Here is a 72,089-nt window from a genome sequence, read left to right on the forward strand (position 1 = left end):
AGTAATCTTTCCTTTCAACTTGTTTATCTTCTCTAACAAAGATAACCAACAATGCCTAGGCAATTTCTTATGATGCAGAGGTAACCCCAAGTACATAAAGGGTAGAGAGGCTTGCTTACAATTCATCTAGGATGCAAACCGAGCCGCTTCCTCCTTGTTCATATTCATGCAAAGAGTAGAGCTCTTATGGAAATTGATGCTTAACCCTAGCGCACCTTCAAAGGCTAACAAAATAGCCTTGGCTACTAGAGCACAATCTTGTTTCCCTAAAATTTGCAGTAATAATTGCTTCTCAAAAAGAAATTTACAGTAATAGTATGAGTTGCCTTTATGTTGCATGTAATCATTGGAAGATTGCATTGTCGTGCTAGTGATTAAGATTAGTTGTCTCATCCTATATAGTAGCCTTAGGACAAGTAGTAATACTATGGGATTACTATAAGATCATCCTTTTGAAGTTTAGCAAAAATACCAGCTTATTGTTGTGGAGAAATTGCCATAGGCTGAAATGTAATATTTGTCCATTTTAGCTCCTCTTTTTGTTTGCTACTAACCTATTATACTATTTTCACTTCCAATTTTTTTTCCTTTCCCTTCTAGTTAAAAAATGAAAGCTAAATTTCTTTTCTCTTTGCTCTTTTATATGTTTACTCTTTGCTGGGGCATAAAATCTGTCTGGACTAGATGTTCTACTGAAGAAAAGCTAAAATGAAACCATATTTAGAGAGTCTGGAGAAGATGGGAGCATTGACTTTGCATGTGGTTGATGCAACAATAACTAAACTCCATAGAGATTTAAAGGTGCAGAAGTTTGACAGGATTGTTTTTTACTTTCTCTGTGAAGGTTTTAAAGGAAATAGAAGATGAGATTTGACTGATCGAGTAGGTAGAGTAGTTCATGTTCTCATTTGTATTAGAAATCTTGAGTCATTGTGACACATGACCCATGGGGTTCATCACCAGTTATTTTTCATTTTTATCCATGCATACATTTCTATCTTCAAGAAGATTTGTTGTAGCCACAAGAGCTCAAAATACACAAAAAGATTCAATACTTATGTTTAGTTTCAAGTAATTACGAAAAATAACCAACTGATGTACTTTTTTGTCCATATAAATGAGTAAACTTGCAGTGATGTAAACTTTTGCATTCTCACATCTTTAGTCAAGATTGTTTGTATATATGCCTCAACCTTTTCAACAGTGCAACTTGAGTCAAAGCACCTTTCCTCATCATAGGTCGCCCTAAATTTTCACAATTAGGGACATTCTACTTTGCCATCATGCGACTCTTGTGGCCATTTTCATCTTTAGATGGTTCAGGCTATTTTTGCAGTCATGAACACATCTAAGTTATTATTCTGTAAAAGTCTATGCTCTTTTAAATTTACTCATCTTAATTTCATAATTATTTTTTCTAAAAAAATTATAAGAGACAATGTTTTTAGATATGATGATACTATTTGATTCAAAACAATTTTGAGGTGTCCTCATCCTTCATGACCAGGATGCCTTGTTCTGCATTGTGCTGAATCGCCTATGTACATGCTCCTTTTTCTTCCCCTGTGGTTTATATTAAGGATGGTTATTATTTTCAGGAGTGGATTGTTCTTCCATTACATCTCCAATTTGAATATTTTATCCTGCTATTGACATGTGATATCCCACTAGTATGGAAAACTTTAAAGTTTCGGAACATGCTGAACTTCTAACTTACAGACAGACATACATGCACAAACGACAAATTGTAGGGTGCATTTTAGATCGCATGCATTGTCATCACCTGAGTTTTACTCCATCCAAAGTACCCCTCTGTTTTTACTTCCTCCTTTTACCTTTATTATTCTAGGTTTAAACACTACAGGATACTTTCAGGCAGGATATTAAATTACAGAAATATTCCACTGGCTTTTGAATTTTCAAGCTTTACATAAAGTTCCTATGTGTTTAATCTGGTTATTAATTCTTCTGAATAAAAAGCAAGCAGTCCATGTAAAGTCTATATCTTAGCTCTCTTTTTTTCCACTGTCTAAGATCTAGTTTCTAATAAATATTGCATTCCTTATTTGGAAGAGTTTTTAGGGTAATGAAGTTGTTGACTAAAAATTTTTTATGATACGTTTCAATATTAATACAAGTTTTACAACTCAAATAATTGATGTATAGTGTTCTAACCATAAAGGGGACCAACAAAACTAGATTGTGGTTACAGAAATCTAATATCCCCTAATGCCTATATTTACAGGTGCATGCAAGTGCGTGACGTGCATCACTACAACTTCTTATCTAACTCCCAGTTTTATAACTGCAAGACCTGTAGAAAAATTTATTCCTCAACTATAACTTTTTATCCACTTGAAGATTTTATGGCATCACCACAAGAAATCAGAGGCCCAACTCTATCTCTTATATTTGCAATTTTTGGATATTTTGTGAATGTAGCTTAGGGTCGCAACATGTTGAATTGAACTCAATATCAATGATAATTTTAAGTTTCCTTCTGCTAATCTTCTTTATTCCTAATCATATGTTGGTGATGTAGCCAGTTTTCACCTTATAAATGATGCAAAGATCCTGATTGTTGATTGTATCAGCTAAATCTCTTTTTTTCCCTTAATTTGATGGCCATTTGGATTTTAGAATTTGGATTCTCATAGATCTTTTTTCACTCAATCTTTTCAATTCTGTGTTGTTTGTTTTCTATTTTGTGCAGGAATTTGATGATGGGGTTTTTAAGAAATAATGTAAGTGACACGTTTTGATTTTACGGTGAAGTTTATGGGAACCACAAGATAGGAGTTCCATTTTATAAGTAGAATCTTGAAGGGTTTACCTCCAAGAATTCTCTTCTTCTGGTTGAACATGTTGACATTAGGAGTGAAAAAGGAGACTGCCAGAACTGTGTCCAACCTCTTCCTCTGATGACTTCAGCACTTCAAATTCAGAAGTCAAACACATCCACAAAAACAAGAAAGCCTTAGTAAAAAAATTAGTTCTTTCTATGGAATGCCTTCCATTGAGGTACCACACTTATACATAGTAGCTTGGAAGGCATTAAAAGAAATAGCCAAAGTCCTGCCATTGGCTATCCCAAACTGACTACATATTAAATGTGGCACAACGACATTGAACAAATTACTGGATTAATGTGGAGGGTGTGTCTAGAACTCCTAGTTCTCCACTAAGAGATTCCAAATGTTTGCTTGCAAGTTTCTGAACATTGCATTTTAGACTTAGCCAGAGTTCCTAAACATTGCATTTTAGATGGGGCTCTAAATCTCTCCCTTGGGCTCAATAAAATGATATCACTAGTATTGGTCATGTTTTTGTATGATATGTTTGCTTTCCACCAAGATAAACTGGGATTTCTATTCATCTTAGTCTTGGTCCATCTAGCTTGTCAAAATTCTTTGGCTGTAAAGCTGTGAATAGGATAAGAGTTTCCCTTTGAATTTTTTTTCCCTCGGAGAGAGAGAGAGGGACACCTAGCTTTCAAACTAGATTCTAAGAAATTATATGATGGGTGTTTATCATGTGATGTTTGTATGGTTGCTTGGACCATGCATCTTTGTAATAAATCAGGAATAGACAACCCTTTTCTCAAAGATTTTTGAAGCTAATTCATGAGACATGATAAACAAGTATAAATATGAATCTCTCTCTATTTTTTTTTTTAATGTTAAGAAGTCAACTTTATTAAATGAAAAGTAAGTAATTATGTACAAACTCCACCAGCTGACTTAATTCAGACTACAAATGACAAAAACGAAGTACTTAAACAAACTAAAATAAACAGTGATAAGCATAAATATCTCTCTTACATGTAAACAAATACCACACATTGTCGTGATTACAGTAGCACCTAAAAATACCACATTTTGAATAAGTTTAATAGGTCCTAATAGAATAGGAGAGAGAAAGTGAAAATACCAATACATATAACACATGGAAGACAAATCTTGATGGGCAAAATCCATCGTAACATAGAAAGAGACTCCATAAAATGAATTTCGTGCAAGAGAAAAATATAAAGCAACCTTTATTCATCCAAAGTTCATAAAATAATGGAATAGATTAATGAACAAGATATATAATTTTCTAAATTTTTCATATTTGCATAATACAAAATGTATACTAAAAAGCTAACGACATATTGAGAAAAGTTATGGAGAAAATGAGTTATAGAAAACTTTCAAATCAATAGCATTAAATTATGAAGCAAAGATTATATGAAATATCTAATAAAGTTTATTTTGAGTTAAAAAACTGAATGGAATTAAAAATTAAAATGAAGATTTACTTGGAGGGAATTGTAAGTACGTATCATAATTTGGATTTTCAGAAATACATAAAGGCAAATATCATATAAAAACAAGCAAATCCAGGAGAATGGTTAGTTTTGGAGCAGTAAAAAGGAAATATGTAGACCTAAGAAAAGAAAATGGGCATGTAAATTAAAGACTACAATAACAACAAAACATTTGTTAAAAATCTGACGGACAAAATTTGTTAAATACAAGTGTGTATTGGGACAATTCAATCAAAATCCTAGAGAGAGATAGCAGAAATCCTTTAAATTTTGATTTAAGGGAGAAACACGCTAATGAGACAGTAGTAAAAGAAATTAAGAAGAAAGTCTCATTTTGTCAGAAATTAGTCCTCTTTTTTTTCAAGAACAAAGAGCTGCAGCCATTAACTAAATCTGAGATCAGAATCATCAATATATATAACAAGAATTATCCAGTGGTAAAATATGCAGATATGGGCCTGAAGACATAAGATGATGTGAAAGGTACAGGATTCAGATGCTGGGTAAAAGAAACTGAGCACAAACTAGAAATATCAAATTAATTTTTTTGTTGGGAAAATGGGTAACGATCATGGCGTGAGGCATGATTAATAAACAAGAGATGCAGTAATAAGATACAAAATTGAAGGGACTCTTACTTGGCGGTCCAGATGCTAGGGCAGAGGGACGGAGCATGAAAGGCTTTCATATACTGTTTGGCCCCCTCTCTTGAAAATATAATAGGCATTAGGGATGCTCTGAACCTTGTTCTTATCATTGCTTTCTTCGAACCTCCCTCTGAATTCTGGATGCAGATCCATCAAGTACAGTTCCTGGAGGGATGTGAGATATTCAATGCCTCTAGGAACATCCTTTAACTTAGGTAGGCGATCTAGGTCTAAGTACTTCAGGCTTGCCATGGCATCATCCTCTACCTCCACTTGATTGAGTTCCGGCATATCGAATAAAATGAGTCGCTTCAAGTTAGGGAACCATCCGCTGCGAAACCACAATTGTTGCCCGTCATATGCCTTGCGCAGTACGAGTTGTACAAGGCTGGTCAACTGAGAGAGGGATCCAAGTGGATCCTCTCTCAACCCACTCCAACCCAGATGTAATTTTCGAAGGCTGGATCCAAGTGCACGAAATAAGGGCAAATCCATCGTCCCTTCAGCCAGCTGCCCGTTCAGATCAAGCTTTAGAAGATGCTGAGGTTGATGATCCCAGCCTCCCAACTGGAGAATCTCATTCTCGTCGCTAGCATTAAGGTCCAAGAAGTATAGGTAGCGCAACCTTGATAACGAAGCGCATAGGTGCTTGCAGTGGATGCCACGCACTTTCCATATCCGAACGCTTCTTAGTTGAGTCAGGTTCCGTAGCCGTTCCACAAATTCCATATTTGCTTCCACTGCTTGAAGAGTTTGCAGGTCTTTCAAATTCCACAGTCCCATCGGAGCTCGCACACCTCTACGGTTATTTATGGTCTCCAAACTTGGATCTACAACCTTCTCGGCAAACAAGTGACGCAACTTCTTGAGGTTCCTTGTCGTGCTTGGCAGTTTCTCTATTTCACTTTTGCAGAGGTCGAGCGTCTGTAGGTTACGAAGCCTTCCCAAGGATTTAGGTAGCTTCTTCACCTTCGTCTCCCTCAAACCCAAAAAGTGCAGATTGAATAAGTCCCCGATTTCATCTGGTACTCTCTCAATCGAGATGCCTTGTAGGTCTAAGACGGTCAAATATCTAGAGCTGGAACACAGCGAAGACAAGGATGACGATGAGGACATTGAAGGGTCAAACACCGTGAAAGTGCGAAGTCTTGGCAACTCCATGCTCGACGGAAGTTCGTTACTGCATTTGTGCACTGACAGACGACGCGTTTCATCAGTCATGTTCACCACCACCTGAAGATCGTCATATATCACGCTGAAATTTTCCTTCTTAGACAATGATACAGCCAACTCTCGTACAACATCGTGCATTCGACAATGTTTTATTCTACCAAATTCATTCCTCTTTACAACTTGAAGCATGCATCGATGGATGAGCTCCTTGAGATAGTCCTCTGCCACTTCTTCCATTGTGCTCGATCCCCTTTCCTCCACAAATCCCTCTGCGACCCACAGCCTCATAAGCCTCTTTCTCTGAAGCACATGATCCTCGGGGAACATGCTGCAATGCAAGAAGCAGTTCTTAAGATATCTCGGTAGATAGTTGTAGCTGAGATTCAAAACACGCTTCACATTCTCCAGATTGGGGTTCTTATCCAACTGCCAGCTCAGCTGATCATAAACTTTCTGCCATTCTGACTTGGTTTTCTCTCTCAGGGACAGAAGGCTGCCTATAGAGACAATAGCTAGTGGCAATCCTTGACATTTTAATACAATTTCCTTCCCCAACTCCTCCAGTTCTTCAGGACATTTTCTCACTTTTTCTTTCCGGAATGCCCTCCTACAGAATAGATCCCATGCCTCAGTGCTTTCCAAAACCTGGAGCTCAAGCTTCCGACTATCATGTGCTAGTGAAGCTACATCAGCACTCCGAGTTGTAATAATTATTCTGCTTCCTTTGTTGTCATCAACATTAATGGCATCACTAATACCATTGAAAGCTGTTGGATCCCATACATCATCCAGTATGATCAAATATCTTTTCTGATCTAGAGAACTTCTTATTATTTCAACTAACCTTCTGTGGTTCAATTCTCTAGTGTCGATTGGAATTTTGTCTACTTTTTCATTTTTATGCAGCTCCTCTACCATGCTTCTTAAAAGATCATCCACCTGATAAGTTTGTGAGACAGATATCCATGCGCGACGTTCAAACCTTTTGCTCTCACTTTTATATACCTTGGTGACAAGGGTTGTTTTGCCCAATCCCCCCATGCCCCACACGGATATAATAGAGCTAACCGGATCCTCATCAAATAGCCATTCAATTAATGTTTTTTTGTTTTGGTCAATCCCCACAAGGTCATCTTCATCAATGAAATGAGAAGAGACTGCTAAATGTAGCTGGTTTTCGCTGGCATAATTTGAACTACTACCCATTCCTCCTCCTGCTGTCTTAATCCATCGCTCCTTCATTTCGGAAAGGTGCACCAAATCACTTTCTAACTCCTTCAGCTGAGCAGCCTTTTGACGCCAGGCAATCAAATTTGGGGATCCCTTAACTATTTTTTTGAGACGTCCTCTCAATCTGCTCTCTTGTTGTTGAGCTATGAGAAAGATATACTCATCCATGTTGTCCTCGACATCGTATGCGAGCTTCTGCACCTCCTCAACCCAAGCTTCAAGGACCTGGTTCTTGTCAATTTGCGCATCTATTTGACCAAGAAAGGCTTGCATTACCAAAAGTTCCCTCTTGATACGTCTCAAACTACTTGGTAGTTGAATCAACAATGAGACTTCATTTGCAAACTGAGAACTAGCTAGTTTCAGTGCTTCTCCACCCAAGGCAAAACTGATCTTTGTAACTACTAGAAGTATAGCAGCCTCTGCCATGTCTGGTTCGACTATGAACTATACCTTCTTGGCTGGATAAGCAAGGTGTATGTGTACTAGACTAGCTCTTGTCTCTCTTATACTCTCGCTCCTGGTATTTGATCAAATCCAAAAGAGTTTGGTCTTACTTATAAACAAGAGTTAATCAAGAAGCTTATTCGATAAATAAACATTCAACTACGAGATATCAGATATACACTAAATAATTTTGCTACTATGTTATTTAGTGCTAAGAGCACTATTTCTCACACCATTCATAAACTAACCTTGGAAAATAGAAAAACAATTCACAACAAGTAGGCTTTCCATTCTTTAAGAAAAGCTAATTATAAAAAAGATCAGGAAGGTTTGGTCTAGATAATTGAATATGATGTTGCTGTAATAACCGGTATCTACTTGGTCGGGTTTTCCTGTGCAATTGACTTGGCTCAACTCGGCATGATTTTTTAATAAATCAATCATAAAATTCATAGAATCATGGATAGGTGAGGATTGATTCAAGAATTTCTGAATTGTTTATTAGATGAGAAAAAAGGTCCATGATGCTGTGTGAGATGCTAGGCAATGATTGAGTTGGGCCACATGTATACAGGAATAGGGAGAACACCGCAGGCGGTGCAGAACTTGCGGCGGTGCATAACTGCGCGTATCGCCTGTGGTGATTGGCTTACGCACGGAATCAGAAGAAATTTTTTTTTTTCGCGTGCCATGGTCTGGCCCCATGCATGAGCCAACAATCACCGCGAGCGGTGCGTGCATTCTACACCGCCCGCGGTGCATAAAGAATTTCTCCAGGAATAGGTGGTTTTGAAAATATTTTTTTAGAAAAAAATTATAGAAGAAAACAAGAATTAGATCTCCCAACTACCCAACTTTTCTCTAGTTGGCTTCATGACTTCCCTCTAAAAAACAAAACCAGGTTGAGATCTCTTCCTTTTATTCTCATTGCAAGAGGAATATTGGATTGATCCATTTCCAATTTAGAATCAGTCTGAAGCTAGTCTATTCCAAACTTGCACTGGAGTTATTTGGCTGAGATTTGGATTAAAAAATATAAGCTATTTTGCATATGGATTAGATTTGGATTCCGAAATTTTTAATCTGATCCGGAACAGACCAGAACTAATTGAAAACTAGTATACTATATTGTAATGGCTGAAATATGGGAAGCGTTCACTTTCTTCACATGTTTCCAATCTTTTCCTCCACCCAACATTCCATTCTTAGCTAGCCATTTTGGGTAGCTAGTGAGAGAGAGATCGGAGGCTCAATTATCTTTCCAAACTAGTTGAAATCTAATCTCTGTAGCCAATACGTAGAAATTCTATAAATCATGATTTTGATTAATTCGCCATGATCGCAAGAAACTTCTTGATTTATCTATCAATTAGAATTTATTTAAATTCAAAAGCTATAAAATATTTTTCAATTTTGGCTGGTGTCATTCAAAAAAAAAAAAAAAAATCAGCCATATCTTCTACCTCTCTTTTCTATTTTTACTTGGCCAATCAGGGAATGAAATATTTATCTTACCTTGTCTGTCAAAACCAACCAAGAAAGGGCGGATTATGCCCCCCTCCTTCTCCTCCATGAGCGAACAAGAATAATATTCTAACACCCTTATAATTTCTCTCTTTATTATTTTTCTTCCAAATCATCTCCCTCTTTACCTTCTTTCTCTCCTCCCTCATCTTCATTAGCCATTGTGACACTACACTGAAGAGCCACTATTTTGTTAACATCAAAATCCCTCCTTCCTCTATTCTCTCTTGATTCCGAATTTTATTGCTGCAACTTCATCGAAAGCCATCATTTTTGAACGAGCTTTGCCATCTTCACCATCTTCTAGTAAATTCTCTCTAATTTTCTTATTATTCCTTTTACCAAGAAGATTGCTGCCGAGACTACTAAATATGCTATCTTATGATAGGAACCCAATTTTGGCAATAAAAATCAATGATGTGGGATTTCCTTCAATAAGAATATAATAAAATTTTCTTCTTAGCCTCTCTTATTTTGGTATTGGTATCATCTCCTGGAATTTCCCCTTTAGCTTGTCTTATTTTGGTATTGAATCCTATGGCATATTTGGTATTATATTTATTTAGTATTATGTTAAATTAAGTATGATGTAATAGATGGAATATTGGGCCTAAATTTGTCTATATGATGTAAGCCATTGGCTCTTGACAATCAAGCAATAAGAAATCTTTTTTTCCTCTAAATCTCTTCCTTCTTTCTCTTTCCTTTTCTCTTCTAATTGGAGGTTGACCCCTCGAAGTAGTCACGATACATGGAGGCATGTATCGTCTGGTATTGATCTTGCGATCCCATATCATGGCTTTCATCCGAGGTTTTTCTAGTCTATGGTGCCAACCCATTCTCAAAAGGAGAAGATGGAAGTGGAGCTTGCAGAAAGAGAGCGAATGACATCCGGGTTACTATGCTTAAGGTAGAGGTGTAGAATGTCACCAAAGCTATCAACGATCTCAAAAATTTGATCATTGCCATGAACATGAAGATCAACTCCCGGTCATCTACTTCAATGGAGGAGGTGTCGGCGCTAAATTTTGATACAAACCGCCCACTTCTTCCCCATCTATGAGCGAAAGATCACATCTTCCTTTTATGGAGACCATGATAATGGTGCAACCACGGGTCACTTGATTGGAGTTCCCTCGCTTTGATGGTGATGACCCTACTAGATAGATCTATCGGACAAAACAATTCTTCAAGTTCAATCAAATACCCGAAATTCAAAATGTACCACTTGCATCCTATCATCTAGAGAAAGAGGCTCTACAATGGTTCTAATGGTTTGAAAAGTACCGTGGAATTGTATCTTGGATAGAGTTTGTTGAAGCTTTTTGCACATATTTCGGCCCAACCATATCTGAGGATTGCGTGGGAGAACTAACAAAGTTGCGTCAGGGCCCTACTTAATTAGTTCAAGATTATCAAGCATGATTTGATTTGCTTATAAACTATACAACTGAGCTAATTGAGGAGTTCTTTATTAGCTAGTTTATTAGCGAACTAAGAGAAGATTTGAAACATAATGTACAGATTTTTCATCCCACTTCTATATCTACAGTGATTGGTCCTGCTCGGCTATAAGAATAGAAGAATTGTCCAATGTCGTACGTCGAAGCTGCTCCTTATTCGGCTTGCGATTCTCACATCAACTATATCTAAGGAGGCACTTCCTCCTATTAGGTGCCTAACACCTGCTGAAGCAAAGGTGTGAAGAGATAAGGGCCTTTGTTGCAACTGTGATGAAAAATTTATCCCTAGCCATCGATGTAGATCAAAGCAACTATTTTTGATTGTGGGTGACTCCAATGATGATATTGAGGAAATTGTGGAGGAGATAACTGAAGAGACTATGGAGGAGATGGCACTTGAAATCTCTATGCATGCTATCATGAGATCCTTATCCCCTCAGATGATGTGGGTTAAGGGGCTAATCAAGCATCAACCAGTCTCTATTTGCATCGACTCTAGAAGCACCCACAACTTCATCAACCCTATTCTTGCTAAAAGAATTCAATGCTGATGCATGGAGGAAAAATCTTTTAAAGTAATGGTTGCTAATGGGGATAAATTAGCAACAAGTAGTAAATGCTCTAACTTATTGTTCAAGATTTTTAGTTTAAGATAGATCTATATATACTTTCTGTTGGGGGTTGTGAGGTGGTGCTTGGAGCCTACTGACTTCGGTCCCTTGGACCTATAATCTGAGATTTCTCGAAGCTGTCTATGCAATTTACAATTTAAGGATGACAATATTCACTAAAAGGTTTTAGAGCTTCAACCACAAAGATCATGATCAACCAGTCAATTAAAAAGATCTTGGCAAAGGGAGAAATTGCAATATACACGACTCTATATACTATAGAAAAAGTAAAGCCAGAACAACCCTTACCTGTGGAGTTAGCAAAACCTATTAGAAGCTTATGAAGATATCTTCTCAACCCCGATAATACTGCCTCCTAGTTGAGCCCATGATCGTCGGATACCTCTTCTGCCTGGCAATCATCCTCTGGATATTCGGCCCTACCATTATCCATATTATCAAAAGGGCAAAATTGAGCGCCAATTATGAGAGATGCTTGCTAGTGGCCTTATTCGACCAAGCAACAGTCCTTATTCATCACTAGTATTGTTGGTGGATGGATCTTGGTAGATGTATATCGATTATAGAGTTCTAAACAATATCACCATCAAGGATAAATTTTCAATCCCAACTATTAATGAGCTACTAGATGAGCTACATGGAGCTACTTATTTCTCTAAGTTGTTTTTCAGATCAGACTATCATTAAGTTTGAGTTCATGATGATGACATCCCAAAGATAGCTTTGAATTCAAGAAGACCATTATGAATTCTTAGTTATGCCCTTTGGGTTAACTAATGCTCCATTCACCTTCTAAAGCCTTATAAACGATGTCTTTCGATCTTTCTTGCGGCACTCTGTATTAGTCTTCTTCGATGACATCCTGACTTATAGCTCATCATGGGAGAATCACCTGACTCATCTAAAGGTAATATTTCAGATCCTTTGAGAAAATAAATTATTTATCAAATGCTCGAAGTATTTCTTTGGTCAAAGATAAATGGAGTATTTGGGGCATATTATATCTGAAGAAGATATTGCTATTGATCCCCAGAAAATATCTTGCATGTTGGAGTGGACTAGACCTACAGATGCTAAAGGATTGCGGGGATTCTTGGAGCTTAATTACTGGTTATTAAAGATAATTTATCAAGGACTATGCGAAGATCAGTGCTTCATTAACTGCCTTATTAAAGAAGAATTCCTTCTAATGGAATAGTGCTGTAGAGTTAACTTTTCAAGTTCTCAAGCAAGTTATGGTAACTACTCTAGTACTAGCACTTTCTGATTTCTCCAAACTATTTATTATAGAATGTGATGCATCAGGGATTGGGATTGATACTGTATTGATGCAAACAGAATGACCTCTTTTCTTCACTAGCAAAGCCCTATCAGAGAAGCACTATCAATAAAAAATAGATGATGGCCACATTATATCCTGTTGAAAAATGGTGACAGTACCTGATGGGAAGATATTTCATAATTTACACTAACCATTGTAGCCTCAAGTACTTGATGGAATAATGAGTCTCTTTAGAGGTACAATAAAAGTGGACTGCTAAGCTCTTGGGATTTAACTATGAGATCAAATACAAGCATGGAGTTAATAATTTAGTTGCTGATGCTTTATCATGCAACATGGAAGGGCAATTGCATACTATCTCTCACCCATTATCTAATTAGGTAGCACAAGTTTGAGTAGAAACCTAACATGATGACTCCTTGCAGGCAATTATTTGAAAGATTCAAAATAATCTTAATAAGCTTTCATCCTATATATATACTGGAGGACTTCTTCAATATAAAAATAGGGTGGTTCTAGGGGCCAACTCTGAGTGGTGAGGGAAAGTTTTTCAGCTTTTACATGATCCCCAAAGGCAGGACACTCAAGTTTTCATAAGACATACAAGAGAGTTACCAAGAGTTTTTATTAGAAGGGAATCAAGAAGGGCATAAAATATCATATTGCTTCTTGTGATTCTATCAGAGGAATAAATGGAGACACTTGCACCACGAGGACTTCTCTAGCCCTTACCAATTTCTCAATGCATCTGGACTAACATTTTCATGGATTTTATTGATGGCCTACCAAACTCTCTAGAGAAGAGCATGATAATGGTGGTTGTTGACTATCTTTCTAAATACACCCATTTCATTGCAGTGGCACATCCATATAGTGCTTCTTAGATTGCTCAGTTATTTGTAGAGTATATTTTCAAATTACATGGGATGCCTACATCAATCGTTTGTGATCGTGATCCACTATTCACTAGCATATTTTGACAGAAACTATTCTATCTTTAAAGCACTAAACTATGCATGATTTTAGCTTATCATTCCCATTCCGATAGTCAAACAGAAGAAGTCAACCGATGCTTGGAGACCTATCTTAGATGCCTCACTGGTCAACAGCCTAAGAAGTGGACTAGATGGCTTCCATAGGCTAAATAATGGTACAACACTAGCTATCACTCTTCCATACGGATGACTCCATAGGAGGCAGTCTATGGATAGCCCCCACCTATAGTGCTATCCTATATCCTTGGAACTACTAATGTTCATTAATTAGAGAAAGAATTAAAGGATCAAGACTACATCCTTTGCCTATTAAAGGAAAATCTTTATGTGGCCCATGCTAGAATGAAGCAATAAGCAGATAAACATCATTCTGAAAGAGAGTTTGCAGTTGGTGATATGGCATATCTACAGATCCAACTATATTGACAAACTTCTATTACTATTCACAGCAATCTCAAGTTATCTTCTTGATTCTATTGACCATACAAAGTTTTTGAGAAAATTGGACCAGTTGCTCATAGGTTTGAGTTGCCAAGTGGATCTAAAATCCATCTGATTTTTCATGGCTCTTGCTTGAAAAAGAAGATTGGCTTGATGGATGTAGCAATTTCTCAGTTACCTAATTTAGAGGATGAGATACATAAAATCCAGCCTGTGAAAATTCTTGATCATCGTCGAAAAAAGTATTGTAACCATGCAATAACCAAGGTCTAGTCCAATGGGCCCATTTGCCTTCTGAAGATGCCACATGAGAAGCTTGGCATAAACTTAAGGAGTGCTTTTCAAAATTTCAACCTTGAGGACAAGGCTATTTCTAAAGGCGGTGGAGTGATAGGAACCCAATTTTGGCAATAAAAATCAATGATATGGGATTTTCTTCAATAAAAATATAATGGGATTTTCTTCTTAACCTCTCTTATTTTGGTACTGGTATCATTGTCTATTGGGATTTCCCCTTTAGTTTCCCTTATTTTGGTACTGAATCCTATGCTGAATTAAATATGATGTAATAGATGAAGTATTGGATATGAATTTGTTTATATAATGTAAGCCATTGGCTCTTGACAATCAAGCAATAAGAAATCTCTTTCTTCTTCTAAATCTCTTCCTTCTTCCTCTTCCCTTTTCTCATCTAATTGGAGGTTGACCCCCTCAATGTGGTCTCGATATGTGGAGGCATATTATTATTATTATTATTATTGTTATTATTATTATTTCATCTTCTTCTATGCATGCAATTAGAGCATCGCTACTCAAAGAGGCTACAACCTTATCGCTATCAGACTGCATGTGGCACCCCACCCCTAGACCGAACAAGGGTATTGCAAGACCATAGCTGAGCTGAGCTTTATTAATATCTTTCATGAGATACTATAAACTTTGACCATTTTCTGATAATCTACTCTTATTTAATTCAATCAACTTTTTAATCTGCTAATACAAGCATTTTAATTTAACTCATTATCTCTCAAAATCAAACCCAAGATTTTATTCATCATACTATGCTCTGTATATACAGTTTTAAAATAAAATACATTTAAACTTCAATGATTTTTACAACCCAAATACATATAATATATCTCAAAAGTATTCTTCTCACACTTAGACTTAAATAGCTAAAATACATAAAATATCTTAAAATACATTCCTCTCACAAGCTAACATGAACAGCTCAAACAACCAAATATCACAAAACATATCCTTCTTATTAACTAATATGGCTAGTCTTTTCTAGTACTTATGCTATTAAAGATGCTGATATTTTATTTTTATAGATAGCTAAGATGCTCTAAACCTACAAACAAAAGAAGTGAGGAGAAATGAGACCTAAGTTCTAGTGAATAGATAAACCATTTAACAATAGAGAACAGAAATGTTTAACTGTAATACTGAATATAATACATAGAGTTGAAGCTGCTGATATACTTTTAAAACTTTAGTATGCTAGATAAGAATAAACCATGTAATGAACTGTGCTGCTATTGGGCTACTGCTGACCATACCACGGAGCACCACTTTCATGGATAGTCGATACGTAGCAATGCATGCTGCTGATAAGCCCCATCGAGCATACTGAATTTTTTGTAGTTTACTACTATTTGTGGTGCCGGCTATTTTTATGCTGTATAAAATACTCATACTGATGTTAATGCTGATGCTAATGCTAAATGAAGTTTTAAATATTGGAAAGCTGAATTTCAAATGTTAAAGAGTTGACTCACAAATATTTCCAACCAAAATGAATTTCTATCCATACTGGATACACATATATATTCTTGAGTAACATTTCAATAAGATTTATTTCCTATTTCCATGCTTGCATATGCATATATAAGTTGAGGAATAATAGAAATTAAACTTATTTTTTAATATTAGTCTCTTTCATAGCAAATACCATAAGAAAAATATCAAGGTTAGATAGGAAAACCCACTCACCTTTTAATAACTATTGCACTATCTTGGTCTTGTGTTTGACTCATCCAAAGTACCCCTTTTGAGCTCTTTTCTTTTCCTATAAAGTTGATACATGCTGATTAATACAACATTTCATGATATAAGAGTATGAGAACACATACTTTGCTTTTTTATACTTGTTCTTTAGCTCTTCTAGCCCTTGCTTTTATTCTATTCTATTTTGCCCTGCTTAGGATTAGCTAAACCTCACTTATGTTCAAAAATTTTTAGCAATTCATCTGTATTCTATTCTCATAAGTTGTCTCAAATTCAGCCAATCGATTATCAACTAAATGTTGAAACAATTCAGATAGCAATTCATCTGTATTCTATTCTCACAAGTTGTCTCAAATTCAACCAACCGATTATCAACTAAATGTTGAAACAGTTCAGACAATTCTTAATAAATCAGTAGTAACTCATTCTCCTATTTAAGTTTAAACCTATAATTTGATTCACCAAAATATCAAATCTAATAGTTACTATTCAAAGTTTAATTTAAATCTAGTTTAGAGATTAAAATTCTTACCTCAAGTGGTTAAAATCTTACTGAAACTAACATAAGTTTCTTTCTTTTCCCACAATCAGTAATTTCAGCAATTTTTTCTCTTTCAAATCAAAATTCCTATTGCCAGCTAAATTCTCCTTGATTTCTAGCTGAAAATATCATCTTCTCTAGCTCTTCTTCCTCTCTATTTTTATTGATTTTAACTAAAGACTGAAACAGCAGCAAAGAGGAAACTGATGGATAAGGTATAGAATACAATTAAAATAGAGAGCAGCTTGACACCTTGCTTGCTAGGTGTCAATCCCATAAAAATCCATAATTAATGCACTTGCTAATGTGTAATCAAAAGAAATTTCAGCCCTTTTCTTTATATGACAAATGTTAGATGTATATCCTAGAAGCCAATATGACTAACACATTGTAATAAATCTAGGACATAATTTTGTACTTAATATATTGATATGATCAATAAAAAAATAAATTTATTTTTATTTAAGTGTGATGTATCTTTGAATCATCTATGGAATTAGCTTTCAATATATATTCTCAAAGAGTTAAGAATTAGGGACATATTTAATTTCTAAATGCTTCCGATCACAGGATCATCATGAGGATGGTGATTAATCTGGATAGACTGACATACAAATTACTTTCTTCGAGGTAGATGAGTCTCTAGTCTATTGTGTAGAGACACAGGATGAGAAGTGCGGATAGTTGTTAGAGAATAATTGATACCGAACGTGATCATATGAGAGATCACTTAAATTTTTATTCAATTATCAGTGATTGTCTCGATACTGTAGTTGTGTGACTGATCATTTGATCTGAGATGGTATTGTTATTCGCAGTGAGACTGCTGAAATTTGATTGACACATAAACATGGGTCTTAATGAGTCCTTGTAGTGGATGTTGGCAATAGTTGGTCCATTGTAGGAGTAGGGTGCATATCAAGATGGGATTTATCGATCTTAATAGAGAGGAGTAGTCCTATAAAATTTAAGAGGTCAAGTCTAAGAGTCTGTGGCCACAGTAGTATGATTGATGGAAAAAAATTTTCATAGAAGTCACAATTGGACTTGAGCTGATTGAATCTATCATATGACTGATGTTGAGGTTTGACGATTTATCCATGACTTGCCATCTAGTTGGGACTCACGATAGAGGGACTGAATCACACGTTAACTATACCTAGAGGTTCATTTTGATTCTACTGGATTGCCACTACATGCTGCTAGGTATCACTAATAGATTGTGAGAGCTCACTAGGGTTGTTCTCTGGATCGACAATCCTTGATGAGTTAGAGTAAAATTATTCCAATCCATTCAAAAGAGTTTCAATGATACTTTGATAGAAATCATTGTATATCTCACTACTAGATAGAATTGAATCTATGGGATCACATAACAAAAGGATTAGGCCAGAAATAAGCAATAGACCTTATGAGGTGTCAATTGGATTTAGAGAAACCTGATTGGATTCAAGATAATCTTGCTAGCACATGGTTGGATCCAATCTTCTCTTTATATTTGAATTTCTTATTTGATAAGATAATTTGAATTAAAATATCTGCTAATAACCTAAATGAATTAGATTCATTGGACTTCAATTATTGGGTGTCTAAGATTTTAGATCATATGAATTAAGGGTGCAAGTCTCTAATTTAATTTCCTTGATAGTTAAGATGGGGCGCCACCTTGATTTGATCAAGTTGGACGTGTCCCACCTTTAGAGGGCTTTTTGATCTGATATGGGGCATCTCTTAGGTGCACTTTGAGGTGTGTTTATGTGAGTGCAAGGGCTCCAAGAGTTGGTGCCTAATAGGTTTTCTAAAAAAAGTTGAATAACTTAAGTTATTAGAAATCCAATATAAATAAGACTTGTATTATGAGATTGAATAGAATTCAATCCTTGTGCCTATTTATAGAGATCTCTCCTAAGGTCCCTAGTGCATCCAACTAGTAGCCCCCCATGCCTCTTAGAGACTCTAAACGCCCTCTCTTCCTTTCCCTTTCTCTTTTCTCCTAGGGACGTCCCACACGTCCTTCCTTGTTGGGCGTCCCACTTCTCCTCCACGCCAAGGCTGTTGGGCATCCTCTTTACTGCTGATTTTTGGTGTTTGGTAGCAACATAAAGCAAAGGAGAAAGACAAGAGAAGAGGAGAAGAAGAAGATTAAGAAAAAAGATCAAGTGTTAATCATAATTCAAGCTTCATTCAGATCAAGTAGGCTAAATTTTTTTAGAAAAAAAATTTAACTTGAAGAGGGCTATTTCAGATTGATCCCGAGTGGATACCCGTAGAGGTCAGATACTTGTGTAGTCAGAATTTTTTTTTCTCTTTTAGATTCAGATTTGAAGAAAATGATTGTGAAATAGGTATGTGATTTGATCACAATATAAATTTCAGCATATGTACAATTTCAGCATATGAAGTAGATCCTTGTGGTTTATATTTTTATACATGCATAATCTAAATTAAAAAAAATTTAATCTTCTATTCTACTGTGGTGTTTAGAAAAAAATTTTTGAAACACATATATATGGTCCAAACTCGAATTTCAATAGTGGTATCAGAGTCATGGATTTTCATATGCTAAAAATTGACATATATGTTTTAAAAAAAATTTTAAAATCTAATTTTTTTTAATACATGAGATGTATAGATGAAGTTTTTGAATCTAAAATTTAATTTTAGATTTAATTTTAGAATATATATTTGATATGTCAAAGCATGCATAGATCTGAATTTTGATCTAGAATGATTTCTAGTTCATATTCATGTGATATATAGATGCATGCATAAAATTTGAAGTTTTATATGATCTGAATTATGATTCATATATGTGATATATGATTATATATTTAGATCATAAATTTACTTTTAATCTAATCCATGATTAGTATGTGAGATATATGTATCATGTTGTTGATCTGAATTTATTTAGATCTGAATTTTACATGCATATATGAGATATATATTTGTATGTTAAATTTGAAAGTTATTTTCATGATTTAAAACTTACTTTCATGCAAAAAATTTATATCTAAAATTTAATTTTAAAATCTAAAATTTATGTTTATGTGTGAGAAATTTGATTATGAAAAAATCAAAAATTAGATCATGTAATTAGATTACATCTAAGTTTTTTGATTTGATTTATATGGATCTAATTTGATTAAATAATTAATTAAATCGAGTCAAATGTTGATTAGGATCAGATCAATTAAGTTAATGATTGTGTAATTATTGTTGATCGAATCGATTGAGTCCCATATATAGAATCGATTAACCTAAAAATCTAATTTGGTCCGATGGTTTGAGCCCGATTCGCTTGAGTTAATCTGTTTGGACCAACTGATCTATTGATATCTAAGATAAGTAAATGAGATATGATTATTTAATTGATTTCGTTCACTTGGCTAATTTATTGATGTCTAAAAAAAGCAACGGGGGGATCTCCACCGATCTCCACTTACCTGGCCAATTTGGAAGATTAGATCTTGAATAAGATTACTTAGTAATTTGGTTTGGCTCATGCCAATTAGATCGATCATATGATAACTAATTAGATAAGACCTAAATTTAAACGTCTCCATAAATATTAAGTTTATAGGTCTTCTATCATTGTAGATGTGCGGACATGCTACCGACGTTGATTGTTCTTGACTGGTTACAGTGGTTTGGTTGCATCGAGAACATACAACCATTTTATTAGCAAAGAATTACTCCAGGGTAAGGATAGGGTTAGGCCCAATAACTATTAGGTGAGGAACACAATGACGGCCTTGCACTTGCTTGTGAACGGTGGGTCGGACTTAACTAAGGAGTGTGGGCAATAACTGTTAGATGAGCCCACATAACTTAGAGACTAAGTCATTGCAATATGCTTAGAAAAATATCTGGATAAAGAGTTATCTACGCATCAGTGTGTATGTTACCAATAATTGTTAGGTGAGATGCATGGCCTCAGTGGGACCGCAGCACCCACTATGAATCTTTTATCGTGTTAGGATTTTTATTTTTCACCTAGAGAGTGGAGGGATCCAAAAAATTAGTAGAAGTCATTGTTTGCATCTTAAAGTTTCTAGAAGCAAATATAAAAATGAAGTACAAAAATCTAACTTGAATCTCTACTCTCGCAGTTAAACAATGATGTTAGCCTCAAACCCTTTAGCCCGCATTCTTGAAACCAATCATTTGATCGGTATTAATTACACAAACTGGCTCAAAAACTTCAGGATTATCTTGACCTCAGAAAAGTTAAACTATGTGCTCGATCAAAAACTCATAGTGTTACCAAATCGTCCTACTGCTGAGTAGAGAGCTGCTTTTGAAAAGTGGACGGATGAAGACAGTCGGGTCAAGTGCTTTGTGCTAGCTTCTATGTCAAATGAGTTGCAAAGCCAATATGAGCATACGCCCATTGCTAGGGCTATAATCACTTACCTGCAAGAGTTGTATGGTAAGCAGAGCTGTATAGCGTACTTCGAAGTGTCTAAGAGACTCTTCAATCTGAAGATACACGAAGGGCTGTCTGTCCATGAGCACTGTATGACAGTGATCAAGGATATTGAGGAGCTTGAAAAGCTCGGATTGAATATGCAAAAGAAATTACAAATGAATTTGATCCTTCAATCCCTTACGAGTTCATATAGTCAATTTATTGTAAATTTTTATATGAACAAACTTGACTGCACTATACCCGAGCCAGTCAATATGTTGGTCACTATGGAGAAAATCTTGAAGAGTTTAAGGGATACTGTTCTCACTGTGGAGCAGAGTTATTCAACCAAGAAAAAGTCTACTTGGAAGAAGAATGTTAAATCTGCTAAAATGTAGAAGAAAGAGAACAAGCCAAAGAAGGATATTCCAAAAGGGGCCAAAGCAAAGGGAAAGTGTTTCAATTATCATGTTGAAGGCCATTGGAGGAGGAACTGTCCAATTTACTTAGAGAGTCTAAAGATCAGAAAAGATGATAAACCTTCTGAAGGTATGCTCGTAATTGAATCTAATTTTATGATTTCTTCTACTTCTAGTTGGGTATTAGACTCTGGTTTGAGTGCTCATATATGTACCTCAATGCAATGTCTAATAGAAAGTAGGAGGTTGAGGGAAGGTGACATGATCTTTCGAATCAGCAATGGAGTAAAAATTACTGCAGAAGTCGTTGGTACTTATCCACTTCAATTACTATTTGATTTTAGATTAGATTTAAAAGATTGTTATTATGTTTCTGTCACTAATCGAAATTTGATTTTCGTGCCTGTGCTAGCACAGGAAGGTTTTGAAATTAGTTTTAATAAAAACTTTTATTCTATTTATTTATGAAATAAATTGATTACATGAGGTCTTTTAATTGACAGTCTATATCGCTTGCATGTTGATGTGAATATACACCTAAACGAGCAAATAGTGAGTGTCGTAGGTCAAGAGAGATCCAGAGATGAAATTAACCAAAAATACATGTAGCATCATAGACTAGGCCATATTGGAGAGGATGAGATAAACAAATTAGAAAAAGATAGGATCCTTGGCTCTCTTAACGCAGAGTCGTATCTAGCTTGCGAATCTTATCTTCGAGGAAAAATGATCAATTTATCTTTTGTAGGACATGGGGAAAGGGCCACTGAGTTACTTATCCTGGTACACAGATGCGTGTGGGCCATTTGATTGCAGACCAGAGGTGGTTATGCTTACTTCATTATCTTTATCGATGATTTATCTAGGTATGGGTATGTGTATCTGATGAAATACAAGTTTGAAGCTTTTGAAAAGTTCAAAGAATTTAGACATGAAGTAAAAAAGTAAATAGGCAAGCCCATTAAAATTCTTCGATCTGATCGAAGAGGTGAATACCTCAGTCAAAAATTTTTGAAATATTTTAAGGACAACAGCATAGTCTCTCAATGGACTCTTTCTGGAAGACCTCAGCTTAATAGGATATTCGAAAGGAGGAATAAGATCCTATTGGATATGGTCAGGTCCATAATGAGCTTCACTGATTTACCCTTATCTCTTTGGGGACATGTCTTGTTAACTGCTATTCACTTGTTGAATAGGATTCCATCGAAATCCATTCCTATCACATCGTATAAGATATGGTTCGGTAAGAAGTCGAATCTTGGTTATCTTAAAACTTGAGGATGTCCGGCCTATGTCAAGAGACAGATGACGGATAAGTTAGAGGATAGATCTATTATAACTCATTTTATAGGGTATCTAAAAGAATCCATGGGATACTACTTCTACTTTTCACAAGATCACAATGTGATTGTGAGTCAGAACGTCATATTCCTAGAAAAATAGTTTATCCAGGATGGTGGTTGTGGGAGGTTATTAGTTGAGCTCGAAGAGAAAGTCTCTGAAGAGCAAAGAGCTATAGATCCTTTGGAACCCATAGTTCATGAGCTAATAGTCGATATTCCTCTACCACCTCATAGATCTGGCAGGATCTCCCGACCTTCTGAAAGGTACATGGGTATACTTATGGAGGAAATAAAGAAAATATTTCTTATAAGAGATAAGGGTCATAGTGATGATCCTAATATCTTTGACGAGGTGATGTCTGACATTGATTTTGAAAAATAGTTAGATGCTATGAAGTTAGAAATTGACTCGATACACTCGAACCAAGTATGGACCTTAGTGGATCCACCTGAGGGTATTATACCTATTGGGTGTAAATGGATCTACAAAAGAAAAATAGTTGCCGATGGTAAGGTAGAGATCTATAAAGTTAGGCTTGTGGCTAAAGATTATAGTCAGCATGAGGACATTCACTATCAAAAAATCTTCTCATCCGTAATCATACTGAAATCTATCCACACTCTGCTTGCTGTTGCAGCTTACTATGATTATGAAATCTGGCAGATGGATGTGAAAATTGCTTTTCTGAATAGATATCTTGAGAAAAGTTTTTATATGGAGCAGCCTATAGGTTTCATATTTGATGATGGTGATAATAAAGTCTGCAAGCTGCAAAAATTCATATATGGATTAAAGCAAGCTTCTCGAAGTTGGAACCATTATTTTGATGAAGCGATCAAATCGTTTGATTTTATAAAAAATGAAGAGGAACTATGTGTATACAAAAGGATCAGTGAGAGTGCGATAAAATTTCTCATATTGTATGTGGATGATATTCTCTTGATTAGAAATGCTATTCTCATGCTGACCACGATCAAAAAATGGTTGTCCAAGGAATTTTCCATGAAAGACCTAGGAGAAGCATCCTATATTCTCGAAATAAAGATCTATAGGAATAGACCTAAAAAGATGCTAGGCCTGTCACAAAAGCTGTACATAAAGAAAGTGCTAAAGAGGTTCAGCATGAAAAACTCCAAAAGAGGACTCTTATCTCTTAGGCATGGTATTAATCTCTCCAAGCTGATGTGTCTGACCACATCTGAGGAAGTGTAGTCCATGAGTAGGATTCCTTATGCCTCGATCATAGGGAGCCTCATGTATGTCATGCTATGTACTCGACCTGATATTACTCTTGCTGTGAGTGCCACGAGTAGGTATCAGTCGAATCCAGACGAGGAGCATTGGATGGCTATGAAGAACATCCTTAAGTACTTGAGAAGGACTAAAGATTTATTTTTGATCTTTGAAGGAGATTCTGAGTTACGAGTTGAGGGGTATACTAACTCTGACTTCATGTCTGATCATGATGATGGAAAGTCTATGTCAGGGTATGTATTCATTTGCAATGATAGTGCAGTTAGCTGGAAGAGTTCTAAGCAACCCATCATAGCGGATTCGACCACAGAGGCTGAGTATGTCGCTGCTTCGGATGCTGCAAAGGAAGGTTTCTAGTTCAAAAAATTTATCACAGAACTTGGAGTTATGACATCAGATGCCATACCACTTTACTGTGACAACAATGGAGCCATAGCACTTGCTAAAAAGCCGAGGTCTCATTAAAAATTGAAGCACATCGAGTGGCGGTTTCATATCATATGTGACTATCTTGAAAAGTAACATGTCGAAGTGTGAAGAGTAGACTCCGCGGACAATATGGCAGATTCGCTGATAAAGTAATTGAGCCAACCGAAAATGAAAGTCCACCTTGAGAAGATGAGACTTAGATTTGTGGCCAATTGGCTTTAGTCCAAGTAGAAGATTGTTAGATGTATGTCCTAGAAGTCAATATGGCTGACACATTGTAATAAATTTAGGACATAATTTTATACTTAATATATTAATATGAGGATAAATTTATTTTTATTCAAGTGTGATGTATCCTTGAATCATCCATAGAATTAGTTTTTGATACATATTCTCAAAGAGTTGAGAATTAGAGACATATATTTAATTCTTAAATACTCCCGATCATAGGATCATCATGAGGATGGTGATTGATCCAGATAGACTGAGGCACAAATCACTTCTTTCGGGGTAGATAAGTCTTTAGTCTACTGTGTAGAGATACAGGATGATAAGTGTGAGTAATTATTAGAGAACAATTGGTACTGAGCGTAACCATAGAGAGATCACTTGAATTTCCATTCAATCATCAGTGATTGTCTTGATGCTGTAGTTGTATGACTGATCTTTTGATCTGAGATAATACTACTATTCATAGTGAGGCTGTTGGAGTTTGATTGACATATAAACATGAGTCTCAATGAGCCCTTGTAGTGGATATTGACGACAGTAGGTTCACTGTAGGAGTAGGATGCACATCAAGATAAAATCTATCGATCTTGATAGAGAGGAGTAGTCCTATAAGATTTGAGAGGTCAAGTCTGAGAGTCTATAGCCATAGTAGTGTGATTGATGAAAAAGAGTTTTCATAGAAGTCACAATTGGAGTTGAGCTAATTGAATCTATTATATGACTGATGTTGAGGTTTGACGATTTATCCATGATCTGCCATCTAGTCGGGACTCACGATAGAGAGATTGAATCATACGTTAACTACACCTAGAGATTTATTTTGGTTCTACTGGATTGCCACTACATATTGCTAGGTGTCGCTGGTGGATTGTGAGAGCTCACTAGGATTGTTCTGGATCGACAATCCTTGATAAGTTAGAGTAAAATTGTTCCGATCTATTGAAAAGAGTTTCAATGATACTTTGATAGAGATCATTGTATATCTCACTCGTAGATAGAATTGAATCTATAGGATCACACAACAAAGGGATTAGGCCTGGAATAAGCAATTGAGCTTATGAAGTGTCAATTGGATTTAGTAAAATTTGATTGGATTCAAAGTAATCTTGCTAGCATATGATTGGACCCAATTTTCTTTTTATATTTGGATTTCTTATTTGATAAGATAATTTGAACTTAATTACCTGCTAATAAGCTAAATGAATTAGATTCATTGGACTCCAATTGTTGGGTGTCTAAGGTTTTGGATCATATGAATTAAGGGTGCAAGTCCCTAATTGAATTTTCTTGTTAGCTAAGATGGAGCGCCACCTTAATTTGATCAAGTTGGGCATGTCCCACCTTTAGAGAGCTTTTTGATCTAATATGGGGTGTCTCTTGGGTGCACTTTGGGATGTGTTTATGTGGGTGCAAGGGCTCCAAGAGTTGGTATCTAATAGATTTTCTAAAGGAAGTTGAATAACTTAAGTTATTAGAAAACCCAATGCAAGTAGGACTTGTATTATGGGATTGAATAAGATTCAATCCTTGAGCCTATTTAAAGGGACCTCTCCTAAGATCCCTAGTACATCCAACCAGCAGCACTCCACGCCTCTTAGAGACTCCCCACGCCCTCTCTTCCTCTCCCTTTCTCTTCTCTCCAAGGGACATCCCACACGTCCTTCCTTGTTGGGCATCCCACTTCTCCTCCACGTCAAGGCTGTTGGGCATCCTCTTTGCTGCTGGTTCCTGGTGTTTGGTAGTAGCACAAAACAAAAGAGAAAGGCAAGAGAAGAGGAGAAGAAGAAGATTAAGAAAAGAGATCAAATGTTGATCGCAATCCAGACTTCGTTCAGATTCAGTAGGTTGAACTTTCTTAGAAAAAAAAAATTCAATTTGAAGAGGGCTATTTCAGACTGATCTTGAGTAGATATCTATGGAGGTCGGATACTTATACGGCTAGAAGAAAATCTCTTCTCTTTCCAGATCCAGATTTGAAGAAAAGAATTGCGAAATAGGTATGTGATTTGATCACAATTTGAATTTCAACATATATACAATTTTAATATATGAAGTAGATCCTTATGGTTTATATTTTTATGCATATATAATCTAGATTAAAAGTGTTTGAATCTTCTATTCCCCTGCGGTGTTTAGAAAAGAATGTTTTGAAACATACATGCATGCCCCAAACTTCGAATTCCAACAACAAATTTACTGAGTTGTTCTCTTAAGATCACTTTTGAAATCAAAACTTTAGGACATCTGCGATCCACCTATTTTTGCTATTCTGCTGTAGTTGAGTCGGTTTATCTAAATCCTGAGTCAACTCGCCATACACACTGCTACCAATTTGTATATATATATATCTATCTATATATATATATACACACATGCATACATATAATTTATGAAATTCTCATCTGATTAAATTTCCTTATTCCATCTTCTGGTTACTTGTTCATTTCAATCCGATTCAACTCGAATTAATTTTGCATCTTCAATTCTGTATCTACTATGAGTTTTCTCATCAACCCTTGGCTAATTTCTCTGCCAATTAATTAGGCAAATTCTATCACAATTACACTATTCACTCTAATATTTTTCACTATTTCTTCATGCTACTAAGAATCTAATGTTATGATATATTCTGCATTTTTTCTTCTCCACTATTCAAGTTTAACTTTTCACAATCACTAAGCAATTCTCGATAAATTTATCTTTCTAATATTCACTACTCCTTTTGCTTTAAATTTCATAAATCCATACTATAAAATCTGCCATGTATATCATCTAAGATATCCTTACAAATATCAGCTCATTCTATGCTCAATAACCATCAAAATTTAACTTCGATGCTACTATTATTGATCCAGTTCTTCAATCATTTTTCTTCTTAATTAACAACTAGATTTATGCTTTATTAATGCTAATCAATCAATATCTAAATGCTTAAGTATGATATGATCGAAATGCTATACCATATATATATATAAATGAATGCTAAATGTGAATACAAATTTCTCAAGTCACCATATTCTTGATTCGGGGTGTCCCATTTCTCCCTTCTTTTAAAAAATTTCATCCCAAAATTTTGTTACCTTTAGCTCTGAAATAGATATAGATATTTGCTTTTCATTTCATCTTCTCTTTCCCATGTAACTCCCTTTATACTATGGTCTTGCCAAAGAATTTTAACTAATCATATAACTTGAGAATGCAACTATTTTCTTCTCTATTGAAAATCTATACTAGTTCTTCTGGATAAGATAAAGACACAACTATTTTTTTTCTATTGAAATCTGTACAAATTTTTTTGGATAAGATAAATCTTCTTTTAATTTAATTAGTTTGGACAATATAACATGTGATATACATTGAGGTTGGCCATCCTTATCAACTTCTCTTGATCTACTCTATTTTTGGCCTCTATTTCCCACTAGTGGTTGTTCTCAACTAAGTTTTGATCTTATCTATACTATCTTTGTACAAAATAGAATTAAAACAATCAAATTCACTATCTTCAAAGATGATTTGATGCTAACCAAATCTTGAACCATAAAAAAATATACTATTATCTCTCAAATTCTTACTAGAAATATTTTTATAGATAGAAAATATCATTAAAATAGGATTAGAACCAATTAAGAACACCTTGAGCAATTTAGACATGATTAGGAGGCAAATCCTATGTAAAAATATCATTTGAAGAAATTGAGTCGACTCAAAATAGATTGAAGTCGACTTCAACACATTTCTAAGATTGGCACATAGGTCTAGCATGGCGTTGAGTCGACTCAAAATCAAACTGAGTCGATTCCACCATAGAGAACAGAAGATCAAATTCTGCTGCCTGAGACTGAGTCAACTCCAAAAATTTTTCGAGTTGACTCGAAGAGAAAATGAATTGACTCCAAGAGAAATCGAGCTGACTCGGTCTCAGAAAACAAAGATTACAGAAAGCGATATTTCTATTGACTGAGAACGAGTCGACTCATCAAGTGGTCGAGACAATTGGAGGACCACTTAACCCCTTTTAAGTTAATTTGCTAGGCAATACTATTTGCAATCAATTATGCTATGCACATGCCCATGCAATCTATTGGCAAATTCCATCATCTTTGCTCATATATTAGCCCATAGCTAATATCTTAATGGTAAAGGTACCCTTAATCAATCTTGGACCTTCTTTCAATTTATCTTGATCACTTTAGCATTTATTTCACTATAGCCTTCCTCTCTTAACCATCATAATTCCAACAATTTTTTTTTTAACAAGCTACATCCACCTTGTCATGCTTGCAATTTTTATTTGAATCTTTACTTTTCTTTCCATAAAGGTTATCATGTTTAGAATACATCAAACCTCTTTCAAAGAATGATAGCTTGATTCTTACTCCCCACATACTATCTTCATGATCTAATAATTCATAGCTTTTAATTTCTAAACCATTAATAATTTATAGCATCATGATCTATTCGATTTTTAAGATTTGTCATCAAATATACTAATACTCATAAGACCTTTCGTTCTATTACTTATATCAATGATGACCAATCAAGTATAACTTGTTATTCAGGCAACATGCCAACCTTTCATAATGACATACATAATTATACTATTTCTTAAATTCATGAATATCACTTTGAGTCTTCCAATATAAACTAGCACTCAAATAAACTCAACTTGAAATATTTTCAGTTATCAAGTATGCATAAACTTATTTTGACCAACAATGATTCATACCTTTCTTATTTTTTCTAGTTCCAGTTGCTTTACTCCTCTTGGCTACTATCGACTTCCAACTTCAAAAGACTCATTCTCTCTCATTACAATATTTACTTATGATTATACAAACTACCTACCACGCTTCCGCTGCGCTACTCTGATTCATTTATCTTACTAAATGCTAAATATTTATAGAAGTCATTCTGGTCTTCAAATATTCATAGTATCACAAGAGATTGTATCTTAATTTCTGGCAATCATCCAGTTTATGCTCAAGACATATCATCTTCTAGGATCTAAAGAAATACTTATAATTGAACCACTACTTTTCAATATTGCTTGCACCATAATCTCAAGTAATTATAGCCCAAGTTCTCATACCACTTGAATCATAATCCCAAATGATCATAAATCTACACTCTGATACCAAATATGTGGCACCCCAACCCTAGATCGGGCGAGGGTACTATAAGATTATAGCTGAGCTAAGCTTTATTAACATCTTTTACAAGATACTATAAACCTTGACCATCTTTTGATAATTTGCTCTTGTTTAATTCAATCAATTTTTCAATCTACTAATACAAGCATTTCAATTTAACTCATCATCTCTCAAAATCAAACCCATGATTTTATTCATCATACTATGCTCTGTATATACAGCTCAAAAATAAAATACATTTAACCTTCATTGATTTTCATAACCCAAATACATATAATATATCTCAAAAGTATTCTTCTCACACTTAGACTTAAATAGCTTAAGTACATAAAACATCCCAAAATATATTCTTCTCACAAGCTAACATGAATAGCTCAAACATACGAAATATCACAAAACATATCCTTCTTATTAACTAATATGGTCAGTCTTTTCTAGTACTTGTGCTATTAAAGATATTGATACTTTACTTTTATAGCTGGCTAAGATGTTCCAAAACCACAAACAAACAAAGTAAGAGGGAATGAGACCTAAGTCCTAATGAATGGATAAACTATCTAACAATAAAAAAAAAATATTTAACTGTAATACTGAATATAATACATAGAGCTAAAGCTGCTGATATACTTTCAAAATTTTAGTATGCTAGATAAAAATGAACTGTGTAATGAACTGTGCTGTTGCTGGACTACTGTCGACCACATCATAAAGCATCACTTCCATAGACAGCCGATACATAGCAATGCATACTACTGATAAGTCCCATTGGGCATGCTGAATTTTCTGCTATTTACTGCTGTTTGTGGTGCTGGCTATTTTTATACTGTATAAAATACTCATACTAATATTAATGTTGATGCTAATGCTAAATGAAGTTTTAAATGCTAGAAAGCTAAATTTTAAATACTGAAGAGCTGACTCAAAAATATTTCTAATCCAAAATGAACTTCTATCTACACTGGATAAATATATACATATAGATTCTTGAATAATATTTCAATAAGATTCACTTCCTGTTTTAATGCTTGCATATACATACATAAGTTGAGAAACAACAAAAATTAAACATACTTTTTAATATTAGTATCTTTCATAGCAAATATCATAAGGAAGAACACCAAGATTAGATAGAAAAGTCTACTCACCTTCTAATAACTATTGCACTACCTTGGTCTTGTGTTTGACTCATCCAAAGCACCCCTTTTGAGCTCTTTTCCTTTCCTATAAAGTTGATGCATGCTGATTAATACAATGCTTCATGATACAAGAGTATGAGAACACATACTTTGCTTCTTTATACTTGTTCTTTAGCTCTTCTAGCCTTTGTTTTTATTCTATTCTATTTTATCCTGCTTAGGATTAGCTAAACCTTACTTATATTTAGAAATTTTCAGCAATTCAATTGTATTTTATTCTCATAAGTTGTCTCAAATTTAGCCAACAGATTATCAACTAACTGCTGAAACAGTTCAGACAGTTCTTAATAAATTAGCAGCAACTTTCTCCAATTCAAGTTTAAACCCATAATTTGATTTACCAAAATATCAAATCTAATAGTAACTATTCAAGGTTCAATTTAAATCTAATTTAGAGACTAAAATTATTATCTTAAGTGGTTAATCCCTGTTGAAACCAACATAAGTTTCTTTCTTTTTTCATAATCAGCAATTTCAGCAACTTTTCTTCTTTCAAATCAAAATCCCTATTTTCAACTAAATTCTCCTTGATTTCTAGCTGAAAATATCACCTTCTTCAGCTCCTCTCCCTCTATATTCTTTTTATTTTTAACTAAAGACTAAAATAGTAGCAAAAAGGAAACCGATGGACAAGGTATGGTATACAATTAAAATAGAGAGCAGCTTGACACCTTGCTTGCTAGGTGTCAACTCCATAAAAACCCATAATTAATGCATTTACTGATGTGTAATCAAAAAAAAATTTAGCCCTTTTTTATATAACAAGCTTGCGGAGTTGTTCTCTTAAGATCTCTTTTGAAATCAGAACTTTAGGACATCTAGGATTTACTTATTTTTGCTATTCTGCTGCAGTCAAGTCAGCTCATCTGAATCTTGAGTTGACTCGTCACACACACTGTCACCCATTTTTATATATATATATATATATATATATATATACAATTCATGAAATTCTCATTTGATTAAATTCTCCAATTTCATCTTCTGGCTAATTATTCATTTCAATCTAATTCAACTAGGATTAATTTTGTATCTTCAGTTATATATATACTATGAGTTTTCTCATCCATCCTTGGTTGATTTCTCCTCCAATTTATTAGGCAAATTTTGTCACAATTATACTATGCACTCTGATATTTTTTACTATTTCTTCATGCCACTAAGATTTCAATGCTATGATATAATTCTGCATCCTTTTCTCTCCATCATTCAAGTTTAACTTTTCACAATTACTAAGCAATTCTCAGCAAATTTTTTTCTCTAATATTCACTACTCCTCTTACTTTAAATTTCATAAATCTATACCCCAAAATCTGTCATGTATATCATCTAAGATATCCTTACAAATATCAGCTCATTCTATTCTTAATAACCACCAAAATTTAACTTCATTGCTACTATTATTGATCCAGTTTCTCAATCATTTTTTTTAATTAATAGCTAAATTTATGCTTCGTTAATGCTAATCAATTAATATCCAAATGCTCAAGTATGACACGATCAAAATGCTATACCATATATATATAGAAATGAATGTTAAATGTGAATACAAATTTCTTAAGTCACCACATTCTCGATTTGGTGTGTTACACTATTGTTTCTCCTCCTCTCTATTTTTTTCCCTCAATTTTTTTCTCTCCTCTTTGTAGATGCCTCACCTATCTCTCTCTTTCTCATTATTTCTCTTATAGATTTTCTCATACTCGAATGATCGGCATAGGACCAACCACCATCTTATCTTTCTATCTAACCCAATTTAACAATCTTGAAGATCTAAGTGAGTGTGGAGCACTAGATCAGGGACATACATCGAGTTCTGGAAATCAATCCCATGTTTGAGGTGATTACGACTTTGTCCATGATTTATAGATTAAGAATAGATGATATTAGAAGGATTGGCTTAGATTTGAAATGTGCACTAGAATCTTGGCCACTGATCAAATGTATCTAGAGTCCTATCCTTGATGTAGATCCTTTTTATATGATTAATTTTGAGTGGGCTCCATAATTTTGAGGATCCTTCAGATGCTCAAGTTTTAAATAATAATTTATGTGCCATAGATGTAAACTTAATCTTTGATTGCAACTATTTAGATCGTGCATAATGTACCTTGGTGATAATTCTATCTTGCGATCTAAGGTAAGTTCCTTATCTAACATTTGATTATATATGTATATATATGAACTGGTTTCCTTTGCATAACTTGATAGGAAGATGTTAACTTAACTTAATAATGAATAAGATCTATATATATTTTGAATTATATTATGTATGCTCTGTATAAGTAGACTTTAAATAACTAGATCAAGCATGAACTAAAATTTCATGAACATGAACTATCTTCTTTTACTATTTTGAAATATTATTAAATTTATTGATTATGGTATATCCTCTCTAGTCTGACTGTGATCACACAGCTTAGGATCTAGTCTTCTTTTGGACCTCTAGTGAGACAATCACTGACATATGTTGTTTGACGGCATGTTGTAATCAGAAGCTAGTTTCCTTTTAGAGCACATCAGTGGAGCGATCCTTGGTACATGCTATCATGGGCATGTTTTTCATGTGATTTCAGAGCTAATTCTTTTTGGACCTCTAGTGGGATAATCATTAGCACATGCTGATGAACGGTATGTTGTAGTCAGGATCTAGACTCTTTACGAGCTTGCCATGAGCTGATTGTGGCCATAGTCAAAAGACGAGTAGAGGGAGAGAGTTGAATAATTTGGTACAATGATTAAAAGTTATATTTTCTTCTTCTATTATTCAGATATGTTGATGATTTTGAATACATGCATATTTTATTTTGCTCAGCATACCTTAAACTATAAATCAAAAAATCTTAAAATATGATCCTAAAATTTATGCATTTAATACTTAATCGAATAGTGACAGAGGTAACTTACTAGGCTTTTAGCTCCCTCCTATTTTTGCTGTTTTTTTTTTACATGCCAACATCTAGTATGGGTGGGATTGTGGGCTGTGAGCGGAAGGATTAGGACCTTGAAGTGCTTTCTTTTATTTGAAAATAAATATTACATAATTAAACTGAATTAGGTTTGAAAATATGTCAGACTTGTTTATCTAATCAAAGATTTTAAGTATTAATTTAGTTTATGTGCATTGGTACTATATAAATTTTTAGGCCTTATATGTTTAGCAGATAAAATTCTACATAATATACGGTCGTCTATCACGTGCTCGTTTGTGCTAGTGGGACAAAGTATGATATATATATATATATATATATATATATATATATATACATACATACATACACACACACACACGTTTCAAAACTTTGGTTTCACATAAGAAATTAGTCTTCTTCTCATAATATAATTTGTAAATAATTTAAGTTATCTTCTACCAAAAAAATAATTTAAGTTGTCTAATACAACGATGCAAATCCTATGTGTGAGAACCCAATCCTTTTGGCCTTTTGATCTGGCGGGACTACACTAAGGTCTTGTGGACCATCCCAGCTACTTCTTGACTAGAGGATCAAGCTGGCAACATCGCAGAAAGAAGAAAAAAAAAACAAGGAAGGACACCGGCCATCGGGACTGCTAAAGCCCCACCCTTGTTTCCATTTGTGGGTCGATTTTCACCGTCACGAGCAGCCACCAAGTTGGGAAGGCCAGCGAGAGAAGATTGCAGGTCAACCAACCTTCTCTGTATCTCTTCTTCTCTCAAGATTTGAATGGCACCATCTAAGATTGAGTTTCGGCCATGATGGAACTTTGTCAGAATCAAGATGTAGCCTATTCACCCATCTGAATCAAATAATCTTTGGACCAACTGAGATAAGCGATCCTGACACAAACTTTACTAATTTTCAAATTATTGATCAATTTTAATTTATAAAGAATAAAAATATATATTTGATATTCTTGGCTATGTATTATTTTAAAAATCTGGATCAAGCATATGATTGAGAAATGATTCATGTTTTTATAACATTGTCTAATGGATACTTGGAATGATTACTAAAATTATGAAAAGTGCATTTTCTATACGTAGGGTCTAATTATGAATTATAAATTTTTATGAAAATAGTTAATTTATTATAAATAATTTCATGATAACTTTATTATTAAAAACTACTTATGGATTACAAGCTTTATAAAGCCATTTAATTAGTATCTTACTCATGTATGATTTAAGAAAATATTTTTTAAAAAATATGACTTAAAAATCAATAAAATAAATAAAATTATAGGCTTTCGGATAGCTATGTATAGCCCTCACTAATAGATATAATAGTTGGCATGGTGGGTATGACAATTGGCATTCGACCCGATAGCGGGTGTAATAGTTGGCATATGGCCCCATCGGCTAGTATAACAGTTGGCATGCCATCTTACCAACGAATATAATAGTTGGCATATGGCTTTGCCAGCGGGTATAATAGTTGGCAGACTGTGATATCGATTTGATTACGGCTCTATCATGGATATAAATTGATCTTAGTATTTAGTGTGAGAGTATTGTTTTATTTTGTGCTATGATATGACTTTATGAAATTGGCATTACTTGTATATGTGCAATAGCATGATTGGTTCCATAACATATTTTATTATGCCGTCATTATAAAATTCTCTAATTATATAGCTAAATGGTTTCAAGAATTAAGACTATATTTAAATTATATACTTGGAACTATATTTATGAATCGATATGATTTATGCATATATGATCGGATTTTCATATCATGGATTGTTATATTATTAAGTCTATGAAATGCTTAATTTGTAATAAAAGTTATTTTCTAATGATGAATTAAATTATAAAAAACTTATGCTTGATTCAATAAGATAATATATGGTTATTCACCGAGCTGTGAAGCTCATCTTTTTATTTATTCTTTTCAGACAAATAAGATTGTTAAGAGCAAGAAGGGATAAATCAAGTAAAAGTCAAGACAATAAGCTTTAAAGCTAGTAGCAGGCTATTAACATAACTAGTTGAGGATAATGAAATTTTGGGTTATGTAGTTTTGAATATTTAAAAGCTAGATTTAAAATACTTTATATTTGCACCTCTTTGCTTAATAAATGAAAAAAGATTTTGGACCATATTTATTATTATATAAATTTTTATATATATTACCATTTATAGGCTTTGTGTTATTGTGGGGGTGTCACTTTATATATATATATATATATATGTATATATGTATGTATGTATGTGTGTGTGTGTGTGTGTGAACGCATATATATATATGTGTGTGTGTGTGTGTGTGTGTGTGTGTGGGCGCGCGTGCACGTGTATATATCTGTGTGTGTTTGAATTATTTTTGACCTTATTTAACCCAAAAAGTTAGAAGAATAAATGAAATTAATATAAAATTCAACCTAATTCAACTTGAAGGGAATTAGACTAGATTTGGGTACAATTTTTTGATTTGGTACAGATATGGATTGTATTTGAATTATTTCCATCACACTCTAACCCAATCTGCATGCGACCCTACTTGTATGCTGCTTCACATCTCTCTCTCCCCCCACTCTCTTCCCACTTTTACTATTGATGGTATAGCTTCACTATTACATAATTTACATCAGGATATTCGCTCAAATGTACCTATGAGTACTAGTACATCAGAAGATAGTTTTGATCATGAACATAATATTAATAAGATAGAAGGGATTTCTGAATAGTTTGTAAAGTTTGTGAGGGATGTATGAGAGCCACTCTATCCAAATTGTGTAAAGTTCTTCAAGTTAGAATTTTTATTCAAATTACTTCATATTAAAATTGTGAATCTATGGAGTCAGAAGTCATTTGACCAAAATTTAACATTGATTAAAATAGTTCTTTTTGATGGAGAGAAATCTTCAAAATCATATTCTTAAGCAAAAACATACATACGAAAATTAAAACTTACCTATATTCCTACACATGCCCACAAAAATAATTGTATATTATTTTATAAGGAGAACGAACAAGCAAGTGAATATCCGAAATATAGTGAGCTTAGGTGCAAAACCAATAATAAAAAAGGAAAGAAGATACCTTATAAGATTTTGAGATATTTTTTATTGATTCTAAGACTTCAAAGGTTATATATGTCTACAAAGACAGCTGAAGAAATGAGATGGCACCATGAGCAGTGGATTCTGGAGGAGAATATAATTAGCCATCCAGTCGACTCTATAATGTGGAAAGACTTCAATGCAAAGTATCTGCACTTTGTGAGTGACCCACGCAATATCCGACTTGATCTAGCAATAGATGGATTTAGTTTTTTTAACAATTTGAGTACTTATAGTATGTGATCTGTGATGCTAATATCATATAATATGTTACCTTGAAAGTACATAAAAGAATCATTCATTTTTATGTCACTGTTGATTCCGAGTCTAAAAGCATTAGATAATGAAATTGATGTATATTTATGACCCTTAATCGATGATCTAAAAGAGCTATGGAAAAATGGAGTACGGACATATGATTTTGTTAGTCGAAGGAATTTAAGTTGCATGCTTCGGTTTTATGGATCATAAATAATTTTTCTGCATATAGAAACTTATCTAGGTGAAGTACTAAAGGATATCTAGTATGTCCAATATACAACAAGAATACGTCCTCCTTACATTTAAAGCATGGAAGAAAAATCTACTTCATAAGTCATCGGTGATTTCTATCTGCTAATCATTTTTGAAGGATCCGTTATAATCAATACTTTGATGGTAAGTCTAACCAGCGTTTGTCACCTAAGGAGTTAAGTAGAGTGGAAGATTTAGAACAACTTGAAGCCTTTAAAAATGTGAAATTGAAAAAACATCGAGTACTTGCAAGTGGAAGCGTATTGAAGCGAAGCTGATTTGGACGAAGCGAAGCATATTTTTCTAACTGCCGTACTGAAAGTAGTTACTATTTCGTCATAACCTGGATGTAATGCACATTGAGAAAAATATTTGTGATAATATCATTGGTACAGTATTGAGCATCGCAAGAAAAATAAAAGATAATTCAAATGCTCACTTTGATTTGTAAGAAATGAGAATCTAGTCGGAGTTGCATTTAGTTCGTTGAGATAATAAATTTTTTTTACCACCTGCATATTATTCACTATTTGGCAAGGAGTAAAAGAGTTTCTGTGGATGGTTCAAAATTATAAAATTTTTTGATGCTTACGCTTTAAATGTATCATCGTGTATTGACGACAACGATGATAATATCTCTAACATGAAAAGTCATAACTCCTATATGATGATGCAGCACTTGCCTCCTATGGTCATGCATGGCTATTTGAGTGGTGATGTTCAAGTTGTATTGATTGAGTTGGGAGTACTCTTTCGAGAACTATGTTGCCAAAAAATTGAAGATTAACTTACTTGAGAAGTTTGAGAAGGATTTTGTGCTCATTCTTTGTAAGTTAGAAAAAAATTTTTCACCATCATTTTTTGATGTTGTGGTGCACCTAGCTATTCATCTCCCAAAAGAAGCTCTTTTGGCCAGATCAGTACATTATCAGTAAATGTATTCTATTGAAAGGTAAAGAAATCATAATCTCTTTGTCATATCAGTTATAAGATGTAAATATAGTAGTTAAATTTAAATTTATTTTTATTTACAGATTTTTATGTATCCTAAAAAAGTATGTGCGTAATAAGATAAGGTGTGAAAGATCTATAGTGGAAGCATACATAGCTACGAAGTGTGTCATGTTCTGCTCCATATATTTTGATGATATCAAAATATGATTCAATCGTACAGATCGTAACGTAGACCGTGAATGGGGTGATGATGAACCGATACTGTCTATATTCAAACAAATGATTCAATCCATAAGTGGAAGGAGATATGAGTTTATGTATATGAATGAGCTATCCAAGGCACACTTCTATGTTCTAAATAATTATGAAGAAATTGAAGATTTTATTAAGTACCATCTTAGCATACTTTTTAGTATTCTAACTAATTTTTTCATATCGATGTAAAATTAAAAATTATGACTTGTTGCAGTGAGCATAAGAGTATACTATCCAGGAAGAATAATATAGATATTGATGATCGACATAGGAGAGAATTTGAAAATAGTTTGGAGACCATATAACTTTTACTAGTATTATGTTATATTTAATAATTATAAAATTAACTATTTGAACCAATACAGTTTTTTATGTTATGTTGTAGATGAAATCTAGCATTTCAATAAAGAAGAGGGTGCAACCAATGAGTTGTATGATTTAGCATGTGGTCCTGATCGAAGGATTAATCACTATGTATCCTATATCATTGGAGGAATGAGATTTCATATAAGAGAGCTTGAGATGCAAAGATGGACCTAAAATAGTGGGATTGCTATGACAAGATACGAAGGAAAAGAGGAGATTGAATATCTTGATGTATTGATAGATATCATAGAACTAAAGTATGAGTCTAATAATTTGATATTCTTATTTCAGTGTGAATGATGGGGTATTAGCAATAAGAAGATCGATATTCATATTGATCCACACTTTATTAATATAAATTTTGTACGAACATGGCACCAGAATGAGCCATATATATTCGCAACTCAAGCGAAACAAGTAATATATTTAAAAGATCCGAAGTATCGAGGTAATTAGCATGTCATACAAAGAATAATATCTAAAGGCATATATGATATATCAATCTGATTAGAGATGGATGAAAATTTAGATCTACATGAAGAAAAAGCTTTTCAAGAGGAAGAACAAACATTGATCGAGCTCCTTGTTGATGAAGAACTTGTGACAACTCCTTTGAATACGACTGATCTGTCATCCAACGAAATTGAAGCTGATTTTGTATTTAATCATAATGATTCGGAGGACGATGATCCATTCACAAATGATGATGAGATAGAAGATGATACATTAGTTGATTATTGTGATTCGGAGGACCTACAAATTGAGGAGGATACAGATCTTGATGAGTAGATCTATATTCTTTATTGAATCTTTTCTTGTAATAATGATATGCAATATAATTCTATTCATTTGCATTTATATATGCTTCACTATTATCATTCATTATTATATTCATTTATATATCAAGTTAGTTATGGCGCTAGGACAAAGACGGCCACGTTCAAGTTTCCAGCCTATCCCTGAGGATGAGCCTTCTCCCACTTCCATTGCCACACCATCGATGCTGCCAGAGGGTGCTGCAGCGATGGATCAGAGTGGTATTTTAATATTTTTTTATATAATAAAATTTATTTTTAATTATATCTATTAGGTTTATAGATAGCTATCATACTAATGATTTATTCATTATTGTTTCAAGCTATTCGATGTAGGTAGTGAGGTGAGGATGAGGTCTGTCAAAGAACCTTGCCTTGGAGCATTAGAGACGCGAACACTAGGGCAGCATTTCCATATCAAGATTTCGCCTGATTTCACCATGCCCATTAGAGGATGGTGTAAGCCATGGCAGACTGAGCTGGACATCATATGCTGCAACTATGCCCCGTGACGCTCTTTGATTGGAGTCACATTACATCGGCTCAGAGGGAGGTCTTCTATAGCCACTTACAGATAAAATAATATTTAGTAAAATATTTAATTAGCACTATATTCTTATAATATTTATTATTATAGGCTATATATGATATTGTTGATTTTAAGCATGATTACGTGCGGCGAGCTATGAATGATCATTTATGCTCACGTTTCAAGGATTATCAACATCACATTCATCGCCATTGGTATGCTGTAGTGCAGGATCAGGGGGTGGAGGCAGCATGGCAGTGGCCATATGACAGCATCAATATTAAGGACTGGGCTGTCATATGCCACAGGTATGAGGATCCGGCATATCAACATAAAGCATCTAATTTTTTTTTTCAGAGTTTAATAATTAAATTATTTATTCTTAAATTCAATTAGTTACTTACTAGTTTGAATATTAACTATATAGGATCGATGTGCTCGAAATACCATAAATTGAGCAAGACAGACCGTCTCGCATTGTGAGGGTTCGAGGCCGTTTGCTCGCCATATAGAGCAGATGGTAAGTAATTTTTATTTAGCATATTTTAATTTTTTAACTATTTAAAATTTTTTTATTAATTATTCTCAAATTATAAAGAGATATAAAGAGTAGCGAGCTTTCTGATAGGATCGAGATCTACCAGCGAACCCACCAGTGACGGTCAGGGGAGTGGACGGTGGAGAGCCAGGAGCTTATGTAAGTTTTTTCAACTATTTTTTTCATTGATATTTTGATTTTTAGTTTAAACTTCGAATAGCTATAACTTTAATTTTCAGGATCATATAATAGAGATGTGATCCCAACCTATCCCTGAAGGCTCGATTGTATCCACAGATGATGAGATCTGTGATCAGATGCTTGGTATGAGATCCTATTATATTAGAAGATTGGAGCATGAGATCAGAGTCTCTCCATCCTCATGCTCATCCAGGACTGACGTCCATGCTGCCTATGATGCCCGATTGGTAGAGATATAGAAATAGACTGATGAAGATCGACAACGAGCTAATGAGTTAACTGTACGCATTGACTTATACCAGTTGTTCCAGATACAGATGATAGAACGGATGGCACAGATGGAACAGATGATAGAGCTAACAAGGTAGCAACAGGTCGGTCCATCATGCTCCATCCGTTCTCCTTCTCCAAATACTGATGCTTGACAGCCAGCGGCTTGTCTTTGTATTTTTTTTTATTTTTATTTTGGATGTCTTGTAATTATTAAATTTATTATTTTATAATTATATTTTAATATAATAAAATGATAGATTTATTTATGAATTTATTATGTAAATTTTTATTTTTATTTTATAGATTATAAATATAAAATATTAAAAGTATAAATTAAAAATATATATTTATAAATTATTTTTGAAAAAATATTATATTTTAATTAATGATGGAATTATTTATGATGGAGTATTAATGTAAATAAATTTATTTGTGACGAAAGATTTTCATCGCAAATAATTTATTTTTTTAAAATTTAAAATCTTTTTTAAAATTATTTGCGATCGATAATTTTTATCATAAATAATATATTTTTTGTAATGAAAATATTTATGACATAAATTTTTCATCACAAACAAATAATTTATTTTATTTTTTAAAAAATATTAAATTTATTTATTAAATTAATATTTTTAATTTAATAAATAAAAATATTATTTTGCTTAATAAATAAAAAAAGATTTTGGACCATATTTATTATTATATAAATTTTTATACATATTACCATTTAGGCTTGGTGGTATTGTGGAGGTGTCACTTTATATATGTGTGTGTGTGTGTTTGAATTATTTTGGACCTTATTTGACCCAAAAAGTTAGATGAATATATAAAATTAATACAAAATTCAACCTAATTCAACTTGAAGGGAATTAGATTAGATTTGGGTACCAATTATTGACCTGATACAAATATGGATTGTATCTGAATTACTCCCATCACACTCTAACCCAACCTGCATACGACCCTACTTCTATGCTGCTCCACTTTTCTCTCTCCCACTCTCTTCTCCACTTTTTACTTTTTTTCATCCTTCCACACAATATTGCCTTGCAAGTCTTCTGTGTAGTTCCTAGCTAGGTTTGATATCCTTTTACTAATTGAATATGTATAAATTCTAAATAGATATATAATAATTCTATAAAATCTAAAATGGTTATATATTATTCTATATGTATTTTAATTTTTCAACTTTATCGTATTTTTGCTGAATTACTAACTTCTTAATCTTGCCAAATTATTTCTGAACACTAAACTTGTACACATCAACAAGTGTAGGTCATAGGAGCAGTGACCATGATATTTTTGGACGGTGAATATGGGATACAAATCTAATCCTACACGGTTTCTCTAAAAGAGACTAATACACTATTTTCCAGCACGTAGTGAAGAGTGGAAACAATGCATCATGCGTTAAACGTACAGTCTCCATGGCGATCCCCTTCTTTTTCTACCTTGGTTTGGCTGAAGGAGTAGGTTTAGAAATTCATAGCGTACCATGTTTTTGCATCTCTTCCATATGTGCTTCACCGCTCGGTTTGAATTTTGGGCTTCTCAGGTGAGGAGGAAGGTGATTAACTGGCTCAATTAACAATTGTCGTTGAGAGGTAAGAGTTCTTTGAAGGATATATAGATTACTAAGTTCACCACCCAAAATTTGAAGAAATGAATTGATAAGATTTTTTTAGGAAAAAAAATTGATAGGATAGTTTATTTCTAATTTATTGAAGAAATTATATAAGCTTTGAATGATGTTATGAGCAACATATTTCATATTTAACTTTACAGGTAAGATGAAAAATCATGCAGCATCAGATCTAACTTGAAGCCAAATAATTGCAAAGGAGAATTTCCAAAAGTCTTAACTATAAAAGAGTAAGAACAGAGTCTCCTCACCTCTGATCACTGGACAGCACCTGCAAGAATGTGTCACCAGCAATGCGATGAACAGGATGACTTTCGCGCCGGCAAAAAAAAATACATCACCTAGTGTGCCTTGAGCAGGGTAGTCGTAGCACTTATATGAAATTTTGAGGAAAGAAGAATGGCTGTGGTAGCTAGAATGCAAGCTTCTCGTTGAGCCTGTATATATGGGGTCTAGCAAGCAATGATGTGTATGACAATTTGAAGCCAGTCATTGGAGCCAGTTATCTAGTCTAATTTTAGCCAATCTAAATAAAACTCTCCCTCCTTCGAAGCAAACAAAGATAATAGAAAGTAGGGCACGTTTGGGAACCATTCTTCAAACGTAGCTGGCAAAGGACGTACAAAGATGAGGGGGCATAATGATGAGGATAGACAAGGAAAGAGAAAAGCCAAAAATATAGGACATGATTAGAAAAATCATGAGCAACTTCAAATATTTCATAATTATTATGTAAATAATTTTTCCCATTGTGATCACTGGTCAGTTGCAATCAAAATCTAAAATGCATACATAGCTTCTGAGGACTTTTGCAAGTTAGCATCTTCAACTTGCACCATATCTATTGAGTAAATTACAAACCCCCTCGAGATTTAAGATAAATTATATCTATATCTAATAGTTTGAAAAATTCATACTTATCTTCCCAAAGGTTTGAACGGATGATTGCATTGAAAATTCTAGAGGGTTTGTGGATATAGCCGGTACAATCAGTAAGACATATAATTATAAATTTGGATAAGTCTATATTTATAAATATCTAAAAATAGCTTTGGAGTACACTGATCCAAATTCCATAGAAAGTCAAAAAAAAATTTATTCTTAAGTTTTTATCTTAAGCTTTTTTTTTCTTCCTATGAGATTTGAGCCAATCCATTCCCAAACTATTTGTAGATATTTATGAATATAAACTTAATCTAAATCCATTCAAGTCCATGGCTTTAGTGTTCATGGAAGACTTGCCCGTCATACTCGTTGAGCCTTGGGCTTATTGCATCATTTGGCCTTGCTCTTCTTCCATCAGCCATGACGTTTGTTTTGAAAGGCCCACTTTAATTCATTGTGGTAGTAAGCTTTTACCTGTGAAATAATTAGGGATGACAATGGATTGGATATAGATTTGATCAATCTATATCCGTATCCATTCTGTAATTACAAATCCCATATTCATATCTATCCTATATCTATCTTGGGTTAGATAAAGTAGATGGTACAGGTCGGATAGATTAAACAGGTTGGACTGGGTTGGATAAGATAGATAATATAGGTTAGATCAGGTAAAGTAGATGGTGCAAGTCAGATCGGTCGGATAGAGGATTGGGCCGAGTTGGGAAGAAACTTATCATACTTCTAAAATAATTGTTGTTTTGAAAGAAGAAATTTTAGATTAAGATCATATATATTGGATCAAATTTGAAAAAAAGGTACATTATTATCCATAGCTGATTGGAATCCGCTTTGGATATTTTATGTAGAACCTATATCCACTTTGGGTTTTAATCGAGTTAGATAAAACCAACTCCATTCAGATTAGATCGGATCAAATATCCAATGGTTCAGCTACAATCATCATCCCTAAAAATAATTACGAATAGGAAATGGTTGCCCCAATGGGCCAAAAAAAAAAAAAAATCCAAACTTGGGCTGAACAAGATCTGCTCTAACTTAGGTCCAACCGTTTACTAGACCAGCAGCTTGAGCGTGGTCTTCAATCTAGAGCCAAACCTCCACACCACCGGTACGATGGTTGGTCTGTCCAGGACTGGGCAACCCTGATAAATAAACTCTTCATAAGTGACTTAATCCAATGATAATACATTTTAAGCAGATGGTTGGATGTGTTAGTCCTCCAAACAAATCCCTTTTTTTTCTTTCTCTTTGATGAGTTGGATCTAGATCAAGCTTAGCAACTACTGACCTATCTGTTTGGTTCTCTGTTTATGGCCTTAGTAATAATCTACCAGCTGCAGTTCTGTTAATCATAAGGTAGCTAGATGTCCAAGCTACTGGTTACTTCTCTATTAAACTGCTGAAAAAAATGTAATAAAGCATGTACATGTATATTTTCCTTCAATTAGAGAAGCAATGCAAATTTGAAGGATCTAGGAGTGATAATCTAAGCTGCTTAGCCTGCATTGAATAACTAGCAAAAAATAACACCAAATCTGTTGGCACAAATGTCTAAGGATATATGATGCTGCAAAGTGGTTCATTAGCTACCAATGATGGATCTCTTGATCAGGATAGATGTAACACTTAGATGAAATTTGAGAGAGAGAGAGAGAATGTAAGGTGGCCATTCGATTCCATGTCGCATCTCCACCGTCCTTCTTTTCTTCTTCTTCTTCTTCTTCTTCTTCTTGTTTTTGATGTTTCATTTGGCGTTATTCTTTACCCGTCAGCCATGACGTCCATTTTGGAGCTTCTGGAGATTTTTTCGGTGAAGCGAGCTGCTGGAGATCAATAAGAAGGTGGAAGCATTTCTTTTTGGTGGACATAAAAAAAAGAAATGCTTCCACCTTCTTATTGATCTCCAGCAGCTCGCTTCACCGCTTTATTAACTACGAAAACTAGAATTAAAAGGACTTAACCATAGCCTGCTCTAAAAAGGGATATCGGTTTAAGATTCTAAGCAATAACTAGAGTATCGTTGTTTAGAGTTTTTTTAAAAAAATTAGTTAAGTTGCTATCCATGACATGTTTGCATATAGCTTGCATTTCTAGTGCATTTTTATCTTTGGAGCAGTGGGGATATAAAACTATATGAAGTTGCATGTGGATATGAACATACCATATTATTCACAATAAAATAGGTTGGACCATGTCCTTAATTCATAGCTTATGTGGGGTGAAAAATAAGATTATGGTCACCCTTGATGAGTTTTGCTTTTGCAACTATGGAAGTTAGGGTCGCTTCCAAGAGGTCACCAATAAGACTATAGCAGACTTGGTAAATTAGGATAAAGTACATGGCCTATAATGCGTTACGTTAGTGATGAGAACCTAATATATACTATGAACAATAATTTAGGTGTTTTGATTAATTAAGATCAAGATTTGATCCTCTTAGTTTTTCAAAATATAATTTTGTTTAAATCTTTGGTTCAAGAGTAATCCACCTAAAGCTTGCACTATACTAAACCCAAGTTTGTTTTCTCTTTATCTTTCTTATATTAGCGACATTATTATAACAAAAAAATAAATGGGGGATTATCATACAATATTTTTCAATAATATATATATATATATATATATATATATATATATATATATATATATATATATATATATATATATATATATAAAGGATAAGTTAAGTATTTACTTCTAACAAGAAGTTTATTATTTGAAATTTTAAATTCTTTTAAATTCATAGATAGTTATTAGCTGTTGAGAAACCACTACAAAGTTAAGAAAAAAGTCCATAGAGTTGCATCATTTATGAAGATACACACACACACAAACAACCTTTGGACTCTAGAAAGTTGTATCGATTCAGACATGCAATCTTTGGACCCTTATAAATCTATTGAAACATCAAAAACTGAATACAACGTGCTTTCTTTTTCTCACTTTCTATTTTATAACTTTGCTTTTCTCAAACTTTCTTGATACACCTCATCTTTTTTGGTGTGGATTTTTCACTAAAGATGATTAAAAAGTGCCATCTTATATCATTTTCTATATTGAGTATTATATTCTGAAGATAGAATTTCCAAGAGTCTTTTTCCATGTATAGAGGGGAAATCACCATCTTAAAAAATGCTTCGTAGAAGTATCTTATCCAACTATTTTTTTTCTTCCATGACACCTCTTTTCTGTTTCTTTGAACTAGCACAATACTTCAATAGTTCTCCATTCTCAATTTTTTTTATTGCACATAAGATTTCTTTTTTCTCTTCTTATGATAATTTTGGATGGAAATGTACTTTTAGGTTTTGGCATCATCGGTCTTTATATCCGAACTACCCAGCCGACTCAGTTGTCCTGCAGATTCAGTCGTATAATGGGTAGTTCCCATGGCATCATGTCAACTTAATTTTACGCAGCTCTTTTATATTTCTTATTGGATCTGTTCTCTAATAACTTATCCAAAATTCTGAGACATGTACATAGAATTAAAACTGGCTGAGATTCATTCATAAGGATCGAAAGAAATTTAGTGATAAAACTTCTATAGTCAGCACGACCATGGAAGAAATTATGGTCGGGTCATCATCGTCTGCCACATGTCCCCCATCTCATGGATCATAAAGCAGAAGCAGAGAGGGAGAAAAAAGGGAGGAGAGGAGGGGAGAGGGAGGGGGATTGGTGGCGCTGGAGCCGGAGAAGAGAGGGGCGGGGCCGTGGCGGGGGCCGAGGTGCAGGTAGTCGGGGGTCGGGGTGCAGGCATCGGGGCGGGGGGAGGTGGGGCAGGGAACCGGGGTCGAGGTGGGGGGCCACGGTGGGGGCGGCGGGGACGTTGGGGGGCCAGGGTGTAGGCGGTCGAGGGTCGGGGTGCTGGCGTCGGAGCGGAGGGTAGGGCAGGGGCAGGGGCAGGGGCAGGGGGCGGTATTAGGATTTGATGCCTCAAGATTCGATCTACACTGAGCCCATAACAAGATCCAAGACGACGAACGGAGTCTAACAAGTCCAAAATCAGTCCAAACAGAGTCCAGATGGAGAAGATATGCGCGAAAGAAAGTGGCATGATCCACGGAGCGATGAAGGCCGGCGGAGGCCGCGACGGTGCGAGAGTGTAGGCTGGCCGCGAGCGTGCAGCCCAGCATGCGGATGCATGGGTGTGGCCCAGGCCTAGACGAGCGTGCACAAGCATGGCCTGTAGAGGATGTTCACGCAGTCCACGCATGGTGCATGGACCGACGATCCATGAAGAGGCTACATGGATCGGGAGGCATTTCCTAGCGGTTTCTCACGATCCACCATGGACCGAACATGGTTTTTGGGCATTTTTCAGGATATTTGCATGATCGGATAGGCACAGTTGGTGCCGGGCATGATTGTGGTGAGATCCGACGGTCAGGAGGATTTTTAGACTTGTGATCAGACTCCAGTCTCTATTTTGAACATAGGTTTTGGCCTTTAAGAGGCCTGTGGTGAAATAGAGAGGAATCAGTGGCCTATGCTAGCTCAGCAAAGACCTATGTGCACAGAATAGAGAGGGAGTTCAGTAGTAGTGGCAGGCTCTAAAGTTAGGTGCCGACAGAGAGTAGAAGCAGGGGCTTCAGACAGACTGTCAGACAATGAATGGATATCATTTCAAGGGTTCAGGGGGTGTTCCTAAAGAGAGAGCTTTTATGAGGGAGAGCTTCCTGTTGAGAGAGAGATTGGATATACGAGGGTTGAGGATATGATGTCCTCTTGTAATTTTTTCTTTTTTATAGTAAAGCTTGCATGCCCCCTAAAGGTGAGCCTTTTAGCTGATCCACATATTTGATTATGTTTTTATTTTATTTCTTCTTTCTTTCTGTTGCGATGTATGGTATCGAAAAGGTCCTATGAAGATGGTGTCATGATCAAACATCCTCAACAAGTGGTATCAGAGTGAGGTGGTGTCAGGGCACAAGTTGCAGTGGTGGTGATCAAGATTGAAGATGCAGAAGATAGGCTCAATCAAAGTGGAGATCAATAGGTTTGGTGGAAAGAATAATTTTTCTTTATGGCAAGTGAGGGTGAAGGACGTGCTCATCCAGTAAGGGTTGATTGATGCTCTCTTATATGAGGAGAAACTAACTATCATGGAGGTGTAAGATTAGAGGCGGCTCCAGATGTAGACGGTGAGTATGATTTGCTTGTATCTAGCAGATGAGATGGTAATCCATGTGCTTGACAAGACTTTTTCGATGGTGTTATGGTCGAAGCTCAAGGAGTTATACATGGTGAAGTCTCTCACCAACACTCTCTTTCTCTGGAGGCAATTCTACCAGTTGTGGATGACTGAGGGATAGAGTGTGCAGGAGCATCTCAGTCACTTCTAAAAGATCATCACCGACCTTCTCAGTATTGATGAGAAAGTTGAGGAGAAGATCAGGGTGCTGGTTTGGCTAACATCGCTTCTTCCTTCGTATGAGTCTTTGATGACTGCTCTTCTAGTGGAGAAGAGCACCATCAAGATGGATAAGGTCACTTGATAATTCTCCAGAATGAGATTCTCAGGAGGGAGAATCCAGCTTCGAGCTCAGGTAGCGATAGTTCAGCTTTGGTGATTTCTGGAGGAGTAGCAGGTGACAGACGGAGCGGTAAGAGATCGCGAGGTGAGCGGTCCAAGTTCAGGGTGAGGGATTTGAGTAAGATCAAATGCTACAGGTGTGATGAGTTGGGACATCGCATCAGATATTGCCCATAATGAAGAGATCAGACGAGGGCTACTACAGCATCGACCAGTAGCGTGTCAGAGGATGATATCCTGAAGATATCTGATGAAGTATCTACTTCTTTCCAATAGTAGATTTTAGATTCTGCATGCACCTATCATATATGTTGCAGAGAGAAATAGTTTGACTCTCTAGAAAGCAGTGAGGGTACTGTTCATCTATTGGATGGATCGAGCAGTGCGATCAGAGGCATCGGGATGGTCAGCTGGAGGATATATGATGGTGCAGTGAGAAGATTGGGAGAGGTCTAATACATATTCTATTTCAGACGGAATCTTATCTCATTGAGCAGACTAGATTCAAGAGGCTACAGGACGATAGCTGGTGGAGAAATCTTGAAGGTTTTACACGACGATAGGGTGATGTTGGAGGAGAAGAAGAAGATAAGAGAATATTACTACCTAACGGAGAGTCTAGTATGAGGTAGAGCTTCAGGAGCCATGAGGAGTCCAGAGTGAGGAGGAGCTCTAAGTAGAAGTGGATTAGGTACGAGATGCGAGACTCGAAAGGATGAGAGATGATATCGCAGGATGAGATTCCTATTACTATAGGACGATACTTCGAGTAGGTCTTAGGTCAGGAAGAGCACAGTATCTGACGAAGATGGAATCGAGCAGCCTGGCTCGACTCCCATGTTTGCCCATCCATGATCAGTAGACGATTGTCCTAGGGCATGGGAGCAAGGAGATCCAAAAGCTCTCAGAGTTAGGAGGAGACTGAATATCGAATCGAGATGGAGATTGTTAAAATTTGATACCTCGAGATTCGATCTATACTAAGCCTACAATGAAGTTCAAGACAACGAACGAAGTCCAACGAGCTCCAGATCAGCCCAAACGGAGTCTAGATGGAGAAGATATGCATAAAAGAAAGTGACACGATCCACAAAGTGGCGGAGGCTGATGGTAGGCCAATGGAAGCCGCAGCGGTACAAGCGTGCAGGCTGGCCGCAAGCGCGCGGCCAGCACGCAAATGCATGGGAGTGCACAGCGCGGCCAGCATGCGAACGCACAAAAGCGCACGGCTCAGGCGGGCGCACCAGGCGCGGCCCGCAGAGATGTTCACACGGTCCATGCTTGGTGCATGGACCGACGGTCCATGGAGAGGCTGCATGGATTAGGAGGCATTTTCTAGCGGTTTCTCACGGTCCACCATGGATCGAACATCGTTTCTGGGTATTTTCCTAGGTATTTGCACAATCGGACAGGCGTAGTTGGTGCTGGGCACGATTGTGATGAGATCCGACAGTTAGGAGGATTTTTAGACTTGTGATTAGACTCTGATCTCCATTTTGAACATGGATTTTAGCCTTTCAGAGGCCTGTGGTGAAACAAAGAAGAATCGGTGGCCTGTGGTGGCTCGACAGAGACCTGTGCATGCAGATAGAGAGGGAGTTCAGCAGTAGCGACAGACTCTGAAGTTAGGCACTGACAGAGAGTAGAAGTAGGGGCTTCAGATAGACTATCCGATAATGGATAGCAATCATTTTAGGGGTTCAGGGAATTTTTCTAGAGAAAGAGCTTTTGTGAGGGAGAGTTTCTTATTGAGAGAAGGATTGGGTGTACGAGGGTTGAGAGTGTGATCTCCTCTTGTAATTTTTTTTTTCATAGTGAAGCTTGCATGTCCCATGGAGGTGAGCTTTTTGACTGATCTACGTATTTGATTGTGTTTCTATTTTATTTCTTCTTTTTTTTTGCTGTGATGCATGGTATCGAAAAAATCCTGTGGAGGTGGTGTCTTGGCCATACATCCTCAATAGTCAGAGCGGGGGGGTGCAGGCGCCGGCGAGGCGGGGGCGGGGGGCTGGGGTGTAGGCACCGGCCGGGCGGGGGTGGGGGCGGGGTGTAGGTGTCGGGACGGAGCCGCCAAAGTGGGGGTTGGGCACGGAGAAGAAGAAACATTTTTTTTGTTAATGGGTGGGGGACACATGGCAGACGATGATGGCCCGATCATAATTTTTTTCATGGTCAGGCCGACTATAAAAGTTTTATCCAAAATTTAGTAAGTCTAGATGCTAAGACCTTGGAGATGATCGCATACAGGCTATTAAATAGGCTTGATGGGATGAAGATCCCGGACTCAGAGTATATGAGCAGGTCAGCGATAATCCCAGACCAAGAGCATACCTTCTTTTTTGGGGATGAGATGTACATAGAAAACCAATTCATATAAGCAGGATATCTCAAAAAGAGATGGTATGTAGTGTTTATTGTTTAGTTGGCTTATAGAAATTATATTAGCCTCACAATTCTCCACTTTAGCCTTTTTAGTTTGTATACCGGAAAAATGATTTAGCTTTGTCTTTGCTCGAGTACTTTCTTTCTGTATGCTTAGAGCATTCTCTAAGTTGGTTAGGTTTTAGAATTTGGTCGCTAGTACTCTCAAACTCTCTTTCATTTGACAATTTACTCGCCACAATGGTGGAGTCACTATAGTGGCCTTGTCTCTTTGGATTTGGCTATGTAAATCCAGGGCATGGCTTTGAACCTCTTTTTCCTTTTTCTCTTTCTTATATATATTATCTCAAGTGGATCACGATGTAAGGTTGAGGAATCTCATACTCTAATACACCCGTTCCAGAAAGAGAGATTCATTTCTTTCCCATCTTTCAACAAGAAAGTGAATATCTCCTACCTTCCTTTTCTAAAAGTAAGTAATGGACCTTGGCCAGTGCTTAATGAAGTTGATGTGGTTGGAACTTTGTAACTTCAAAAATGGAAAATAAAGTTGTTTGTATCTAGCATCATTTGGATCACTTTAGCAGGCCAATTAACCATAGTTAGAGGTTTTGTTGCCCGAAGGCAGCATGTGCTAGTAGAGGCCAGCAGAAGATGGCCTCCATGCTGATGTCCTAATAGCGATGCCAGGAGTGACATGAGTCCATGTTTAGTAGAAGGCTTGCCAGCCGAAACCACTGGTTTTATCAAGAAGACTGACATTTTTTTTTCCATTCTGGTATGTCTACATCACAACGCCAAGTAATGCCTGAACTGTTCAAGAAATTTCAATGTATCAAAGTACCGCTAGGTGGACACATGGCATAAGGAAATTATTACTCCATTTTCAAGTCAAGGCCTTCGTTAACCGGATATGCGATAGAATAAAAGTACATCAGATAATATCCATTTAAATCTATTTTTATATCCAAATATATTCAAATATAAATATTAATTTAAATATTCGATTAATATTTTTATCCGTATGCATATCCATAAAGAAAAATGGATATACATATAGATAGATAACTATTTAATCTGTATTCAAATATTTAGTTTTATTTCTAATTTTATTTAATTTAATACAGCACTCATGAACTTTTAAGAAAAATATTAACCATATTAGTATGCTATTAATTTGATTCACCATCCACAAAGTAATATCTTTGACTCCTATATCCATATTTGTATCCATATTTCAATGTCTGATTTGTATCAATATCCATTTAAAATAAATATGAATATGAATTTTGGCATCCATATTTGCCAAATAAAATAGATATATATACGGATATACAAATATCCAATTTGTATTTGGTTCGATTTCAGCCCTAATACACAAATTGCCTTGAGTTAAGAGGTCAAAAGCAACTTGTGTAGACAGGTCATCAAAAAGTTCAAGCTTCTAACTTCGAGAAAGGTATCCTAGTCCAATTTTTCCCACAATTGATTCCATCTGCTATCTTTCTGGACTAGGAGAGCATAGAAACTCAGATTCTCCCAGAAGAACCAATCTCCAGAAATCCTAAATGTTCGTCAAAAAGCAGTCAGTCATCAAACTCCCTGGCAAATCCATATCGTCCCCTAATTTTGTGATGCACGTGGCGATTCAAACTACACTATAGCTAATCCTCAGATGTGGAAATTTTGCAGCGCACATTGTTGTTACCACAGACAATCACAAATTCACCAAATCGATGGATCAATCTACACCATTTCCTTTTAACGTGACGATGTCATCACAATTGTTTGAAGCCTAATCTTTCTCCAGTAGAAAGAATGCCAACCAGCTAAGCTAAGTTGATTGGTGATGCATTAATCCATGCACTTTCAGGGCTTCATCTAAAGAATGGGATAACTGTGCAGTAACAGAGATAGAAAGATACATTATAGATAATCCGGTAGAATTCCATCAAATTAAATATTGTAGAACAATTCAATCGTAGACCTTCTTTTCCCTTAAAAAAAAAAATAGTCAAGCATCCCATTTTCATGTGAACAATAAAATAAGAATAAACAGGTGGTAAAGAACCGCCCGACTGGAAACCGGGAATAGAGAAGGGAAAAAATATAACAAAAAAAAAAAAAAAAAAGATATAGTGTGAGAGAGAGAGAGAGCTCCTGACTCGAATCAGTCCACTTTTATTCCCCACAGAAGCAAGCAATGAGGGAGACCTGAGAACACTACAGCCAGCAGAGGGATTTTGTTTTTTAAATATTCCTTTTCTAAAACTTATTTCCCAATCTACCCCTAGTCCCAACTTATTTCTCATTCTACCCTAGTTTGGTTGACTAGGATGCTATGTGTTGAAATCGCATGTTGGGCATGCGGGTTAGTCTTGAAATCGCATGTCCAACATGAGATTTCAGGCTAACCTAGCCACTCACGTCAGCCTAGAGCTGTTTGAATTTTAAATCGAAACCACATGTCTGACATGTGATTTCAAACAAGAAATCGCATATCCCACATGTGATTTCAATCCTCGATTCCCCCACCCCTCCTGTTGTCCCCTATGATCTGCCTCGCCCCACTTGAAAGGCACCTTCCGTGGTCCCCCACCCTTGCGATCGGCCTCCTCCCACCTGACATCTTTCAGTCCCACCTTGCAGCAACCGACGTCCGCCCCCTCGATCTATCTCCTTCTCTTTCTGCGACTGGTGTCTGCCCCTTTCCTGCTTCCCCTCCCTGACCTTTCTTGCTCCTTCTCTCTGACCGGCTTGCTCCAGTGACCGGCCCAGGCTTCACCCCTCCCCGATCAGGCTGCTCCTCCTTTGTGATCGATCGAGATCCTCTTCCTCTTGTCTGCCCCTCCCCCCTCCCATTCCTCTCCCTCTTGCCCCATTCCTCCCCGCCCGGCCTGCTCTCCCTCCCCATCGGTCCCATTCCTCTGCCTTTTGCCTTGCCCCACCTAAAAAACCAGCCACCATGGCCCCCTCCTCCCCTCGAACGATGGCCCCCACCTCTAACCGGTCCTCCTCTTTCAGTGCTCTCCTCAATCTCAAGCCCATCTCTTCTATCTAGTAATTTTATTAAATATTTTATTTATCCTTTAATGCTTAATGTATTAAAATAAATTTTTAAAATTGCTTGGTATTTTTTCTTTGGTGTTATGTTAATTTAGAAGCATGCTTAATATATTTTTTTAATTTCCTGCATGAATCAATACAATGCTCATAATCACATTTAGATTATCATCGGATATATCCCAGCTATATTCATATGTATGTATGTATATATACATGTAAGTTGATGCAACCTTTTTTGTATTTTTTTTTCTTTTTTTTTTTTGAGAGCATCAGTAAATTTATCCTTTTTATTGTATATATAGTGAAACATGGCAAAAACTATCATAGCCTTGTGTTATATTAATGGCTCAATAGTTAACATATGATATGGCATTGAGTTCACTGAGCGACCGCAAAAAGTCATTAGAATTAAATTTGGAATGAAATATGAGGAGATGGAGGATAAGTTTTACAAGATCTTTCGTATTGATAGAAGATAAAATAAAGTATTAATAATATATGGATATCCACAAATTATGTAACCATCACTGATCAAATATGAAGCTGTTCTGATTACCGACAACGATGATATGGAGATTATCTTTTCAACAGTAAGCTTCCATCCATGTTTATCCGATGTAGAGTTGTATATAAACGTGGAACCAATAGAAGACGCTGGAGATATTCATTACCGGGATAGTTTTGGAGTAGGTGATTGGGATTTCAGAATGACAACACAGATCAAGGAGCAGATTATTTTCTCTAGTCCGTATATTCTAGATAATGTCCCAGCAGGTTCTAGATATATCAAGGAGCAGCTTGGTATAGTAGATGGTGATGTGAGAATATCATTAGACAAGCATCACTATGTACAATTGCTAATGATATGGTTTATGCAGATAATCGGCTTTTTTAGGAAGATGATGTGCCAAGTGAAGATAAAATGGAAGTGGATGCTCAGTAAACTGGCACATCCCATGACATGAGACGTCTACATGATATTGAAAGATCATGTGAAGTAGAAATCTCAAATTTTTCTATGTTTGAACCTCCTTTTGGAACATTTAGTCAGTTTGATTGGATAGCTGCTAATGTATCAGTGTGTTCTGCTTTGCAACTACAGTATAATACATGCGAAAGAGGTGAAGAATTATTTAAAGGGCTCCATTTTGCAGATAAGATCGAACTACAAACTGTGGTAAAATAATATTCAATTGATATACATTGTGAATTCATGGTTGTTAAGATGGAGCCAGAACTGTGGGTTGTTAAATATAAGAGCAGGGAGTCAAGATGTCAATAGATGCTTTGAGCAATTAAGCAGCATGATAATTTTGAAATCACACGATATACTGGTCCACATACATGTTTATCTACTATGCTTTCTCAGGATCATTGTGGGCTAGCTTTAATTTTATCGCCAATGAAATACGAGATTTGGTGAAAGAAGTTGCTGATATTGGTGTAGTATGTAAGAATAGATTCAACTATACACCTAGCTATAAAAAGTTATGGCAGGCCAAGTAAAAAGCAATGGCCATGGTATTTGGTGATTGGGATAAGTCATATGAATTGCTATCGAAGTGATTGCATGTTGTAGAGGAATTCAATCCTGGCATTTGGATTAAATTCATTAGCACTCCTATAGGTCATCCAGCATATGCTACATTCGATGATGTTTTTGGGATATTTGGACCTTCCATTGAAGAGTTCAAATATTATCGATCAATGATTAGTATCGATGCTACATTCTTATATGGAAAGTATCGAGAGAAGATGATTACAACTGCTGTGGATAGAAATAATCAATTTTTTTCACTTGCATTTGCCATAGTTGATGAGGAGTTTGCAGATACGTGGGGTTGGTTTTTCGTTTGCATGAGAACTTTTATTGCTACATGACAAAATATTTATCTGATTTCAGATAGCCATGCTGGTATTTTATCTACATTAGAGAATCAATTTCTTGGTTGGCAACCACCACATGCATTCCATGTATATTGCTTGCGACATCTAGCAAGTAATTTTAATATGCGATTTCGGGATTCAAAGCTAAGAGATATGGTTAAGAAAGCTAGCATGCAGACACAGATTGGAAAGTTTGAGAAATATATGAGAAAGATTGAAAAACTTAAATCGAAAGTAGTTTAGTGGTTAAATGAAATTCCTTTAGATAAATGGACTCAAGCATATAATGGTGGCTGATGATATGGAATAATGACTACCAATTTGTCTGAGTGTTTCAATGGGGTGTTTAAAAATACTCATTTTCTGCCACTAACTGCATTGGCACAATTGACATTCTTCCATCTTCTATCATATTTTGATGGTCGTTGTGCTCAGGCAGTTGATGCATTAGAAAGGGGCGAAAGATTCACTTTGTTTGTTATAAGTCATGTCATCGCCATTCAATGTAAAGCTACGTCACACAGTATTACAAGATTTGATAGGGCTAGTAGTGTGTTCCAAGTCCAGATGGCATTGCGTGGCCCTTATATAAACAAAGGCAACAATACACAGGTGACTAGTATTGCTCATATTTATTAAATTCTTATTTGGTTGTATTTAACAAATACATTCTTAACGTTATTACAATATATGGTGAAGATAGTAAAACTTTCAGAGCATATGTGCATGTGTTAGAAATGGCAGTGCTACCATTTGCCTTGTTCGCATGTCATGTTTGTTTGTGCTCATGTTGCAATTGATTTTTGATGATATGTTGATCGTTGTTGCATCCTAAATGATTACCATCACAAATATGCTCATCAATTTCATCCCATTCTACATCAAGAATATTGGTCACAAATAAATAATGAGTGTATCGTTATACTAGTGCGAGAATGGTTATGACAGAAATAGATTGGAGGGAATTTGGTAACAGACTTGCATATCGAGTTTGTGGTGAGGCAGGTCATGACAGACGAATGTGTCCCAAGAATGAGAAATGAACAATGAAACTTGCAATTGTAATGTTGTATTAAGCGGAATTGTACTAAAACTATTGCTTTATGATAGGCACTTAGATGCCAGACATAGATATGTTGTATTAAATAGAGTTGTAATGAAAGTATTTCTTCTGAGAGTATCACTATATTGCAATGCATCTAATTGACAATATTAGATTGAATTTACTTACCAAAAAAAATTATAGTAATTATTGTTCTATCTATGCTTGAAGCATATCGTATATATGGATCCAGGGCTAGTAGTTGATTCTGTATTAAAAGAGTAGGCATCTCATCGATCATCGATAGTATGGGATGGTGAGGTACGTATTTATCATATTGTAACATTTAGAAAAAAATTATTATATTAAATTAATTTTTGTACGTCAAATTTTACTTGTTACTGCTAGGAGTTGGCATTTCTCACTTATCGTCGGAGGGATCTAGCATTGCACATCGAGGCAACTTGATGGATGCATTATGCTATATTTACACCAAACCAGATTCTATGGATTATATTACGTCGGATTCATACAGCTTGATTGGCACTTGATCATAGCATTCGCAGAGTGATGGCAGCTAGAGACTTATATGTTTCATCTACCTCAAAGGGAGTGCACTATCACATTGCAGGATGTCTCTATCTAGCTTGGACTGTCCGTTGATGGACTACCAGTGGTTGGTAGCACATGACAGGATTGGCATGAGGTTTGTCTAGATCTATTAGGTGTTGTCCCTCCTCCGAGTAGACTATAGGGGTCGCAACTAAGTATGGTCTGGTTGGGAGAGCAGTTTTTTGAGTTATCCCCCGATGCAGATGTGTTAGCGATACGGTGTTATGCTAGGGCATATATTCTACAGCTCATAGGTGGGTGTCTATTCAAAGACAAATCTAATAATTTGGTGCATCTTATGTTTTTACCTTTGCTTGAGGACTTTGAGACTATGGGACATTATAGTTGGGGTAGTGCCGGCCTTGCATGGTTATATAGAGAAATGGGCAGGGTGTGTCGGAAAGATGTACATGAAATAGCTGGACCCTTGATATTATTACAGTTGTGGGCATGGGAGATGTTTCCCTTTGTAGCACCACAGAGATTAGGTCAGCCTCTTGTAGATCCTATTATGGATCTAGTTGATGGTGGTGCATTGCCAGCTGGTGTTTTAGGGTTGAGGTACGGAATATGACTGATCAAATCTTACAAGTACGTACAAATTGTGTCGAGCTCACATATTCTATTATATATACAGATGGAGAGATTTTTTTTTGGTCAAGGATGTATCGATCTATGTTCTCATTGCATACCAATACCATCTCGATCGATAGAGTACTGGTCAAGTACACATTACATATGTGTCTCTTATTTGTTAAGCGTATGTAAATTAGTTCATCTTTTTTATACATAGATGATATGGCAGCCTTATAGTCCCAATGTCATCGCACAGATACATGAGTCATAATTTCAAATATTAACAAAAAAGATCAAAGATCATGGATCGAAGCATCGTATACTACAATCGGAAGCCGAGGGCTAAGCATTCGCTGGAGGGTCCTATGATGGCACAGGAAACTAACAATAAAAGTACTGTATGAACTGATCAAATCATGCAAATCCTTCATCCAGACGTCTCATCAGAGATATCTCCAGTGTATCTATTCGAGCAGACAATGCTCATAGATCAGATGACTATTGATTAAATTGTGAAGACTGACCAGACTGAGCGGCAAGGTAGATTGTGTACTTTGAATATGATGCATAGACTGGTCTTTGTTAGCAGGCTCACCTTCTTCTACACTTTCTTCTTCATCCATATCATTTACACCTCTCCATACCCCATCAGAAAAAAATATACCCCATGCATATCAAAGATGAGTGATTGTAGATATCAGTGGTTTTAAGTTTAATAATTTCACCATCATCACTGATAGGGATATCAAATACCTCGAAGATAGTAGTCATAATAGCTCCATAGGATAAACAGGATTTTATACTTTAAAAGCATTCATTCATATAATGCATCATCATATATGGCAAATTAACCCTGCTATCTGAAAGCATCATGTGCAGGAGATAAACATCTAGGAATGATACATTGTCTCTATGACCCCCTAGAGATAGGAAATTAAATGTGAAATATGATGAATAAGTCGGTTCAACAAAGGCAATGCACGTGCACTAGGTTTAGCGGTACCAACTAAACCATTATCCTCATAAATATTTCTAGTAGAGGAAAGATATTTTAAAACTCGATGACTCCAATAAGTAATATTAAAATATTTATCACCATCTGATGGAATGCCTAGTATTTGACTAAGCATGTTACAGTCAAACTCAATACTCTTTCCTTTGACATAAGACAAAATAGAACAACTCGGTCCGTCAAAACTAAAATTATTATAAAAATATTTCACTAAAGTGGGATAAGATGGTTTGTTAAGAGTAATCATTGATAACTAACCCATTTTTTTAAATAAAATTCTAATTCAAAAAACCACTAAATTGATCTAGATCCACTATTCTTCCCCCCACAACTTTTTTATGAGAAAATTTAGATCTAAACTTTTTTCCACATTTAAATTCAAAAATAAATCTTCTTCGTACCTACATGTTGGTTGTTTTTCTTTTTCTGCACGAGTTTTCTTTGCTTTCGACATACCATCTCTTTTTAAAGCCATTGGATTGATTTTAGAATAGAAGAGGATTAGAATTCAAGATAGGACCAGAGTGGTAAGGATCAGATGGAAGAAGGAAACAAGGCTACTCGGAGGAGAAGAGGGGTACAAGAGGGATGCAATATGGAGGGAGGAGGGGCCACAATAAGAGGGAAGAAAGCTACCTTGGGGGTGGGGGGACTTAGGGACCACGGCAAGAAAACAAAAGGAAGCAAGGTTATTTAGTTGGAATAGACATGAACTTGCATGTTGAACATGCGTGTACATAGTGAAAACGCATGTTCAACATGCGAGTTCAATAAACTCACATCTTCAACATGCGAGTTCCATTTAAACTTAGCCAGTGCGGGGAACCATAGAAATCGCATGTTGAACGTACGTTTTCATTATGAAAATGCATCTCCAACGTGCGAGTTCAGATGAACTCGCATCTTCAACATGCGAGTTTTATTTAAAAATTCAAACAGTTCTAAGCCAACGTGGGGGACTAGGTCAGCTTGAAATCGTATGTTGGACATGCAATTTCAAGACTAACCCACATCTCCAACATGCAATTTCAACACGTGGCATCCTAGTCAGCCAAATTAGGGTAGAATGGGAAATAAGTTTGGACTAGAGGTAGATTGGGAAATAAGTTTTTAAAAAAAATATTTAAGAAAAAAAATCCACCAGCAGAGCATATAGAATTTAACTTGAAGATAAATATCACATCATGGTAGCATGGTTCATCCATGGAACTCAACAGAGCATAACGATTGGTGCACGGATTCCTATTCTCTAGCCATCTGAACATTCATACAGTCATCATAGCTCACTGACTTCCACATAAAGGAGCGAAAGCACCAGTCCAGTCCCTATATTTTGACCTCATCAAGGCACATCGGATGCTATTGGGCCCCATGGAAATTTAGCAACATCCTTAGCAAGAAAGGGATGCAAACGGTAGGATACCAAGACCACCACATCGGTTGTTTGGCAGACGATTTCCTGTGAATTTTGGTGAACCTTCATTGCCATATTTGATAAGCCCCAAAGAAAGTCTCTCATTCATGTTACTTAATGTGTTGCTACATTATTACACACTTATTAACCCAGCCATCTACAATCTGTTGTTATCTCAAAAATCATTAACTCTCAAATTGACAGGTTTTATACTGATTAACAGGAGACATTTCAGTATCAAAAGTCCAGTAAGACTTTGCAGTGCCCAACATCTTCAGACTTATTGTTCAACCCTTATGTCTGCATTGTTAAACAATATTGGAGCATTAATGGTTCAACATTGAGCTGCATCTTACATCACATGAATGTTTCATCAATATATATGATGGGGAAATACATAGAATCCAGTACATTGTATTAACTATCTCTTATGGAGTGTCTTCAATTCTCAACTTCATTTTCATCTTTGCCTCTATTTCTGCACCTGCTATACCTTTGTTTGCAGCTGTTTTGATTGTATGTTGAAATGCCAGTATTGCTATACTCAACAACGGGCTTCTAGTTTTACCTCTTATGTTTTATTCTATATTGTGTATCTTTTTCTGGTAACTCAGCTTTTATGTTGCAAATGCTGTCATCAAACATTTATGATCTTCTGTTTCCCTATTGTATCAAACTTGCAGGAGGTGTTTGTAAACCTTATTTTACTGTCTGCAATGAAGATGCTCCTTTACCCGAAAAAGAAAAGAAAGTCTCTCATCATTTGCTCTAGCTTGAGAATGATACCGTATCTTTCAAAATTTCCTTGATTTGCTGCTTCGCCACTGCTTTGATCTTTAGACTGAATTTTACCACAAACTTGTGCAAATTGACCTGCTATTCGGACCTTTATAAGTTCAAATATGGAAAATAAAATTGTCTCTCAGCCGGCCAATCAGTCAGAGTTCAAGGACTTTCTACCTGAAGGTGGCATATGCTAGTAGAGGCCGAGTGCCAAACAATAAGCAGCAGAATATGGCCTGGATGCTGATGTCCTAGTTGAGGAGACTGAAGTGGCGTGAATCCATCGTGAGTGGAGACTTGCAATTTTCATTTCCTCGCGGAATCAATAGGTTTTGCCAGGTAGGCTTACATTTTTTTTTTTTTCCATTCCCATATAATGGTGGTCTCCAAGTCATGCATGAATTTTCCTAGAAATTTCAATATATCAAAGAACTGATACGTGGATACATGGCACCAGAAAAATGTTACTCTATTTTTATGGTAACATCAGGGCCTTGGCTGACTGGATACAGAAACTGCCTTGAGCTAAGAGGTCCAAAGCAAATAGCGTGGACTAGTCATCAGCTAATTCAATCATCTAACTTTGAGAAAGATATCCTGGTCCGATTTTCAACACAATCGATTCCATCTGCCGCCTTTCTAGACAAGTTGCACATAGAAACTCAGATTCTCCAAGAAGAACCCATCTCCAGAAATCTGTTCTTTGAAGAGACATTGGTGTTTCATCAGAAAAATATTCATCTATCAAAGTCCCTAGCAATTCCATATCATCCCCTAATTTTGTCACATGGGCAAGGGGTTTTAAAACTACAGTATAGCTAATTCTCAGATGCGGTAGTTTTGCAGCATGCATTCCAGTTACCACAGACAATCACAGATTCACCAAAATTGATGGATTAAGCTATACCTTTTCCTTTTGAGAAATGTGGTGGGGATGTCATCACAAAATGTTGAACGGCTAATCTTTCTCTAGTAGATAGGGATGCCAACTAGCTAAGATAAAGTTGATTGGTGATGCATTAATCTATGCACTTCCAGCGCTTCATCTGATGAAAAACATGTCATGAATTTTCAGTAACAGAGACAGAAAATGCATGATAAATAATCTGATAGACTGCAATCAAAATTAAATACTGCAGAACAGTTCAGTCTCGGACCTCTTTTTCCCTCAAAAGAAAAAGTGATCAAGCACCTCAAATCTCATTTAAACAATAAAATGAGAATAAACGGGGGGTAAGGAGCCACCCGACTGGAAACAGGGAATAGAGAAGGAAGAAATAAAACAAAAAAGAAGATAAAATGAGAGAGAGAGAGAGAGAGAGAGAGAGAGAGAGCTCCTGACCAGAATCAGCCCACTTTGTCCCCACAGGAGCAAGCAACCAAGGAGACCCTGAGAAAACTACACCCAACAGAGCATATGGAATTTAACTTGAAGAGATAAATATCACATCACAGTAGCATAGTTCATCTGCAGAGCTCGACAGAGCACACATATCAGTGCACTGATTTTTATTCTCCTGCAATCTGAACATTCATATTGGTCATCATAACATACACCTCTCCATACTATGTGATAGTGCTAATAAACTTGATTAGATATTCATTGCAGATAGCCAAGCAGTGTCAAGCCCTTTCTCATTCCCTTCTGCTGCACCTCACTTGCCACTTAGGAATGTCTTGGAGAAAATGAAGAACAATGAGAGAAGTACAACGACAATCTATACTACTGAAACATTTTTTCCCTCAAAACGGATATTATCAATTAGTGAAACTAAGCCCGTGCCAAATGATGGGATCATCAACTTTATTAGAAGAGAAGATGCTCTACCATTTTGTCGATAATCTTGATGAACACTTTCAGCTGCTGATGAAAGAAATAATAATTCATGCCTAGCAGCATCTTTATCATTTCCTTCTGAAGTGGAGGTATCCAAAAAGAATTGATAAATGATACAAATAACTTTAGGAATCAATATGCATGTAAGCAAAAGAGTTTTCTTTTTCTTTTCCCCGATAATCAATAAAAATATCAGATTGTTACATGCTTGAGGAAAATGTTATTGCAAAATAAGGAGGCAAAAGCAAGCCTTCTAGGCCTGTAAAACTGTACAAAGCATGTTCTGGGCAGTCCTGGAACTCATGATTCATCATTTACATGTTTCTCTCAACATATGAACCAAAACTTAACCATGAAAACTTTTATGTTGCTTTAACATGCAGAAACTCATAATATCATTGATGTCCTCTTCATACCATTGAAAGATTAGATGGCCATAAGTACTTGAAAACATCAAAGCAACTGCACTTTCAATAACTGATGCAATTAACCTCAGACATATAGCAGGGAAATTAGACCAAATTAGTGTCCAATCTGATTGGTCAAAGTTAAATAGAAATTACTGCATTCATGTAAGCACCATGACAACCATATAGTCCTGTCAATCGCATTTCATAAACTGCAGATATCTCCATTAGTTACTTTTCGTAGTTCTTTTAACATCAAATGAATCCCTAGGTGAGTACACCAGCTCAACAACCTAATAACATTGTCACAGCTCCCATTTGGAGGCAGTATGCACTTGACTAGAAGTATGATCACAAATACCAGCTCCATTAGGCATCAGAAATGTGATCTGATAGACTGAAGAATTAGATATAAATTGCATGTTCATTAATTCTGCTGCACTTATGGCCACATATGTCCGAATGACTACTAAACCAGACATCCTTCTACATAATGTTGTCCCCATATCATTACAGAATCCTTTAAACTTTCTACAGCTTCAATCAATATTTATTCCTCCATTTCACCAGAAACCATTTTACGAACAGGATCCACCTCTGAAATGATGAAATCGATTGGCATCCCATACAACAATTTCTCTTTCAAACAACTTCGATACAAGCTTAGTAAATTCGTGACAATCACCACAAACTCGAAGGTTCTTGGTAATGCAGATGGGTGTTCCTTCAAGTGTTTGAATCAAACCAAATGCGATGGCAAGCCTCTCACTATGTCCATGCAACAATCTTTTCTTCTCCTCTTCTCTTACATCACGCAAAACAAACCTAATATCCTCAACATAACCACCTTCCATTTCTAATCACTGCATTATCTCATCCAACATTGTATAGATTGCAGCTGAATCTGCATGAGAAGTGTCCCTTGCGACAAATGCATGCACCTTATTTCCCAACTCGATCCAGTTGCAAGCAGGGTCCTTCCTCAATCCCCTCTCCTGCATCCTAGTTCTCACCATGTGCACATCTTTCCATTTCCCCATTGAAGCAAAAATATTTGATACAAGCACATAATTTCCTGGGTTTTCAGGCTCCAACTCAAGAAGCTTCTCTGCTGCAACTTCACCGAGCTTATGATTCAAGTGGACCCTACAAGCTCCAAGCAGTGCACAGCACACAGCTACTGTTGGTTCAACAGGCATAGACTTTATGAATTTGTATGCTTCTTCCATTCTACCAGAACGGCCAAGAAGATCAACAACACAGGCATAGTGTTCCGGCCATGGCTCTAATCCATACTCGTCATAGTTTCCAAATAATATTTCCCCTCATTGACCAGTCCAGAATGACTACATGCATAGAGAAGAGCTTAGAAGGTGATATGATCAGGTATTAAACCCATCTCTTGCATTTCCATAAACAGCTCTATGGAATCCTTGCCTTGACCATTCATCCCACAAGCACTAATCATGGTTGTCCATAGAACCAAATCCTTGCATCTGGCCCTATCAAATATTTTGAATGAGTTCTCTATGTTTCCACACTGGGCATACATGTCCACCAGTGAGCTGCTGACTGATCCATCTATAATGAGGCTTCTTCTTATCAGATGTCTGTGAATTTCTTTTCCTTTCATTTAGGAGGATAAACCAGCAGTAGCAGAGAGGATGCTTACTAGTGCCACAGAATCAGGTTTAACATTGTCTTTGTTCATGCCCGTGAATAAACTAAGAGCTTTATTTAAGAGTCCATTATGAACATTGATGGGAATTGTGTCCTAAAATCAATCATGTGATGATTGAGTTTTTCTTTATATATGAATTATTGATTGATGAATAAAAATAATTCTGACATTTTTCATCACAAAGTTATATTTTTCTTATAGAACTCTTGTGTTGTGACGAAGTCCTTAGAACTATATTAGTGAATGATAAAGAGAAGATTTATCGTATAGTTCTTAAATATGTTCATGGTCAAATGATACGTCATTATAGGACGATGACGTTTATCGAGTGGAGGTCATTGTATGCCATATGGGTTGGTCATCTTTTTAACCAAGGAGTGTGGTGACACTGGTATGGCATACAGGTGAGATGTAGAAGTACATTATCACTGAATAAGTGACTCACCTGCTAAGTGTTCTGCTGTCAAAAGCTGCTCGCAAAGTGTATGGGCATAAGTGTCCTTCAGACCTGAGATCACCATAGTGACTTGCAACTTACTGTGCTTTGATGTCGGACTATCTGAATTTTTAATGCAGTGATAGAAGGCCACTGGGTATAATTAAGTACTTGCGAAGTCTATATGTGGATCAAGATGGGATTGACTCCTCCGAATTATTGGAGTTGATGTATCGCTGTATTTCAATTTAGTAAATCCTTGATCAAGATAATCCATGAGATGGATTTGAAAGATTGAAATACAATGTGGATGAAGCAATCTGGGTTGACAGTTAAACTTAGACCATTTTAGAGCATTCAGGGTCAAAAAGATGAATTATGCGGTAACCATATGCATGGATTCTGAAATATTCTTTTGCAATAATTCAACCTATCTGGATGTCGGGAACCATTGCTAGATAGTATTTCGATTAGTACAGAAATCAGTTCTTGTGCTACCGGCTTAGTATTTGAACCTATGGAGTCACGCACACAAGTCAAACAACGTAGAAAAATATTGACTTATGTTTATATGTCCAATTTAGAAGTACTTGACTTGATTGAATATATAAGCTAACTTGATTGAAAATTAAGTTATTGGTCAAATAGGATTGAAAAGTTAACTATGTCTAGCTAGCACTATACATGAGGTTCAGGTTCAATCCCGAGGATGAACAGTTTTTGATCTATGATCCATAGAGCCTATAAGAAATTGGATTTAAGTGCTGATTAATTTTAGATTAGATCTGAATTAATTAGACTTAATTGGGTTCAAAATTTTAAATTAGACTTAGTGAAAAAGTCCTAAAGAGTTTAGGATTGATAGCCTTTCGAAATTATTTCAAACCAACTTCGAATTGGATTCGAATCAGATCTTTTTTGGATAAAATCTTTGGAGTCCTACTTGCACTGGGATTCTCCCCTCTCCCTTGGTCGACCAACACCTAGCATGGTGCTGGTTGTAGGCATCCTATGTAGGTGTGGGAATAGGTGCATTATGGGCGCCTTATATGGTACCTATCCTACCTCATATAGGAGTCCTTCTTTCATAAGTTTTGGACTGATTCAAAGTATGTTTAAATTCAAAATTCTATACTTATTGGGTCATTAAAATTATCTATAAATAGAAAGGGTCTCTACCTATGGATGTATAAAAGATAAATCAGATTGAGAGAAGAGAGAAAGAGTGAGAGAGAGAGACATGAGAAGTGGACGTCCCCTTTCTTCCTTGGCATCACCTTCTCCTTGCCACCCCTCTTCCTTTGCCATGGGCCCTGACTTGGGCGTCCTCCTTACTGGTGTGAGGCATCACATTAGCACCTCTTCTTCCTCATTTGATTGGATTGTGAAGGTGTTTTGATCAGAGGTCATCCCGTTTTCCTGCATTGTCTGATGTGCATGCAAAATAAAGGGTCTGCAGTTCCAGGCCTACATGAAAGTTGAGTTCAGATTTTGGAGATTTGATCATCAGTTCTGCTATAAATACAGATAAAGATTTGATCCTTATTCATATAAATTTATAAAAAAATTTTAGATATAACCCTGGTTATCCATGAGAAACAAATTTTCTCTCCTTCAATTGGTATCAGAGCCAGGCTTTGATACATGGATATATAACTAAATTTTTTAAAATTATTTATATATTATATGTAATTAAAATTTTATGTTAGATATTAAATCTAATTTAAATCTATTTATATAAAATTTTTGATCTGATTTTGATTAGATTAGATGAATCTAATCAATGATTGATTAAAGTTGTTATAAGTTTGTTATAACAGAATTTTGTTGTTGCTAAATTTTTATTGAAATAACAACCTAATTTAAAATCTATTTTAAATTTATTTTAATAAAATTTTAATGCTATTATTTTTGTTATGAAGTGAGACTTATTTTAGATCTGAATTGGATCCATTTTGATGGATGTTTAGATTTGTACATTAATGAAATTCAGCACTACATTAAAATAGATTTAACCAAAAATTTGAACCTTATGCATTCATATTTGTATCTAATTAATTTTCTATATGATATCAGATCTAAAATTGATATTTTATAATCAGCATAAGATATATTTTTAGATCTGATATAATGTATATAATGCATCAAATTTAATTAGTTAGATGAAGAACATGATTGATAAAATCAAAGACATGTTCATGATATAAATTATTTTATCAAAATTACATGTTGATGTGATTATATATGAAATTAGATTTCAGATTTTAGTAGTCCAGTACTCGAATTGATGAGATCAACAGACCTTCCAATCATAAGAGATCAAAGAGATTAATCTCACTCTTATCTATTCGATGGGTTCTCTTATGACGTATAGGGATGTCATTATGATCCGATTTCATGAAAAAAAAAATAAATAAATTTTTATAAATTATTTTGATTATAAATATATTTAGATTATATCTAAAATAATTTATAATTTATTATAATAAGATAAATTCAGATATAAAATTATTTTAGAATCTGAATTGCATATTATATAAGATGTAATCGGTATTGATCTAAAGGTTATCATGATGTATGAGATGTATGTATGAAGTTTAGATTATACCTATGCATGTTTAATCGTTAAACATATTATGATAATTTATTTTCATGAATTGAAATATATGGTATGCTTCACCTGAAATTCTGGTAGAATAATTTTACAGACTGAAACACACGTTTTCATATACTTAATTTTGAATTAAATTTGAATGATCTAGATTTGAGAATTGAAGATCATTAAGACACCACATAAATCAATGGACAAAAGGTTAGCATAAATCAGATTCTTCTAATCGGTTAGATCTAGGGTTAGAAATACATATGGACTAAGTAGAAAAATTGGTTAAATCTAATCAAGTGCTGAATTAGATTAGGTCAAAATTTTTCTAGATCAACCTTTATAGTTGAAGTTTGATTAAGTCCATATTTTTGACCTAATAAATAGACCATGATCATGGCTCTATAGTTGAACCCAAATCTTCTGGTGGATCAAATTGAAACTAATTAACTAGTTTGTGTCTAAGATAAGTTTGACAGATTCGATCAAATGATTTTTAATTGGGAGCTACTCACCTAGATGCATCTACGACGAGTTAATGGCACATCCCTCCCATTGATCTCACTTACCTAGCCAACATGATAGACTATATTTTGATTAAGTCACTAGTTGATTCAAGCTGACCCATGCCATCAAGGTTAATCAGTATGACTAATTTAGGTATCTTTAGATCAGCTTGTGTCTGATCCTCTACATAACTTGGTGAAGTCAGTGGGAGGATTTACAGCTTGCAGGTCAACTTCTTCTCTTATTCTCAAGTCAATGAAATCAAATCTTCTAAATTATTAGGTCTATAAAATAATACAGTTATGGGATAACTTATTCATAACCTTCCATTAAGGTGTGTGATAATGAGTCCAATATTTCAAATAGGCATTGGAGGTATCATATGCTTGGTGTTTATCAGACATTATAATTATCATTCATCATATGAACATCCTGTTGTACCTTCAGATCAATGCTCAAGTTGGTCAAGCCACACTCGGACTTGAACAACCATTTGTTGGATGCACTTGGTGTTATCGTATTAATGGTTGGATCTAACCAGAATTTTTAGTGGAGGTGCCAGACACATGCTGAAGAGATGTCTAAGGCAAAACTTAATTGCTAGAAGTTGTTTGGAGAAATAATTGATTATGAACCTATCCATAGATGCACTAGGATTGGTCGAGCCACACTCGGGCCCGAATGCAGTCTATGTGGATTCTAGTACCTGTTAAGAAATTAATGTAATTTTTCGAGTTGGAGGTACAGACTACCAATTCGAAAAAATAGTGGGAGGACCTTTAGACTAAAGTTCATATCTTTGGGATTAAAAGTAATTCATATACCAATAGGCTTTTGTTTTTTCTTTCAACTATGGCCAATACACTATCTCTCCATACACTGTTGGATAGTGACAAGCTCATCGGATCCAACTTTGATAGCTGGTATCGAAACTTGAAGATCATTTTGGAGTACGAGAAGAATCTATATATCTTTATGGACGAGGATTCTATACCTCCTATATATCTTCACTTCTTTGTTCTGCAACCTCTGGCCACTAAAACTCCACTCGGAGGAGCAGTGAGCTCGATCTGGCATCGCCCATAAAGCCAATATGAGAAATGGCCAACCCCCACGCTGACCTTGACCTTAAAAGTTTCTCTAATATTATACACAACCCTGTTTCTCCTTACCTCATCTTAGAGCTCCATGATGAGCTCTGGTGGCAAGTAAACTTCGCTTGATATCATGTGGATTGACTCCAGCCTCAACTTTCCCCTCCTCTGAGCAAAAGGTGCAATGATTGTGCCAAGAGAAGCCTATCATAAAAGTACAATTCAATGCTTAGGAACTCGAACATGACATCCATTTTATGATTTGGATTGGAGAAGTTGGTGAGGAAGGTGAGATCGCTATTCAAATAGGCCTATGAATCGAGGTAGATGTTGTGAAGGGTTGCGCTGGTGGTGTCGAACAGTGGATTCTTTGGTTTGATCACTAAGAAGACAATGAGGGTGACGATCGATCCCTGCGAAGATGAGAAGAAGGCTAAATATGACACAAAGAATAGCTGCACACCATATCATAGGATTGGTTCGGTGGCGTGGTGGCAGAAGTCCATGCTTTCTTGGTGGTGCCTCAAACTATGGTGACATTTGGGGTGGGGAGGAAGGCATCTTAGAAGAAGTGAAGAGATGAAAGACCTTGGAAGGAAGTGACGGGGTGAGGTGGGAGTGGTTTTTTAAGTGGGAGGACTGAAGATACCAAAGGTAAAAGAAGTTTTTGAATGAGGAAATGGGCCATGGGATGTTTTGAGACTCGCAAAAGGAGCTTGGCATTTGAATAAAGTGAGGAGAGATCAAGATGAGGCTACTTGTCTTCGAAGGGATTTGCTATCTTATGATAGGGCACTGCTCTTAAAATATTCAAAAAGTATCGAGGTTAAAAGCATATGACTTTATCAAGAACTAAATGATAAGTCTTCGTGTGAAAATTGAAGATAGCAAGTAGAATCTTATGTTGGTCCATCTGGTGATGTGAGGTAGCAGCAAATTTATAGAGAACTGGCTTAGAACCCGTGCGATGCATGATATATATTTATTTCTTCAAATAATAATTTTATAAATTAAAAAATTAATATAATATAAAAAATATCATAAATG

At 35.6% G+C, this 72,089-nt stretch overlaps 1 protein-coding gene and 1 pseudogene across 5 annotated transcripts; both read right to left on the minus strand.

Annotated features, from left to right (window-relative positions):
• Positions 1-4,781: 4,781 nt before the first annotated feature.
• LOC105060768 (disease resistance protein RPM1-like) lies at positions 4,782-43,713 on the minus strand. Of its 5 annotated transcripts, none has more exons than XM_073257611.1 (5): positions 43,508-43,713; positions 37,151-37,320; positions 31,081-31,156; positions 16,139-16,214; positions 4,782-7,879 (listed from the first exon to the last, which is right to left on the minus strand). In XM_073257611.1, the coding sequence occupies exon 5, from the start codon at positions 7,786-7,788 to the stop codon at positions 4,963-4,965; it is 2,826 nt and encodes a 941-aa protein (XP_073113712.1). In that variant the 5' UTR covers positions 7,789-7,879; positions 16,139-16,214; positions 31,081-31,156; positions 37,151-37,320; positions 43,508-43,713; the 3' UTR covers positions 4,782-4,962. The 5 variants fall into 5 exon arrangements, 4 of the variants coding, with proteins under 4 accessions (XP_073113712.1, XP_073113710.1, XP_073113703.1 ...); XM_073257609.1 differs by having other exon boundaries at positions 37,151-37,359; XM_073257602.1 differs by lacking the exon at positions 37,151-37,320 and having other exon boundaries at positions 43,508-43,706.
• Positions 43,714-70,955: 27,242 nt separating this feature from the next.
• The window catches only part of LOC105060796 (uncharacterized), a 2,216-nt pseudogene continuing 1,082 nt past the window's right edge, over positions 70,956-72,089 (minus strand).

Source organism: Elaeis guineensis, chromosome 1 (genome assembly GCF_000442705.2).
Source record: "Elaeis guineensis isolate ETL-2024a chromosome 1, EG11, whole genome shotgun sequence".
Taxonomy (NCBI): domain Eukaryota; kingdom Viridiplantae; phylum Streptophyta; class Magnoliopsida; order Arecales; family Arecaceae; genus Elaeis; species Elaeis guineensis.

Bases quoted from the DNA above. Each gene is read 5' to 3' on its own strand.
- LOC105060768 (XM_073257611.1), bottom strand. From the start codon at position 7,788: ATGGCAGAGGCTGCTATACTTCTAGTAGTTACAAAGATCAGTTTTGCC.